General features: G+C 39.5%; 3 protein-coding genes across 3 annotated transcripts; 2 read left to right on the plus strand and 1 right to left on the minus strand.

The window, feature by feature from the left end:
* Positions 1-13,272: 13,272 nt before the first annotated feature.
* Positions 13,273-17,750, minus strand: LOC104104364 (uncharacterized). Its single transcript, XM_009612428.4, has 5 exons — positions 17,398-17,750; positions 15,580-16,472; positions 14,992-15,147; positions 13,867-14,121; positions 13,273-13,611 (listed from the first exon to the last, which is right to left on the minus strand). The coding sequence occupies exons 2-5, from the start codon at positions 16,429-16,431 to the stop codon at positions 13,474-13,476; spliced, it is 1,401 nt and encodes a 466-aa protein (XP_009610723.1). The 5' UTR covers positions 16,432-16,472; positions 17,398-17,750; the 3' UTR covers positions 13,273-13,473.
* Positions 17,751-46,279: 28,529 nt separating this feature from the next.
* Positions 46,280-47,778, plus strand: LOC138903327 (uncharacterized). Its single transcript, XM_070191273.1, has 2 exons — positions 46,280-46,699; positions 47,212-47,778. Exons 1-2 carry the CDS (start codon positions 46,280-46,282, stop codon positions 47,776-47,778), a joined length of 987 nt encoding a protein of 328 aa, XP_070047374.1.
* A 17,144-nt stretch (positions 47,779-64,922) lies between these two features.
* Positions 64,923-70,252, plus strand: LOC104101805 (uncharacterized). The gene is made up of 4 exons (XM_009609330.4): positions 64,923-65,203; positions 68,089-68,347; positions 68,581-68,775; positions 69,504-70,252. The coding sequence occupies exons 1-4, from the start codon at positions 65,109-65,111 to the stop codon at positions 69,897-69,899; spliced, it is 945 nt and encodes a 314-aa protein (XP_009607625.1). The 5' UTR covers positions 64,923-65,108; the 3' UTR covers positions 69,900-70,252.
* The last annotated feature ends 1,837 nt before the right edge of the window (positions 70,253-72,089 follow it).

Consider the following 72,089-nt stretch of genomic DNA (forward strand, 5'->3'; position numbering starts at 1 on the left):
AAGCTATCCAAGTGCTCTTTTGCTCAGAAACAAATTGACTTCCTCGGACATGTCATCGAGGAAGGGAGGATCAAGATGGACCAGCAAAAGATTTAGGCCATTACAGAATGGCCGCCCCCTAAGGATATACATGCCTTGAGGTCGTTCCTTGGTCTATGCAACTTCTACCGGCGTTTTGTGAAAAGTTACTTCCTCATTGAAGTACCACTGACAGAACTTCTCAAGAAGGCCACCCCATGGGATTGGGGCCCTAAGCGGGCAGAGGCCTTCGCGCATTGAAGATTGCTATGTCTGGTAGCCCAGTCTTGGACCTCCCTGACTTGGCCAAGCCATTCGAAGTGCAAACGGATGCTTCCGACTATGCACTTGGTGGAGTATTGCTACAAGAAGGGCATCCCGTAGCGTACGAGAGCCGGAAACTGAAGGATGCAGAGCGGCGCTATGCCCCCATGAGAAAGAATTATTGGCTGTCGTTCATTGCTTACGCCTTTGGAGGCATTATCTACTGGGAGCCCCATTTGTGGTCAAGACAGACAACACATCTGTTAGCCATTTCATGACCTAACCAAAGCTGAATGGTCGACAGGCTAGGTGGTAGGAACTCCTAGCAGAATTTCACTTCAACCTGGAGTACCGAAGTGGAAAGACCAATCATGTTGCTGATGCACTCAGTCGGAGAGCTGATCTAGCATCGATGTGTGTACTCGCCGCCCTAAAGGGAAGCGAAGTAACCACCACCATAAAAGACCAGATACAGGATCTACTCATCAAGGATCCTGCTGCACAGTATTTGGTTGATTTGGTAGGACAGGGCAAGACTCGCCAGTTCTACACCGAAGATGGGTTCCTGAAGGTGAAAGGGAACCGACTTTATGTTCCTAAAGGAGGAGATCAGCAACGGGCTCTTCTTGTAGAATGCCGCGATACTTTGTGGGCCGGTCATCCCGGCGAGGAACGCACCATGGCATTACTTCGCCGTGCATATTATTGGCCTCAAATGGTCGATGACGTCGCTCAGTATGTGAAGACTTGTCTAGTATGCCAGAAAGATAAGTCAGACCGCTTGACGCAGGCAGGGCTCTTGGAACCACTAGCTGTCCCAAAAAGACCTTGGGAAAGCGTTTCCCTGGACTTCATCACCGGATTGCCCAAGGTCGGAGATCTCACAACTATCTTGGTTATGGTGGATCGGTTTTCCAAGTATGCTACCTTTATAGCAACCCCACAATATATATCAGCAGAAGATACAGCTCGACTATTCTTCTCTCATGTCGTCAAATATTGGGGCTTACCTAAAGACATTGTTAGTGATCGCGACTCACGCTTCACTAGCAATTTTTGGACCCAACTCTTTAAGTGCCTCGGGTCAAAATTGAGTCATAGCTCAAGTTTTCATCCGCAATCTGATGGCCAGACGGAGCGATTCAATGGCATGCTAGAGGAATATCTCCGGCACTTTGTGACCGGATCGCAGAAGAATTGGGTGAAGCTTCTGGATGCTGCTCAACTGTGTTTCAATTCACAAAAGAGCTCAAGTACCAACAAAAGCGCTTTTGAAATTGTTACCGGACAGCAACCGCTACTCCCACACACAGTGAACGCACCAAACATGTCAAAATCTCCTCGGGCTGCCAGCTTCTCAAAAGAATGGAAGCAAAATTTGGAGATAGTGCGGAGCTATCTTGTCAAAGCCCAAAAGCGGATGAAGAGGCATGCTGATCAGAATCGCCGCTTTGTGGAATACCAGGTGGGAGACAAAGTGATGGTCAAAATCCCAAAGCGGTACTTGTTTGCAGGGGTCCATGACCCTCGCCTATTGCAAAAATATATTGGACCCTTGTCCATTGAAAGGCGCATTGGGAAAGTTGCATACCGGGTGGATACCCCAGCTTGGTGGAAAATCCATCCTGTTTTCCATGTCAGTCTCCTGAAACCTTTTCGGGAAGATGTGGAGGATCCTTCACGAAGCCAACTCACAATACCAAGTATTCGAGGCCCCAATTCAACCGGAAAAAGGCGTGCTGAAGCTATTCTTGATGATCGAGTGATTCACGCCTCAAGAAAAGATCACCAGGAGTTCTTGGTGAAATGGCAGGGATGTGATGCAGAGGAGAATACTTGGGAGAGGGAACAAACCTCAAAGCCTACAAGAGCCTGATTGATGATTACCTTGCAAGGAAGGCGCTGAGGACGTCGCCAACTCAGGTGGGGGAGAATGTCATGGGCGGCTTTCCAACCATGCCCCATGACCCCTTGGACGCGCCCCGTGGCGTCCTGGCCAGCCTCCCAATGCCCGTCGCCACGGTCGGCCCCGTGGTCTCGGCAGCTCCAAGTGACAAGCGCGCATGTGCCTCTGTTGCCCCACCGATAGCCATCGCCAGCGCCCAGCCACAGGCAGATGCCAACAGCGCCGCGCGCGTAGACAATGCCGCGCGCGCAGACCCTGATGCTAAAGACAAAGTTGCTGCCAACGGACTTGTTGCTGCTTTGTAGAAGACTAAGTCCTTTTCCTTATAAATATAGAGTAGTTTTGCTGCATTTTCTTTAAGTGTGATTTTTCAGCTTTCATAGGTCTAGTCATGTAACTTTGGTTTAATTTTTTTAAGCATTATTAAGGGGGACCAAGCAATCAAAACTTTCAAGCAAGCAAACAATTCTCTGTACTGGTATCTCTCCCCCCCGACACCGTCTTGTTTTTCTGTAATAGCTTTCATTCAATACAATCAAGCTTTCTTTCATTCTCAATTCTCTTTTCTGCTCTCTTTCAATTGCTCATGACATTGGTCTTCCCATACGGCACTGAAAATCTAGTCTAGCGTACGGAGGGGATCTCAGTTGGTGCTAAGCAACCGTACTGACATCGGTTGCTTAGCCTTATGTCGCCCTTCCAAGGAACTTCAGGAAGGCGCAGCGTAACAGCGAGCACGCAGGTGCAAAAATTAGTCCACATGTGCGAAACTGGGCAGAATCATAAGAACCAAAAATAGTCATTTTTGGCATTACGTTTTGGAATTTTTGGAGCTCGGATTTGGGCGATTCTGGAGGTATTTTTCACAATCTTGGTTAGGGTAAGTGTTCTATATCCTAAAGTGATTATATTTCATGAATCTATGATTATATTCATCATTTAGTTCGGATTTAAATGGAAAAAATCAAGATTTTTACAAAATCTTCCAAAAACAAAAATTTAAGATTTGGAGGTCGAGTAGTTATTGGAATTCAATAAAATTGGTATGGTTGAACTCGTATCGGAATGGGTGTTCGGATTTCATGAAAATTATGTCGGGTTCCGATAGGCGGGTCCCACGTTGACTTTTGTTGACTTTTTGGAATAAATTTTTAATTCGACGTATTATTATCCGGAATTGCTTTCGATGAATTTTAATGAAGTTATACAATTAATTTGGATAGATTTGAGCTGTTTGGAGGTCAATTCAAGCAAGAAGGCTATTTTAGAATATCGGTATAACTTCAAAGAAGTAAGTGTCTTGCTTAACCTCGAGTGGGGAAATGTTTCCTTAGGCATTGAGTCTTATGTGCAATTTGTGTAATTGAAAACCATGTACGCGAGGTGACGAGTACGTACTTGGTTTATATGTGCAAATTTTATTAAGTTAAAGTCTTGAGCATATTGTGTAGTAAATTAAATAATTGTCGGCATATATTTAATCATCTATTTGTCGTGCCTAAATCCTTATTGTTGACTCTGTTGTTATATGACAATTTGATGTGATTGTTATTTGATAATTTATGAAATTCCGTGAATTTGCTGGTTTGATAATTATTGGAATTTAATTTTATTTTGGATTTTTCCCTCTGCAAATAATTAATTAAATAAGTTTAAGAAGAGGTATTTATATAATTATTGAAAATTTGGAGTTAATGAAGACTTTGCTTTATGTTGAGTAATTTCTATCTTTGTTGATTGTTTTTGGGTGTTGTACACATTGTGTGGAGTCTTTGGCTATTTGTTGTGAAATTAATTGACTTGATTGTATCTTTGGAATTTTGGTTGTAGCCATTGGATAAATTGTGATATGAATTGATTTTGTTATGTTACCGTGATAATTTACCGTGTAAATTGTTGTATTGTGTTAATTATTATTTTGAAGATATAAGGGTGGCATTTCACCGTTGATATTATGTGGGTATAAGGGTAGCATTTCACCGTGGTTGTGTTTGTTGGAATATTGTCTGGGCAGAGCGATAAGGGTGGCAATAGGAGCGATAAGGGTGGTTATTGATATTGTCTGGGCTGAGCGATAAGGGTGGCTATAGGAGTGATAAGGGTGGCAATAGTGGCGATAAGGGTGGCTATTGTCAGGGACGATATATGATGATGTGGGGTTGTGGTGTTGATAATTTTCGTGTGATGTTGTGATTTGCTTGTGTTTATTTTTATACCTTGTGCAATTTGTCTTGCTGTTGGTAAATTGATAACAATCTGATTTATGTTGAAATTGAGAGCACGTGACCATTGTCAGGCGGATTATAAAATGAAATATGGGCACGAGGTGCCGTGAGTAAATAATGAGGATATTTAGCACGTGAATTGTCCGTGCAGTTGTGATATGAAATGTGGGCACGAGTTGCTGTGATGAAATGATAATGATAATTGGTACGTGAATTGTCCGTGCAGTTGTGATATGAAATGAGGGTACGAGGTGCCGGGAAAATATGATGATTTAATTATGGGCACGGGGTGCCGTGAAAATATGAAAATGGGCTGAGACTCGTATTTTTATGATTATGAAATGGGGTGTCACATGATGACTTTTTAATTGAAATAATTATATTCAAAATATTTATTTGGAAGGATTTTTATTCAAAAAGAATTATATGAAAGAATTGTATTTGAAAGATATTTATTTGAGAAAATTATATTTGAAAAGATTTATTGAAAGAATTATATTTGAAAAATAATTATTTGACAAAAATTATATTTGAAAGAGAGTTATCTGGAAGAATTATATGTGAAAGACAGTTATTTGAAGGACTTGATTTAATTGGGTGTAGTTGTGTTTATTAATTATTGAGTGATATTAATGGTACTCTTGTTGTATGCTATGCATATCACTGGTTGTTTTATCCTGCCCTTATTGTTATCTGTTTCCTAGTATTTTGTATATTATATTGCACAGGTTAATAGACTAGTGAGTGTCTTCACTGTACCTCGTCTCTACTCCATTGAGGTTAGTCTTGATACTTACTGGGTACCGACCGTGGTGTACTCATACTACACTTCTACACATTTTTGTGCAGAGCCAGGTATTGGAGATATCGGACTTGAGCAGAGTTAAAGCGGGATCGTAAGGATTCAAGGTAGAGCTGCTTGGTCGTCGCAGTCCCTTGGAGTCTTTTCATTTCATTGTACTGTTAATTTGTAATCAAACAGTATTGCATATTCGATCTTCGTGATCATCCCATGTATTCAGTTAGAGTTCGTGACTCAGTACTACCAGTCTTGGGAGGTTGTATATTCATATTTATTCCGATGTTAGTTTTGATTACTTATTTAATTAAAAAAAATGGCTTCAAAATGTAATAGAAATTGGCTTACCTAGTCTTAGAAACTAGGTGCCATCACGACGCCTGTGGTGGAATTTTGGGTCGTGACACCCAGTACCGAAAGACCATTTGTCAACGCCGTTGGAGCTCGGATCGAAGTGCCGATAGACATCAATTCGCATGTGGCCATTGAGGCAAACCTACATTCTGAACCTGAAAATAGCTTTCATGGTGGCACTCGATCTACAGCTCGAGATACCCATAACGTCGAGGAAAACGACGTCAGCTTGCGTATGATTTTCGAAATGTTGCTAGCTCAATAGGCAGCAATAGCTCAGTTGCAGAGTTAAACACAAATACCGAGTAGTCCGGAGCCCAGTCAACCCCGAGAAATCGCCCATACAACAGAACCAGCTATAGTGAAATCAAATGAGCAGAAGTCGGGGACTAATCCCGAAATTGCTAAGATGTTCGAAGAACTGACCAAACGAATAGAATCGGGAGAAAGGAGGATCGAAGCAAACGACAAAAAGGTGGAAACATACAACTCCAGGGTTGATCAGATCCCGGGGGTACCACCAATATTGAAGGGCTTAGATTCCAAAAAATTCATACAAAAGCCTTTCCCCCCCAAGCGCGGCTCCTAAACCGATCCCAAAGAAGTTCCGCATGCCCGAGATTCCTAAATATAACGGAACTACTGACCCCAACGAACATGTCACCTCATACACATGTGCCATCAAAGGGAACGATCTAGAGGATGATGAGATCGAATCCGTATTATTGAAGAAATTCGGTGAAACCCTGCCAAAGGGAGCAATGATATGGTATCATAATTTGCCATCTAATTCTATCGATTCTTTTGCTATGCTTGCGGATTCCTTCGTAAAAGCACACGCCGGGGCCATAAAAGTCGAGACCAGGAAGTCGGACCTGTTTAAGGTAAGACAAAAGGATAACGAGATGCTAAGGGAGTTCGTGTCTCGTTTTCAAATGGAACGAATGGATCTACTCCCAGTCACAGACGATTGGGCTGTTCAGGCTTTCACTCAAGGTTTGAACGAACGAAGTTCGACGGCTTCACGGCGGTTGAAGCATAACCTAATCGTGTATCCAGCTATCACTTGGGCCAACGTGCACAAATGGTACCAATCAAAAATTAGAGTCGAAGATGATCAGTTGGGGTCTGAACACGCTGCTCGAAGAGATATCAATCGAGAACAAGGTCCGATCAGGGATCGATACCAGCCGTATATCGGAAACCACAGAATCAATGAATCGAGACGTAACCCCGGACAAAGCAACAAAAGAAGTGATCGAGGTCAAGGGTTTCGGGGGATGATGAACAGAAGTGGGTTCAACAGGCCTACTGGATCTAAGGAAGTGCCTCGGCTATCGGAGTATAACTTCAGCATTGATGTATCCGCCATCGTGTCGGCTATCGGACGCATCAAAGACACTAAATGGCCTCGACCCATGCAGACAGATCCTGCCCAGAGGAATCCCAATCAAATGTGCGAATATCATGGCACCCATGGCCACAGAACGGGAAGATTGCAGGCAACTAAGAGAGGAGGTAGCCCGGTTATTCAATAAAGGGCACCTTCGAGAATGTTTAAGCGACAGGGCGAAGAACCATTTAAAAAACAGGGATTTCGGCAAGCAAAACGAACAAGAAGAACCACAACACGTCATCCACATGATCATCGGCGACGTCGATACCCCTCAAGGGCCGGTGCTTAAACACACTAAGACATTGATTATGAGAGAAAAGCGATCTCGAACTCAGGATTACGCACCCATAGGAACTTTGTCTTTCAATAATGATGATGCAGAAGGAGTCATACAACCTCATAACGATGCACTGGTAATATCCGTACTTATGAATAAAACTAAATTTAAGCATGTGTTAATTGATCCAGGTAGCTCGGCCAACATCATTAGATCGAAGGTTGTAGAATAGCTCGGTCTACACGACCAGGTCGTACCCGTAACCCTGGTTCTAAACGGATTCAATATGGCATGTGAAACCACTAAAGGCGAGATAATTATGCCGATAAACGTGGCCGGGACCATCCAGGAAACGAAGTTCCACGTAATCGAAGGTGACATGAGATACAACGCCCTTTTTAGAAGGCCATGGATCCATAGCATGCGAGCTGTACCTTCGACCCTACACCAGGTTCTTAAATTCCTAACATCGGGGCGGAGGGAGTCAAAACAGTGTACGGAGAACAACCGGCCGCGAGAGAAATGTTTGCCGTCGAATAAGCAATTCCGATATCCTCACCCTCGTCAACAAAGGGATCAGACTCAAAAGGGGAACAAGATGCCAAATAGCAATCACAGACGTCAGATTCAACCCAACCAGAAAATCAGAAGATCGAGGTAGATGATGATCAAAGGATCCCTCGATCCTTCGTGGTTCCCGATGATTCCGACGCTACCCAATCAACGATTGAAGAATTGGAGCAAGTCGTACTAATCGAGCATTTTCCCGAATGAAAGGTATACCTGGGAACGGGATTAACCCTCGAACTCAGGAAAGGCTTATTCAATTTCTTATCGATAACATAGACTATTTTGCTTGGTCCCATTTAGATATAACAGGGATCCCACCGGATATAACGACGCATCGGCTAAGCCTAGACCCTAAGTTCAAATAGGTGAAGCAAAAGAGAAAACCCTAGTCCGAGGTAAAACACACATTCATAAAGGATGAGGTAACTAAACTACTCAAAATAGGGTCCATTCGGGAGGTAAAATATCCTGAATGGCTAGCCAATGTAGTTATAGTCCCTAAAAAAGGGAACAAACTTAGAATGTGTGTAGATTATAAGGATTTAAACAAGGCATGCCCCAAAGATTCTTTTCCACTACCTAATATCGATCGCATGATCGATGCCACGGCCGGACACGAGGTCCTTACTTTTCTCGATGCCTATTCCGGGTATAATCAAATCCAAATGAACCCAGAAGACCAGGAAAAGACTTCATTTGTCATCAAGTATGGAACATATTGTTATAATGTGATGCCCTTCATGCTAAAAAATACAGGAGCTACTTACCAACGCCTAGTAAATAAAATGTTTGAGGAACAAATAGGTAAATCAATGGAAGTTTATATTGATGACATGCTAGTTAAGTCCCTGCGCGCAGAGGACCATTTGACTCATTTGCAGGAAACATTCTAGATTTTAAGGAAATACAACATGAAGTTCAACCCCGAGAAATGTGCTTTCGGGGTCGGTTCGGGCAAGTTCCTCGGCTTTATGGTATCAAATCGGGGGATCTAGATTAACCCCAATAAAATCAAGGCCATCGAAGACATCGCCATCGTGGACAGTGTAAAAGCCGTACAGAGGCTAACATAACGAATTGCGGCTTTAGGCCGATTCATTTCAAGGTCGTCAGATCGGAGTCACAAATTTTTCTCTCTACTCAGAAAGAAGAACGATTTCGCTTGGACCCCGAAATGCCAACAAGCGTTAGAGGAGTTAAAGCAATATCTATCGAGCCTACCACTGCTTCATACTCCAAAAACAGACGAAAAACTTTGCTTGTACTTGGCAGTATCATAAATCACGGTTAGTGGTGTCCTAGTTCGAGAAGAGCAAGGTACGCAATTTCCCGTTTATTATGTTAGTCGAACCTTAGAAGAAGCAGAGACTAGATAACCATACTTAGAAAAATTAGCACTTGCACTGATAATCGCCTCTAGAAAGTTAAGACCATACTTTCAATGTCACCCCATATGCGTACTGACCATTTACCCACTTCCTAATGTTTTGCACAAGCCCGAACTATCAGGTCGATTGGCCAAATGGGCCGTCGAACTCAGTGGGTACGATATCGAATATCAACCCCGTACGGCCATCAAGTCTCAAATTTTAGCGGAATTCGTGGCCGATTTCACGTCGACCCTCGTACCCGAAGTTGAAAAAGAACTCTTATTGAAATCGGGTATATCATCGAGGGTATGGACCCTTTTTACGGACAGGGCTTCGAACGTAAAAGGGTCCGGGCTAGGCATCGTTTTAAAGCCGCCCACGGGTAGCACCATTAGGCAATCTATCAAAACTATTAGGTTGACTAACAACGAGGCCGAGTATGAGGCCATGATTGCAGGTCTCGAACTACCTAAAAGCTTGGGAGCAGAAGTCATTGAAGCCAAATGTGATTCTTTACTGGTGGTAAATCAAGTAAACAAAACTTTCAAAGTTCGAGAAGATAGAATGCAAAGGTATTTGTACAAACTGTAGGTCACTTTGCACCATTTCAGAGAATGGGCTTTACAACATGTTCCACGAGAAAAAAACAGTGAGGCCGATGCACTTGCAAATTTGGGATCATCGGTCGAGGAAGGCGAGATAAGCTCGGGAACTGTCGTTCAACTCTCGAGATCCGTGATCGAAGAAGGTCATGCCGAGATAAATTCTACAAGCTTAACCTGGGATTGGAGGAATAAGTATATTGAATACTTAAAGAATGGAAAGCTCCCATCGGACCTTAAAAATTCGAGGGCCCTATGAACCAAAGCTGCTCGATTCACATTGACTGCAGATGGAACATTATACCGCAGGACATTCGATGGACCATTGGCAGTATGCTTAGGTCCAGGAGACACCGACTACGTCCTACGTGAGGTGCACGAGGGGACTTGTGGAAATCACTTCGGTACCGAGTCATTAGTCCGAAAAATAATCAGGGTAGGGTATTATTGGATCGATATGGACAAAGATGCGAAGGAGTTTGTTCGAAAATGTGACAAATGTCAAAGGTTTGAACCAATGATCCATCAGCCCGGAGAGCAGTCTCACTCAGTCGTATCCCCATGGCCATTCATGAAATGGGGAATGGATATCGTCGGTCCTCTGCCATTGGCCCCAGGTAAAGCTAAGTTCATTTTATTTATGACTGACTATTTCTCTAAATGGGTTGAAGCACAAGCATTCGTGAAAGTAGGAGAAAAAGAGGTTATAGACTTTATTTGGGATCATATTGTATGTCGATTCGGCATACCCGCCGAAATAGTGTGTGACAATGGGAAACAGTTTGTCGGCAGCAAAGTGACGAAATTCCTCGAAGACCACAAAATAAAAAGGATATTATCAACACCGTATCACCCCAGTGGGAACGGACATGCCGAATCAACGAACAAAACTATCATTCAAAACCTAAAGAAAAGGTTGAACGACGCTAAGGGAAAATGGAGAGAAATCTTACCCGAAGTTCTTTGGGCATATCGAACAACATCAAAATCTAGTACGGGCGCAACCCCGTTCTCCTTAGTATATGGCTCCGAAGCCTTGATTCCAGTCAAAGTCAGATCCCGTACCCAGTTCTTGAGATCGGGAACTCTGCCGGGTATCCAGGGAACTGCTGCATCAAAAAAAGGGGGATATCGGTGAGAAAAGAAATGAAAAGGCAAAATAGTAGGAGATAACAGCAGAATTACACTTACGCTTCATGTTCCACTTCTCGGGAAAAGGCATCTTTTCAGTCAGAATCAGGTCTGAAGTCCTTACTCAGACGAACCTGCCTATCCAGCCTCGATCCTTGCCCTCGTCTATGCTCGAGAACAGAGCCTTGGTAGCTAGACGTTGAAGTTTTATTAACCCTTCTCGAAAAAGGCGAGGACGGTACAATCGGATGAGATGATCGAGGGTGAAAGGCATCCCCTCGATTTTGTTCACGAAGTATCGGATCAAAATAACGATCCGCCAAAAAGAAGGATTAATCTGGCCTAGGGTTATTAGGTATTTACGACAAAAATCTATGATAACAGGGTCGAGGGGACCTAACGTGAAAAGGTAAGTGTACATACTTAAAAACCCTTTTACGTGAGTAGTAATGTCCTCTTCGGGAGATGTACTACCACATCTTTATTCCCTCAGTTACAATCTTTTTTTATCTGCTCGATATACCCCGGTTATCGAACAAATATATCTCGATATGGGCTCACATCGGCCGGGAACCTGCGAACCTTTATTGAGTTTGAAATTGGAGGTAAGAACACACGCCGCCGGAACACACTCCTCAGGCCGTGGATCCACCGGTGTTTTGTCGGCGGCGGATTGGGAAGAAGAAGCTTTTTCTTTTTGGGGGACTGTTTTTGATGTCTTCATCATTTTTGGATTTAAAGAAGGTGATAAAGATTTGATGATTTTTAAGAAGAATTTTGCAGAAAAGAATCATAGATCTACGAATGAACTCAAAAGGGACGAAAAGGAACTTATAAAATTTGGAAGATTGAAGACGTAAAAGTGATAAATTGTGAAAGGAAGGGCTATTTATAGATTGAAGTAATGGCGGTTCAATATCAGTGGTGACCGACTACTTTCTGACATGCATTAAATGCCTTGGGAAGCTAAACCGACGGAAAGTTATCACGTACGTCATGATCAGGCTCGATGCAAACGTCAGCTTATATCTGATCGAGCCGTTGTGAAATCATGTAGTTTCTCGCTACATCCTTCCTGAGAAACGAGGGGACTATCTATATACGGTAAAAACCGGTTAGTACTTTGTACGAACTGGTTTAAATGGTAATACACTGGATCGTAAAAGCGTCTTCATAGTATCAGGTTGAGGTCCGAAATCAGGTCACCAAGCTTCGAGCCCGAAGAACCGATCAATGTCGAGCTCGATGTTATTATCAAACTCGATGTTATTATCAAGCTCGAATCCAAGTCAAACTATGATGCAAAGTAAAGTTATCGAGCTTATGATTCAGAGACCGACCAACACTGACCCCGAATCAATATAGGGATCCGAGTCAGAATCGAGCTCGAGTCAAGATCGAGAGCTCGAGTCAAGACCGAAAACTCGAGTCGATATCGAGCTCATAGACAAGAGCCGTTGCAATCCCACTAGAGGAGAGAATCCCGGCAGAAATTATGGAAAAATTAATTTATCATGGGTCTCCCACTATGTATTTTTAATTATATCTAAAAGTAGGATTCTCCACTATAAAGAGGATGGCTACATTTCTGTAGAGGACAGTTCTTTGCTTACATCGTAATTCAAGCATCATATTCTCCTATATTCAAGAGTTTCTTTTAAACTTCATAAATTGATTCATCTTGCTTAGTCCTAAAAAATCATCTTCTTTCCAACGCTGTTTATTTTGCATTCTTTGCAATCCATATTTGATATTTCTATTTATCCTTACGATTTGTATTAAGCTATATTACATATCCTTAGAACTACGTACAAATTCAACTCTATCCGTTTTTCGGGTAAACAATTATGTGAAGATATTTTGCATGCTTCTTCATCTTGTTAGGTGTAGAAATTTTGTGCAATGTCTTAAAAGATGTTATATAATATATTGAGTGTGTTAAAATTAGTTTTCTCCGACTCTGGTAGCATAAAAATGTTACATCAAGTTGCTCATAGTTATTTTAAAAAATATACGATAGCTAACTATGGTGAAATATTAATAATTGTAATTAAATAAATTGATATTTGTCATTATTGGCCCGGTACAAATAATTTTTTACCTTATTGTACATATCAAGTCCTTTGCAAATAACTGTAGTGTGTGTCGTATGGAATATGCAATTGTATAATAAGATGACTCTCTTTTACATCTTTTTGAATTTGTCAAGTTGAGCTTTCAAATATTTTTAACTTCTTATACAATTTGAGCTTTACAGCTCATGATATACACCTAATACTATAATAGCCTCGTTCATTCTCCGCAGAAGCAGAAGCCTTTTTAAATTTTCCTCTTGGCAATTTCTCTATAAGTAAAGAAAGTACTGAAACATACAGATATTGATTTATTCTAATGTAAAGAAAGACCATTGTATTATCTTATACATTTATACGTGAAAAAGAGTAACAGTTTACATATGGTGCTCCAAACAACCCCAAAAAGAAAGGGATATATGAACTAGAGGAGATGATAAATTGTATGGTATAATACACCAGGGACCAGAGTCACCAGACTGAGAAAACTCACATTAATACAGATTCATAGCCTTCCTCCTCTCTTTGATTCCGACGTTGATAAATTACAGCAGCACCAACAAGTAGAGCAATTCCAAACACTGCCAAGACTCCAACAGCATTGTGCAATATTACAATCTCACCTGTCTGCAGTACCGAGGAAAAAACAAGTTGAGTAATTCTGATGAAATCGGACAGAATACCACAACGATAGTAAGGGGATGGAGTGACGCAACAACAGATGGAAGTGTCAGTATCGTTAGCTCGAAAATCTATGAGCATATCGAATATCTCCACTTACCATAGAGACTTTATATTTCTTGGTTGAAAATAATCTTGTTTAGACATAAGTAGGAAATTCACTATAGATCGACAAATATTTTAAAGGCGTCAAGATCTTACTCCATCTGCAGAATGCAGGAAAGAGTTAGGCGTTGGTGATGGTTCAGCAACTAAGAGATAGAACAACCCCATCACTCCTGTATGCCTTTGAGCACTGCTATAATTTGATATTAAAGTTACAGTTTCCCCCTCCGAAATCTTGATGGAGCCAGGACGAGGATAACAGGAGGACATCCCAACGATGTAACCAGCTTCATTTCCTGGTTCTTTTCCTTCCCCGTAGATTGGAAGAGATGAGCATATGACGCGTCCATCCTAGACCAATTCAGCAGACAAATAAATAAAGAAAATCTTAAAAACACCACTCTGTTTACTGGAAAGTACTGAAAAATCACAGGGACATCTTCAATAGGGTGCTCCATAAAATCAGTATAACTAAACCTGCTTTGTAACAGCGGTCATTTAAGAAATAATCAGTTATTAAGATGCACAATAATGTATTCAAAGTAGGGTGGATGCATGGTTGGACTCATATCAACTGTAATGCTGCTTTTCACTCGATGGCAATGGCCTCATACACTTACACAAGTTATCTAAGTTCCCACTACGGTTGACAAGTACTAACCTTACACCTATCCGCTCTAAAAATTCAAGCAATTAAATTTCAAAAGAAACCACTACCATTCACTTCCTATATAGTCATGCAGTTCATCAAGGGGCCACTCATATTCATTTACAACGGACAAGAAAACACAATCATTAATTGTCTCGAAGGGCAGGAGGATCCATTCACTATAATAACAGACATAAAGCTTTTTGCAGCTAATTGAAGATGATACTGAACAATGATACACTGACAGTCTGGGATATAACAGTTTGAATTAACAAAATAAGTCTCTGAAGTATGACAAACACGACAAATGCAAACACATTTTATTTTATCCAAGGTTAAAAGCATGAGATTAGATGGATTCAATCAATCTGGTCTTGCAAGTGGTGGCATATATAACATGTGTCAAGAGCAGTCCAAATGAGCCAAGTATCATTAAAAGAAAAAGCTTTTTGCACGAAATCTTTGTTTTGATCAGTGAGTCAATTGTCCGAAAATCTATTAGAAGCATATGGAATAATCCAGATTATAGGGAGAACATGACCCCGGAAATAAAATATATTAGCTCAGAGTACCTCTCCATGGAGTGCTGAACCAGTCCCTCCTGTATGTTGGTGGGCAACTCCATAGATGACATCTCCACCACTAGGAAAAGTTACAGATATCTTTTTTGTATGAGTGCAATCGGCATTTGCCTCAGCTGCAGAACATGACTCCACTAAATATTCAATCTGAAATCAAGAAATTGCCTGAATTATTCACTAGATATATTAGGTAGCAAAGAGCTAAAATGATTTGATTTGAATTATCAATAATTCATGTGATAATCCTGCGTACAGGATGATGCACATATTATATAACGACAGTCAATTTCTTGAATTGGTAAATTTTCCATTTTGAAAAGGGATAGATCCAAGTAAAAGTTGGTCAAATGAACACCGGGAGTGCTCTCTACAAGATAAAAACTTTGCTGAAGAAGCATATCATTAGGTCTTAAGGAATTGTATAATACTAAGATTTAAGACAAGATTTGTAATTATTCTAGATATGAAGAAACTGATGTTTTAAAGTTGATCTCTATCTATCTAAGAGGTCTTTAAGGCGGTGGTACCACAAATATATACATATAAAGAAAATAACACATCACATGAAATTGCTCGCACCTTGCAGTGATGTCTTGACACGGTCGGTGTTGATTTGTCCGGCTTTTTCCATGTATCAGTGACATCAAGTATATAAATTTTGACAGGCACAATGGAGGGATCCCAATCAATATACTTCACCGTGTACTTCAGGTACAGGCTTCTCCTTGCACCTTGGAACCCTTCTTTCACTCTGCATCTTGTTTCATCGTAACAACATCTCAAGCCTCCAACATAATCTGGCTCTATATTTCGGTCATACTCGTCCTTGGTAACGTTATAAAGATCACACCTGCACTCAGTGCATCCCAATCTATCTTCAGCACCTCGTGTATCAATTGCATGTACATTGAGCAACCATCTCTCCTCGTATCCTGGAGGTACTTCGGCTGGATTGCCGACCTCTATACCATAAGGATCTGGAACATACGTGATCGTCTTTCGGGTCTCTGACCCAAGGCCAAAATATTGAGTAAGACCCCCATCACATATCCCCGAGTTTCTCTTAACAATAAAATCTGATTGGTGGAACCCCAGATTGCCATGGTACTTTGCCACTTCCACGCCTTTTTGTCGATAATATCTAACAACAACCCAGTGATGAAGATATGTTTCATGAAGGGGTACAGAATTCCCTGCCTCATCAACTACTTCAGCATCAAAATTTTTGATAGCAATATGGCCTTTTGGGAAGTCAATGTTGTAGTAAAACTTGTTAGAGACCGATCCAGGTTCCAGCACAATCTTTGGTGATAGAAAGACAGCTGATTTCACACCGTTTTCTTCCGTTGATCGAGATTGTGAACTTGGATCAACCGTCATTAACAGTAAGAGTGCCAGTGAAAGCAACTGGTAATTTAAACATCTTGACATCTTTTTCTCTTTCCCACTTCACTTGATACTAGTATATATATCTGTTGACAAACCGTCAACCAATTAACAACCCATAAATTTATGTCTCGAAAGTTTTTGTGAGTTAGAAAAAAGAGTCTAATAACCTATGGTAGTTTCTATATTGTAGAAATGCATACATTATCTATTGTGGCTGATAAAAGGAATTAGATAAAAGGTCATGATACTCCTATATGGGGACATAAAAGGCAAATGCTTGCATCTTTGTATAAATAATAACATAGGTTAGCAATTTAGAAAAAGGTTAAAGTTAATTATGCTGGTATTATTTCTTATTGATTGTTTGGTGTGTTGTATTAATTCTGGGATTGATAATTTTACTGCTTTATCTGAGATAACTTATCCTGGGATTATTTTTAATCCTGGGATAATTTACCAAACAAGGGAATGGCGATAATAAATTTTTATCCCAAGATCATTTTTGCTTATCCATTATACCAAACGATAGTGTAAAGGAATTGTGCATAAAACTTAAATTTATTGAAAATTAACCTAACTAACATGTAATAACTGATTAAACTCTTTAATCTTTACACATAACTTTAGATTAAGTATACTGATTATAGCGATGATATTTCTTGACTGACAAAATAGAAGGAAAATAAAAGGAAAGGAACAGATGGAGGTAACTTTTTCAGTATGATATCCATATTTACTTACCTATACATATTTCCTTATCAATGCATATTTCCTTATCTATAGAACTAATGATTGGATGCGGGGCTCATAAAAGAATCCAAACACCTAAATTAGAAGCCCGATGCAAATGGTCCGGTACGCAGTCTTACCATATATTTTCGCAAGAGTCTATTTACACGGTTCGAACCATGACATATAACAACTACTTTACCAATTAGCCAAAACTTCCCTTTACCTAGATTAGAACACCACCGAAATTAAGAAGAAGAAAAAGCAGACAAGACTTACCCGATATGGCTTTTGGGCCAAATATTCACACCCTTTCACTCGACTAATCGAGAGACATGTACAGAGTAGGATTTAGGAACTCGAAATTTGGAATTCTAATAACAAGGGGCTTTATAGGAGAAGCAGGAGTTCTAAAATACAGACGGATGACAATTGTATGAAGCGTACATTGATAGGTATCAAGATAGATGTTCCCATAGTAGGAACTAGGAAGCCACGTGTCATTTCTGCTGAGGACACTGCTTACGACTGCGCCTGAAAGATCTATGTTTTCTGGTTTTCTCCAAAAAAAAGAAAAAAAAAAAGAAAAAAGAAGAAGGATCGGCGTAAGTTTGGATTTTAGGGAAATGGTCAAATGATTATGGACGATATTTTGGGATGAGTTCATACTCTCATGACAGTGACCTACTCATACGCGGTGTAAATAAAAATTGATTAAAATTATAAAAATAATATATATGAACACGTTGAGTTTAAATCCTACGTTTATCTTTAGACATACTCCCAAGTCTCAACGGCAAAGGAAACGGGTAAGCCCCACATCTAGAAGCCGTGGTTTTACTCTTTCCGTTCCGATTTATGGTAAGGTATTTGATTGATAATAAAATTTAAGTAAAAAATAAATAAAAATATTTGAAACTTGTATCTAAAAAAACTATAGAAATTTCTATAGATATAAATTATCGATAACTTAAATAAAATATATAAAGTTAAAGTTATTTTTAAATTTTTATGTGAGCACCAAATTCAGATAAGTTTTACTTCCTCCGTTATGAAAAGATTGTCCTAATTTCGGTGGCACAAATTTTAATAAAAAAAGGAAAGACTTTTGAAATATGTAGTCTTAAATAAGTCATAACATTTGTATGTCTATAAAACTTTTAAAAGTTATGGTTTTAAACATATCATAATATTTGTGTAACTATAAATATTTCATATCAAAAAAATATTAAAAGGTATAATCTTTTCTGAAACCGAATAATAAGAAAATAGCGTCGAATCTTTTTGATACACAATAGTTAAAACATATTTGACTTGCGTCGTGGGTCGCATGGGAATGATAATATATAAAAGCAGACATCATGAGAAAAATTTACATATAATTGACGGTCAAGATTTCGCCAATCCAGTATCAGTGACGAAAATGACTCTTTAACATAGCCGGAGGAGGTTAAAAGAGTAATTCTCGGTCCCCTAAAATCAATGTAGTCGAGCCGATTGTAAAAATATTAATTATCCTTTTCCTCACCTAATCAAGTCATATTTGTAACAAATAATACTTATAATTGGCTGATAATGTAAAAATAAGGCCTTTAATACATTTGTGTCGAGCGTTTTCAGCAGTTTCAAAATAAAAAAGAATAATACTATTAAATAAGAGGAAGCAAATAATTTTAAAATTTTACTTTGGCAAATGGTTAAAGACAGCACGGCATGACTAAAGACAATTACATTACATTGGCTTGTAATTGCATTTCACATCTGTGAAGTGTAAACTATGTTTACTATGATGTCCCAACTCCAAAGTCATTCTCAATTACCTCACCACTAGGTAGGGGTGTCAATGTTTCGGTTCGGCCAATTATTTTATAAAATTTATAACCTACTAATTTTTCAGTTATTTTATTATGTATAATCAAAATTAAAATTTTTAAAATCGTCTCAATCATATCGGTTATCTCTCCGGTATCGGTACAGTTCGGTTAATTTTCGGTTTTTTTTTAAATGTCATGTAAAAGACACTAGTAGAAGTAGAATGCAATAACATACGCACTTTTATACGAATTCGTAAAACTCTCTAGATATTTTTATTGTTTAAATGGTGATGAATTAAGAAAATACGAAAGATGATCAGAGTATAGATCCATCAACTATTCTACAGTAACGTAAAAGAAACTAAGCAAAGACAAAAAAATATATAAATTAAATCACACGAATAAAAAGATATTAACCAAGTTGGAACTCAAGAATAAAGTCTATGGAAGATTCAATACTCAAAAAGATAAATCCAAATCATACGAAAGGAAACATACTTAATACATTGCAGTTTGCAACTCATAATCGCTAGAATACCTTGTGTCTTGCTAGTGAATATGCTGGAAATAATTTAGTTTCCATATGAGTAGCATAATAGATTTGGGAATTAAGATTTTGAGTTTAATTACTCGTTGGCTTGTAACCATTTTTACAATTCCAAGGCCCACGAAAAAATTTAATATTTTATTATTTTTAAACTTAATATATAAATATATTTTCTACATGTAAATTTATTTGGTGCAGTTCGGTATTTTTTCGATTTATTTTTACAAAATAAAAAATCTACCATAATTATCGGTACGGTTATAGATTTATATAAAAACCTACGATTTTACTGAAAGAAACCTGAAAATCGGTTCGGTACGGTTCGGTCGATTTAGTCGGTTTTTAAATATCCATTGACACCCCTACCGCTAGGTGCCAATGCTTGCCCATTTTTCAATTTATTTTCCTTGTTTTTTTTCTTTTTGACAAAGAAATGAGAAATAGAAGAGCCACAACAAGTACGACATATTATCAAACGGTGAGTCTCACTCAGGATTTAAATACTGAATATCATTTCTCCTTTTTATAGATTCAAATTTTTGTCTCTATTTTTAACAGAAATATATTTCCACAATGAGATTCAACGAACTTACCAAGATTACTGGTTATAAGGTTACCATGATTTGACAATTTAATGATTTTACTAATGTATTTTAGTAGTAATAAACTGAAAGGAGATTTATTATTCACTACTAGAAAAATGGCAAAATCCGTCCACAGAATTCCAACCGAAATCGGTCGGAAAATAAGTAAATTGGTCGCAAAAATCAAACAAAGTATTTCTGACAACAGAAACAGTGGTCCCACAATAAATATATACAAATTCCGACCGATATCGGTCGAAAATTAGTCAATATTTGACCAAGACCTGATCATACTTCATATTATCTAATAAAATAATTTTTAATTAAAAATTTTCAAATATACTGACCGAAAATCGGTCGGTATATTTGAAATTATATTTCCCGCCCAAGACAATTGATTTTTTAATATAACAAAAATTATATATATATTTAATTTAAAAATAGAAATAATTTTTAATTAAATGTTTCCGACCGAATTCGGTCGGTTTTAATTTTAAATATTTTAAAATATTAATTTAATGAAGAAACCGACCGCATTCGGTCAGTTTTAGTCAATTTATTATATAGCTTTTAAATAAATAATATTTAATACATACTTAATAAATAAACCGACCTCATTCGGTCAGTTTTATATATATATATATATATATATATATATATATGTGTGTGTGTGTGTGTGTGTGTGTATGTGTTTTTTAAAATTACTTTTATATGAACACTATATCCTATTTGTGTATGTATATATACATATATGTACATAATATTTAATTAATTTAACATCCTAAATTGTACATAAGCTATATTAACATATTATAAGATGTAGCATATATATACTTAAGTTCTAGCAGCAACAACATATGAATATAACATATGTTAATATAGCATTCAAGATTATGTGTGTGTGCGTGTATATATATATATATATATACACACACACATATATATATATATTGAATATTACAATTTAGGATGTTAAATCAATTAAATATTATGTACATATATGTATATATACATACACAGATAGGATATAATGTCCATATAAAAGTAATTTAAACACACACACACACACACACACACACACACATACACACACACACACACACACACACACACACACACACATATATATATATATTGAATATTACAATTTAGGATGTTAAATCAATTAAATATTATGCACATATATGTATATATACATAGTTCATACACAGATAAGATATAATGTCCATATAAAAGTAATTTTATATATATATATACACACACACACACACACACACATATATATATATATATATATATATATATATATATCAATCAAGTATTAAATATTATTTATATAAAAGCGGTCGGTTTAGTCATTAAATTAATATTTTAAAATTTTAAAATTGAAATACCGACCGAATTCGGTCGGTATTTATGAGGTCAAACGGTCAAATATTTTTTAAACATTAAAGTGTGTGTGTGTGTGTGTGTGTGTGTGTGTCTATATATATATATATATATATATATATATATATATATATATATATCAATTAATTATTAAATATTATTTATGTCACGACCCAAATTCTCCCTCCGTGAATCGTCGTGACGACACCTAACACTTGCGGAAATAAAATGAAAATCATGAAAATTTAACAACTAACAGTAACAGATATTTTAATAAGCAATGGAGGTGCCGCTCGGCATATACAATAATCAACTCTCAAAATATACATGACACTCCCAAGACCCGGAACACCGTAAGTCACAAGCTTCTACGAAGTTCTAACTGTTCTATACATCAATGTCTATAGAAATAAGAAAAGAATCAACATAGGGGGATAGAGGGGGACTCCGAGGATCTGCGAGCGCGGGCAAATGTACCTTGAAGTTCTCCGAAAATAGCAGCGACTGCAACTAAGGACGAGGCTGGTAAAATGAACCTAGATCTGCACACAAAAAATATGTGCAGGAAAGGGCATGAGTACACCATAGCGGTACCCAATAAGTGCCAAGCCTAACCTCGGTCGAGTAGTGACGAGGTCAGGTCAAGGCCCTACTGGTATATAGTAAATAAGCAGGAGAGTATAACAATATAATAAGAGGCTGAAATTTAAACAAAGAGAACATAGCAAAGTAGCAACGCAGAGCACAAGGATAAATAGCAGGGGATCTCCCGAGATACCGCCTCGTAGTCCCAAAATAAAAGTATAAGGAGATCTCCCGAGATACCGCCTCGTAGTCTCAAAAGTAAATATGTAGGAAGAACTCCCGAGGAACCGCCTCGTAGTCTCAAAAGTAAATGTGCAGGGAGAACTCCCGAGGAACTGCCTCGTAGTCTCAAAAGTAAATGTGCAGGGAGATCTCCCGAGGAACCGCCTCGCAGTCTCAAAAGTAAATATACAGGGAGGGATCTCCCAGGATACCGTCCCGTAGTCCCAAAGTAAATACGCAGCTCAAACAAATGAATATAACAGTTACAGGAAAAAACCTATAATTTAGACTAAGTACAAGTCAAGAAAGAAGCGGAATTTACTAAACATGCTGCAAAGAGTTTAAATAGGCAATTAGGACACGTAGACATGCTATTCTAGGCTAACAGGATAACTACACATGCTAGTATACTCAGATAAGATGAAAACAGGCTATTACTTGGTAAAGAAAATCAGGTTTTTCACAAATAGCCCGTGTACGCACTCGTCACCTCGCGTACACGGCGCTCACATATCATAACAACACCAAATCCTAAGGAGATTTCCCCCACACAAGGTTAGGCAAGACACTTACCTCGAACCAAGCTCAATCAATCGGTAATAATGCCTTTTCCATGATTATCCAGCTCTGAATGACCCAAATCTAGCCAAAATCAATTACATACCATAAATATAACAATAAGAAATTAATCTAATTAATGAAATCAAAGCTAAAGCAAAAAATTAAAAAATCGTCCCAAAAGTCTCCTCAGGCCTACGTCTCGGATTCGGGTAAAAGTCACAAAATATGAACACCCATTCACTCTTGAGTTCACTCATACCAAAATTACTCAAATCTGATACCAAAATCTCGATTAAAATCCCAAAATTCGGCCTAAGAACTTTTCTCAACTTTTTCCCAAATTTTCAACCCTAAATCCGATATTAAATGGAGAAGACAACTATAAATTAATGAAATACAACCAAAAACGAGTTAGGAATCATTACCCCAAAGCTTCCTCTGAAAATCCCTTGAAATATCGCCAAAACCCGAGCTCTCAAGTCCAAAAATAAAGAATGAAATCAACCCTCCCACTTAGCCCCTTTTCTGCCACAGATCTCGCTTCTGCGTGCCTTCAACCGTATCTGTGGTACCGCACATGCGGAAATACCATCACAGGTGCGAAAATCACTTAAGGGGGACTGGGTCCGCATTTGCGAACAAGGGCCGCATCTGCGGGCCCGCACCTGCGCTCCTCTTCCGCTTCTGCGGATCTATCGTCACACCTGCAGCCCCAGCTTGACAGGGCCTAAACCGCTTCTGCGGCCCAAAGTGCGCAGGTGCAATTACACCAGGTGCAGCAGCTTCAGCAATTGCATAAGTCCCAAACTCAATCCGTTAAGCATTCGAAACACATCCGAGGCTCCTGGGACCTCAACCAAACATACCAACCAGTCCTAAAATACCATACGGACTTAGTCGAGCCCTCAATCTACATCAAACAACGCTAACATAACTTATTATCCTCCGATTCAAACTTAAAGAACTTGAAACTTCCAAATTCGATAACCGATACCAAAACCAACCAAACCACGTCCGATTGACTCCAAATTTTGCACACATGTCATATTCAATCCTACGGACCTACTTCAACTTCCGAAATTGGGATCCGACCCCGATATCAAAATTTCTACTACCGGTCAAAATCTCCAAAACTTCGACTTTCGCCATTTCAAGCCTAAATGAGCTACAGACCTCCAAAACACAATCCAGACACGTCCCTAAGTCCAAAATCACCTAACGGAGCTAACGAAACCGACGGAACTGCATTCTGAAGTCGTCTTTACACAGTTCTGACTGCGGTCCAAATCTTAAGGCTTAAGCTTCTGTTTAGGGAGTAAGTGTCCCAAAACACTCAAAAACCAAAACGAAACCTCCCGGCAAGTCACAATAGCAGAAATAGATATGGGAGAAGCAGTTAATAGGAGATCGGGGCTATAACTCTCGAAATGACCGATCGGGTTGTTACATCCTTCCCCTCTTAGAACAATCGTTCATCCTCGAACGAGCATAAAGACATACATTAAGTGGTAAAAAGATAAGGATAACGGCTTCGCATAACATGCTTGGTCTCCCAAGTCGCCTCCTCGACCGGCTGACCCCTCCACTAAACCTTCACGGAAGCAATGTTCTTTGAACTCAGCTTTCGAACCTGCATGTCCAAAATATCCACTGGCCCCTCAACATAAGATAGATCCTTGTCCAACTGGATTGAGCTGAAATCCAACACATGAGCCGGATCGCCGTAATACTTCAGGAGCACAGAAACACGAAATACTAGGTAGACCCCTGCAAGATTGGGAGGCAAGGCAAGCTTATAAGCAACCTACCCAACGCGTCGCAACACCTCAAATGGGCCGATAAACCATGAGCTCAGCTTTCCCTTCATAGGCAAAACCTAGAGCAAGACCTGCTCTCCAACCATGAATGCTACATCGCGAACCCTCCGGTCCGCATAACTCTTCTGTCTGGACTGGGATGTGCGAAGTCGATCCTGAATCACCTTCACCTTATCCAGGGTATCCTAGACCAAGTCTGTACCCAACAGTTTGAACCGACCCACTGGGGACCGATACCGCTTACTATACAGAGCCTCATACGGTGCCATCTGAATGCTCGACTGATAACTGTTGTTGTAGGCATATTCCGCAAGTGACAAGAACTGGTCCCAAGCACCCCCAAAATCTATGACACAAGCGCGGAGCATATCCTCCAATATCTGAATAGTGCGCTCGGACTGTCCGTCCGTCTGAGGGTGAAATGTTGTGCTCAACTCAACCCGAGTACTCAACTCCTGCCGTACAGCCCTCCAGAACCGTGATGTAAATTGCATACCCCGATCGGAGATGATAGACACCGGTACGCCATGAAGCACGACGATCTCGCGGATGTAAATTCGAGCCAGCTGATCGGAAGAATAAGTAGTCATCACATGAATGAAATGAGCTGACTTGGTCAGCCTATCCATAATCACCCAAACTGCATCAAACCTCCGCTGAGTCTGTGGGAGTCCAACAACGAAATCCATAGTGATTCGCTCCCATTTTCACTCCGGAATCTCCAACTTCTGAAGCAACCTACCCAGCCACTGATGCTCATACTTCACCTGCTGATAATTTAGGCACCGAGCCACTTACTCCACTATGTCCTTCTTCATTCTCCTCCACCAGTAATGTTGCCTCAAGTCCTGATACATCTTCGCAGCACCCGGATGAATGGAGTACTGCGAGCTCTGAGCCTCCTGAAGAGTCAGCTCATGCAAACCATCTACATTAAGCATACATAGCCTGCCCTGCATCCTCAATACGCCATTATCCCAAATAGTGACCTCCTTAGCATCACCGTGCTGAACCATGTCCTTGAGGACAAGCAGGTGGGGGTCATCATACTGGCGCTGCTTGATACGATCACAAAGAGAAGACCGAGAGACCACACAAGCCAATATTCGACTTGGCTCAGAAATATCCAATCTCACAAACTGGATGGCTAAGGCCTGAACATCCAATGCTAAGGGTCTCTCTGCTGCTAGAAGATATGCTAAACTCCTTAAACTCTTCGCCCGACAACTCAAAGCATCGACCACCACATTGGCCTTTCCCGGGTGGTACAAAATGGTGATATAATTATCCTTAAGTAGCTCCAATCACCTCCACTGACGCAAATTAATATCCCTTTGCTTGAACAAATGCTGCAAACTCCGATGATTAGTGTAAATCTCACAAGGAACACCGTACAAATAGTGGCGCCAAATCTTCAGGGCATGAACAATAGTTGCTAACTCAAGGTCGTGGACATGATAGCTCTTATCATGCACCTTCAGCTGTCTGGACGCATAGGCAATCACCCTACCATCCTGCATCAACACCGCGCCAAGACCAATACATGACGCATCACAATATACAATGTAAGACCCTGAACCTATAGGCAATACCAAAATTGGGGATGTAGTCAAAGCTGTCTTGAGCTTCTGAAAGCTCTCCTCACACTCCTCTGTCCACCTGAACGGAGCACCCTTCTGGGTCAGCCTGGTCATAGGTGCTGTAATAGATGAGAATCCCTCAACAAAATGACTGTAATACTCCGCCAACCCAAGAAAACTACGGATCTACATAGCCGATGATGGTCTAGGACAACTCTGCACTGCTTCCACCTTCTTCCGATCCACCTTGATCCCATCACTCGATACTACATGGCCCAAAAATGCCACTGAGTCTAGCCAAAACTCACACTTAGAAAATTTCGCATACAACTTCTTTTCTCTCAAAGTCTAAAGCACAGTCCTCAGGTGCTCCTTGTGATCCTCCCGAGTCTGAGAGTACATCAGAATGTCGTCAATAAATACAATGACGAAGGAGTCAAGATAAGGACGGAACACAATGTGCATCAAGTGCATAAAAGCTACTGGGGCATTGGTCAGCCCAAAAGACATCACAGAGAACTCGTAGTGACCATACCGAGTCCAGAAGGCAGTCTTCGGGATATCTGGCTCCCGAATCTTTAACTGATGATAGACTGAACATAAGTCAATCTTGGAGAACACTTTAGCACCCTGTATCTGATCAAATAAATCATCAATACGAGGCAATGGATACATGTTCTTCACTGTAACTTTGTTTAGCTGGCGATAATCAATACACATACGCATAGAACCATCCTTTTTCTTCACAAACAAGACATGAGCACCCCAAGGTGACACACTGGGCCGAATGAAGCCCTTATCAAGCAACTCCTATAACTGCTCCTTCAACTCCTTCAATTCAGGAGGAGCCATACGATATGGAGGAATAGAGATGGGTTGAGTGCCTGGAAACAAATCAATGACAAAATCAATATCTCTGTCGGGCGGCATGCCCAGAAGATCAGCTGGAAACAATACTGACATCTCTCACATAAGCTAGATACGCGTCACACCCCTTCTCAACCATTTGTTGAGCTTTAAGAAATGAAATGAATCGGCTGGGAGTATACTCTAAGGTACCTCTCCACTCTAATCACGGTAAACCTGGCATAGCCAGCGTCATGGTCTTAGCGTGACAATCAAGAATAGCATAATGGGGCGACAACTAGTCCATGCCCAAGATAACATCAAATGTACCATGTTGAGTAATAATAAATTGACTCTGGTCTCAAAACCACTAAGAGCAATCAAACACGACCGATACACGTGGTCCATAATAAGAGAATCTCCTACAGGGAAAGATAAATAAAAAGGGGAACTCAAAGTATCCTGAGATACGCCCAAACATAGGGCAAAATAAGAGGACACATATGAATACGTAGAGCCTGGGTCAAATAATACCGACGCATCTCTATGACAGACTGGAACAATACTTGTAATGACAGAGTTGGAAGCAACTGACTTTGTACGAGCTGAAAGATCATAATACCTGGCTTGGCCTCCCTCTCTAGGGCGACCTCGACCTCCCCGACCTCCACCTCGAGCTGGCTGAGCAGGTGGGGCGGTAGCTGGTGCTGGAATCATAGCCTGAGGACCTGGTGGAGCACGTGATGGCTAAGAAGTCTGTGGAGGTGCAACCCTCCTAAGTCTAGGGCAATCCCTCACCATATGGCGAGTGTCGTCACACTCAAAACAACCCCTCGGAGTGCGTGGCTGCTATGATTGACTCGGGCCAGGTGTGCTGGACTAGCCGCTAAAAGCACTTCGAGCAGGAGGCACACTAGATACTGGCGGTGCATAATAAGGCTCCTGGGGCCTAGAAGGGGATGGAACACCACTGGCGGCTGGAAGAGATGAATGAACGGGGTGACTCACATGATCCCTACCATGGCGAGCTGTTGGGGCATGAGATCCAGAATAAGAACCAGTCTTTCGAGACCTCTTGGCCTCTCTCTCCTCTCGGTCCCGAGCAAGCATGCCCTCCAATCTCCTGGCAATACTCACAACCAGCTGATAAGGGATATCTATATCCAACTCCCTGGCCATACTAATATGGATACTAAGGTGGAGTCCCTCAATAAACCGTCTAACCCTCTCTTGAACTGTAGCAACCAAGGCCGGTGCATGTCGGGCCAAATCACTGAAGCAGACTGCATACTCTGACACAGTCATAGCACCCTGGCGCATCTACTCAAACTCCGCGTGCCATGAGTCCCTGAGGCTCTGAGGGACATACTCTCTCAAAAATATGTCTGAGAACTGAGTCCATGTAAGTGAAGCTGCCTCATCTGGACTACTCAACTTATAAACACGCCACCACTGATAGGCTGCTCCTCTAAGCTGGAAAGTGGTAAAAGAAACCCCACTCATCTTCGCTACTCCTATAGGACGGAGAATACGATAACACTCCTCCAGAAAACCCTGAGCATCATCTGCAGCCAATCCGTTGAAGGTAGGTGGGTGGTACTTCTTGTACCTCTCAAGTCTGAGCTGCTCCACCTCAGAAATGGTTGTCCTAGTCTCATGCTGAATTGGAGCTATCGGCGGCATAGGAATGAACTATGGGGCCTGATCAACCTGGACTCTCTGCTCAGGAGTGCGGGCTGCGGGAGTCTATGCCCCTCCCCTGGCCTGAGATGTGGCGGGAACTAATGGAATCAATCCAGCCTGAGCTAAGGTGCTGAACATGCTCATGAAATGGGCTAGAGTCTCTTGGAGGGCTGGTGTAGCAATAGGAACCTCCGGTGCCTGCGTTCCAGCTGGAGCTGCTGGGGGATCCTCTGTCGCAACTCGCGTGGGTGCTCTGGCTACACCGCGTGGTCGTCCTCTACCCCGGCCCCGGCCTTTGGTGGCTCTAGCAGAGGACACGGGTGCCTGGTCATCAGATCCTCCGGTACGGGTCCTCACCATCTTGAGAAAGAATAGATTACAGAAGTTTAGAATTTTTTATGCCAACAAATTTCGCACGACAAGGAAGAAGCATAATTTTTCCTAACAGTTCCATAGCCTCCCGAAGATAAGTACAGACGTCTCCGTACCGACCCGCAAGACACTAATAAACCGGCTTGTGACTCACGACACCTATGAACCTAGAGCTCTGATACCAACTTGTCAATACCCAAATTCTCCCTCCGTGAATCGTCGTGATGGCGGCACCTAGTCTCTAGGTGCGGAAATGAAATGAAAATCATGAATATTTAACAACTAACAGTAACAGATATTTTAATAAGCAATGGAGGTGCCGCTCGGCATATACAATAATCAACTCTCGAAATATACATGACACTCCCAAGACCCGGAACACCGTAAGTCACAAGATTCTACGAAGTTCTAACTATTCTATACATCAGTGTCTATAGAAATAAGAGAAGAATCAACATAGGGGGATAGAGGGGGACTCCGAGGATCTATGGGCGCGGGCAGATGTACCTTGAAGTTCTCAGAAAACAGCAACGACTACAACTAAGGATGAGGCTGGTAATATAAACCTGGATCTACACACGAAAAATATGTACAGGAAAGGGCGTGAGTACACCACAGTGGTACCTAGTAAGTGCCAAGCCTAACCTCGGTCGAGTAGTGACGAGGTCAGGTCAAGGCCCTACTTGTATATAGTAAATAAGCAGGAGAGTATAACAATATAATGAGAGGCTGAAATTTAAACAAAGAGAACATAGCAAAGTAGCAACGCAGAACACAGGGATAAACAGCAGGGGATCTCCCGAGATACCGCCTCGTAGTCCCAAAATAAAAGTGTAAGGAGATCTCCCGAGGTACTGCCTCGTATTCTCAAAAGTAAATATGTAGGGAGAACTCCCGAGGAACCGCCTCATAGTCTCAAAAGTAAATGTGCAGGGAGAACTCCCGAGGAGCCGCCTCGTAGTCTCAAAAGTAAATATGCAGGAGGGGTCTCCCGGGATACCGTCCCGTAGTCCCAAAGTCAATACGCAGCTCAAACAAATGAATATAATAGTTATAGTAAGAAACCTATAATTTAGACTAAGTACAAGTCAAGAAAGAAGCGGGATTTACTAAACATGCTGCAAAGAGTTTAAATAGGCAATTAGGACATGTAGACATGCTATTCTAGGCTAACGGGATAACTACACATGCTAGTATACTCAGTTAAGATGAAAACAGGCTATTACTTGGTAAAGAAAATTAGGTTTTTCCACAAATAGCCCGTGTACGCACTTGTCACCTCGCGTACACGACGCTCACATATCATAACAACACCAAATCCTAAGGGGATTTCTCCCATACAAGGTTAGGCAAGGCACTTACCTCGAACCAAGCTCAATCAATTGGTAACAATGCCTTTTCCACGAATACACGGCTCCGAATGGCCCAAATCTAGCCAAAATAAATTACATACCATAAATACAACTATAAGAAATCAATCTTTAATGAAATCAAAGCTAAAGCAAGAAATTAGAAAATTGCCCGAAAAGTTCCCCCGGGCCCACGTCTCGGAATCGGGTAAAAATCACAAAATATGAACACCCGTTCACTTATGAGTTCACTCATACCAAAATTACTCAAATCCGATACTAAAATCTCGACCAAAATTCCAAAATTCTGTCTAAGAACTTTTCTCAACTTTTCCCCAAATTTTCAACCCTAAATCCGAAATTAAATGGATAAGACAACTATAGATTAATGGAATACAACCTAAAATGTGTTAGGAATCATTACCCCAAAGCGTCCTCTGAAAATCCCTCGAAAAATCGCCAAAACCCGAGCTCTCAAGTCCAAAAATGAAGAATGAAATCAACCCTCGCATTTAACCCTTTTTCTGCCAGAGATCTCACTTCTGCGAGCCTTCAACTGCATCTGCGAGATACCATCGCAGGTGCAAGGCGGTTTGGGTCCGCATCTGCGAACAAGGCCCGCATCTGCGGGCCCGCACCTGTGCTCTTCTTCCGCTTCTGCGTGTCCGCTTCTTCGGATCTCTCGCCGCACCGGAGGCCCTAGCTTGATAGGGCCTAAACCGCTTCTGCGGCGCCGCACCTGCTACCCAAGTGTGCAGGTGCGATTACACCAGGTGCTGCAGCCTCAGCAATTGCATAAGTCCCAAAGTCAATCCGTTAAGCATTCGAAACACACCCGAGGCCCCCGGGACCTCAACCAAACATACCAACCAGTCCTAATATACCATACGGACTTAATCGAGCCCTCAAACCATATCAAACAACGCTAAAATCACTTATCATCCTCCGATTCAAACTTAAAAAACTTCAAACTTCTAAATTCGACAACTGATGCCGAAACCAACTAAACCACGTCTTATTGACCCCAAATTTTGCACATAGGTCATATTCAACCCTACGTACCTACTCTAACTTTCGAAATTGGGATCCGACCCCGATATCAAAAATTTTACTACCGGTCAAAATCTCCAAAACTTCGACTTTCACTATTTCAAGCCTAAATGAGCTACAGACCTCCATAACACAATCCGGACACGTCCTTAAGTCCAAAATTATCTAACGGAGCTAACGGTACCGATGGAACTCCATTCCAGAGTCGTTTTCTTACAGTTCCGACTGCGGTTCAAATCCTAAGGCTTAAGCTTCCGTTTAGGGACTAAGTGTCCCAAAATATTCCTAAAACCAAAACGAAACCTCCCGGCAAGTCACAATAGCAGAAATAGATATGGGAGAAGCAGTTAATAGGGGATTGAGCCTATAACTCTCGAAACGTCCGGTCGGGTCGTTATAATTTATTTAAAATTTATTTATATAAATTAAATAAAACGATCGAAGTCGGTCGGTTTTGTCAGTAAATTAATATTTTAAAATTTTAAAATTGAAATAACGACCGAATTCGGTCGATATTTGTGAGGTCAAACGGTCAAACATTTTTTTAACATTACCGACCGAAATCGGTCGGAAATTTGTTAATTAGACCACACTAGACGGGTTTCTTCCCTATTTTCATCTTTTCACTCTCTCTCTTCTATCTCTTATCCATCTCCCTTCCCCACCGATTATTTTCCTAATCCCACCCAAAATCAAGTCACTCACCCCCAAACAACGAAGCCACACCTCTTCTCTCTCACTCCTAAGCCCCTTTGCCGCCGCCACCACTGTTCTGTGCCTCCACTACCACCACTGTTGCACCGCCACCACCACCACTACCATTTTGACTCCTCGGCGGCACCACCACTGCCATTGTTGTTCAAGGTTAGTAATCTATCTTATTAGATTTTTAATTTTTAATATTCGGAATATAATTTTATGCATTTTTTAGGATTTTAGTCTATTTAGAATTTCTGTGACTAAATAGGGTTCTTGAACTACATTAAATTTAGATTTAGAATTGAACTACCTAAATTTCAATTTTTTAGGGTTTTTGGTTTGAACTACATTAGATTTAGAATTAAGGTATAAATTATGAACTACTTTAAATTATGAACTTATGGTTCTTAATAGAATTCAAATTAATGCATTTAAATTATTTGATGTATAAATTAATTTAAGGTATAAATTATGAACTTAAGGTATAAATAACGAACTACCTTAAATTATGAACTTATGGTTCTTAATAGAACTCAAATTAATGCATCTAAATTATTTAATGTATAAATTAATTTAAGATATAAATTATAAACTTAAGGTATAAATAACGAACTACCTTAAATTATGAACTTATGGTTCTTAATAGAACTCAAATTAATGCATTTAAATTATTTAATGTATAAATTAATTTAAGGTATAAATTATGAACTTAAGGTAATAATAACGAACTACCTTAAATTATGAAGTTATGTTTCTTAATAGAATTCAAATTAATGCATTTAAATTATTTAATGTGTAAATTAATCTAAGGTATAAATTATGAACTTAAGGTACAAATAACGAACTACCTTAAATTATGAACTTATGGTTCTTAATAGAATTCAAATTAATGCATTTAAATTATTTAATATATAAATTAATTTAAGGTATAAATTATGAACTTATTATAAAATCATAAGCTAATTGAATTCATAAGCTTATTATAGAATTATAAGCTTATTATAGAATTATAAATTGTAGAAGTTATGGTTCTTAATAGAATTCAAATTAATGCATTTAAATTATTTAATATATAAATTAATTTAAGGTATAAATTATGAACTTATTATAAAATCATAAGCTAATTGAATTCATAAGCTTATTATAGAATTATAAGCTTATTATAGAATTATAAATTGTAGAAGTTATGGTTCTTAATAGAATTCAAATTAATGCATTTAAATTATTTAATGTATAAATTAATTTAAGGTATAAATTATGAACTTATTATAGAATCATAAGCTAATTGAATTCATAAGCTTATTATAAAATTATAAATTAATTTAAGGTCTAATTATATGATTAATGATAGAATCATATAAGCTAATTGTATCCATTTATATATATATATATATATATATATATATATATATATATATAGTATGTATGTATTTATTTATTTATTTATTTGTTCTTTGTGTAGATGGAATATCGTAGTTGGATGTATAATATGAATTATCCTAATCGTCGGTTTTTTAGGGAGGAATTTATAGAAGGGGTTAATGAATTTATTAGACATGCAATGTCACTTGAACCATTTTAAATCGGAGGGATGATTAGGTGTCCTTGTGTAAAGTGCAAGTGTTTGCATTTTTGGATCGGAGAATGTTAAGACTCATCTTTATAAGAAAAGGGTTTATGAATAATTATTTTGTGTGGACTAGTCATGGAGAGGTTGATGGTACTGATGGTGTATTTCATAACGTAGTTATTGGTGAAAGTAGTAGGTCGGTGGAGAGTAGCGTTCAACATCCTAGATACCATGAAATGGTTGCGGATGCTTTTGGGATGCACTTCGATTTTGAAACCCGTGAAAGTATTGAACAACCTCCTAACGAAGAGGCAAAATATTTTTATAACAGTTAGAGACCGCTAGTCGTCCATTAAGGGAAAGGAGTATGCACTCTCAGTTGTCTGTTGCGGTTAGATTATTAAGTATCAAATCATATACTAATATTTCTCAAGCGGGAATGGATTCTTTCATTGGCCTTATGAGTGAACTAGTTGATCTAACCTTCAATATACCTGAAGATTTCTATAAGGCTAAAAGATTGATTTCTAAGTTAGGACTCTCGTCTATGAGAATCGATTGTTGTGAGGATGGTTGCATGTTGTATTATAAGGGTGATGCAGATTTAGAAAGTTGTAAATTTTGTGAAAAATCTCGTTTTAAAAGGGTTTCCAACGGGAAGAATGTTGTTGTGAAGTCGATGCACTATTTACCTCTTATTCCTAGATTAAAGAGGTTGTACGCATCGATGAGTTCCGCTCCTCATATGAGATGGCACTATGATAATAGAAGGTCGCGCGGTGTTATGTGTCATCCTTCAGGTGGGGAAGCTTGAAAGCATTTTGATAGGACATATCCAGATTATGCTAGTGGGTTGCAAACCTAAATATGCCGAGGGCTAGGCTTCGAACCTGGAAAAGCGTACTGATATGGTTGAAGGAAAGCTGACTCATATGAAAAGTCATGAGTGTCATGTATTCATGGAAACCTTAATCCCTATTACATTTTGTGGTTTGCCTGAAAATATATGGAAACCCATCACAGAGATAAGTTTGTTCTTCAAAGACTTATGTTCTACCACATTAAGGGAAGAAAACCTTTTTCAAATGAATCAGAACATTCCTATAATCAGTAATAAGCTGCAAAGGATTTTTCCATGTGGTTTCTTTGATATGATGGAACACCTTCCAATTCACCTTGTACACGAGGCGCGATTTGGAGGGCCGGTTCAATGCATGTGGATGTATCCATTTGAGAGGTAATGATCAAACCTTGATTTATTCTTGTAATTTTCTTTAACATTATCGTCTAATATGACAATGTGCAGGACTATCGGCAAGTGTAAATGATTTGTTAAATAGAGGAATAGGATTGAAGGATCCATATGTGAAGCCTATCTTGCAAAGGAAACTGCCCATTTTTGTTCTTACTACTTCGACAGTCATGTGCCATGTGCTAGAAATAGGCCCAATCGGCACAATATCGTGATTGAGATTGATCCATTATATCCACCAATGTCCATATTCAATCAACCAGGTCAAGGTTCTAAAGATCTAACAAAAAGGGGCCTAAGTAGTATGGAGTACAAATCAGCTTCAAACCATGTGTTGCTAAATTGTCCGAAAGTTCAACCCTTTCTTAAGTAAGTGTTGACGTAAGATTAATTCACATGGACTACTATTTAATTTGGTTGATGCAACTAACAAATAATTTTCAATGTGTCTCTCAGTGACTTCGTGAGTCAATTTGGCCATGATGCTGTATATTCTACATTTGAGGCATGGTTTAAAGAGTGTGTAAGTGCATCTTACATACTTTCTCACATGTGAATATACATACTTGGTCACTTGTAAATATACTTGCTCACTTATGATTTATTTAACACTACATGTAGGTCAATAATCCAAACAACGGTGTTAATCAATTTTTGAAAGACATATCTTGGGGACCTGCACCTACGGTTACAACTATGTCTAAGTATTTTGTGAATGGTTACAAATTTCACACCGAGGAATGCTCCAAGTATAAAAAAATTAATAACAGTGGGGTGTGTGTCAAAGGTAGTGAAGGCAACCAAGATGGGAAAAATGGTTATTATGGTGTGATCAAAGAGATTCTAGAATTGTCATATTCAGGTTGGCCAAATAAGAAGATCTTACTTTTCCGATGCAAGTGGTTTGACCCAACACCTAGAAGAGGTACAAATGTACACTCACAGTACAACATAATTGAGGTTAATAAAAAGAGGAAGTATGATCGCTATGATCCTTTTATAATTACAGAAAAAGTTAGGCAAGTGTATTATGCTCCATATCCATTGCGGAGGGATAAGGCTGATTGATTGGTTGTAATAAAAACTAAGCATGTTGGTAGGGTGGAAGTTGAGAATGTGCTAGATGTTGCTTACCAAAACGATACCTCAAGTGTTAACCAAATGGGGGATGATCAGTTAGAAAATGACTTGGAGCATCCTCAACGCATATTAGAAGAAGTTGATATGGAGGAAATAACAATAATAGAAAATGAGGATGAAGAATCACCTAATGAAAATGAAATAAGTGAAGAGGAAGAATTTTCGGACGAGGAAGGATACTTCGAAGACGACTAGTATGTTAGTTTTTTCAAGCTCTCTCAACATATATAGATTTATATTCTCAATTCTAACAGTTTCTTTAATTTATGCAGATGACCGGTAGGGGCCGGGGTAGGTCTAGGAAGGATAAAAGGCCTATTGATCATGATGATGGTGCTACACCCTCGCTTCCTTCCACTCCACACTTGCATCCCTCCGCTGCTGATGGACGGCAACAATCTTCTAGGCACACATACATTCCACCACATCTATCTACTCATCAGACTACCTACCATTCGCCCTCCCAGAAGTATTTTTACCATTCTCCGCCACAGGGCTATACCCCGCTTCCTCCACAAGATCCTGCATATAGTTACATGGGTCCATCGAGTCATCAGTCACAGAGCCATGTGGTGATACGCCGGCAATCTTCTCCATTTACTTCATCACCAGCTGGATCGCATCCATCTAGATTTCAGCCAGCAAGATCGCAGTAGTGGTCTGGATCACAGTAGTGGTCTGGATCTCTGCAGGGGTGTGGATCGCAACAATCTTCATCAACGACCCCGTCTCCCTCTCTACGGAGTTCGTCTCCTAGCATTCCTAGACTTCGCCTTCGGGATAGTAGCGATGAGCCAGATGCCTCCCCTTCTGCGCATGCTTCAGATTCATCGGAGGAAGATGATCCAGAGGAAGTGCGGTATGATTGTTATCATAGGATGATCATCAGGCCTGAGGGCAATGGGTAAGATTTATTTATTACTTCTTTATTTTTGCTGAATTATAATAGCTAGTCTTGTTTATTTAATGTAATTGCTATCTTGCAAGTTCATACCTAATAATCGGACTACAAAGATAAACACTGAAGCTCTTGGCCGGTTGTATGATGCACCCTATGCGACTTGGAGTGACTTTCCACCGGAGCTCGTGCAGCAAATTTCAACCAATTTAAGGTTTTAATACAATTCTTATCTATTTAAGCATTATATTAATAATATTTTCATCTAACATTACACACTTCATTTGTAGACAAAGTGTGCCTGGGAGGACCAGCATAACAGTGTCATTCTTGCAAATTTTGAGTTCAAATGTCGTAAGAGACTATCTGATTCCTTCTATTCTGCTCGGAAGAAGAGCAAGAAGCCTTCATGGGTTCTACCACACATATGGGAGGATCTGCTGAGGCAGTGGACCACTGAAAAGTTCGAGAAGAAGAGTGAACAAAGAAAAAAGGTCCGAGCATCTGAGAAGGGTGGCTCCTTGCACTGTGTGGGCGCAAGGAATATGGGGACTGCGAGGAGACTACTGGTAATTCCTTAAAATATTTAATTCTATTTTTATCGAACTATATTTATATATTTTAATTTAGTTAACATGTTTTATTATATTTGTAGGAAACAAATATGGGAGGAAGATGACTCATGATGAGTTCTTCATGGAGTCTCACATCCGGAAGAGGAAGGCACTGACAGATCCAACTAGATAGGTCAAAGACCGGGCGAAGACTGCATATGTAAGTTTCATAACTACTATAACTTGAAATTAATGTTTATAATATTATATAATTAATAATTTTCTATCTTCTAAATAAAGGGTCGCTACAAGATTAATGTGGAGGAGCACACTCCGAGCTTGCCACCGAATTAGCAAGGCGAGCGACTACCCCATTCAGACGAAGAAGCGCAGAGGATATTGTTGGATGTTGTCGGTTGTCCTAAAAAGGGGATAGCATACAGACTTCCATAGAGATCATTTCGGCGCTACAGGGCTAGATTGCAAGGTATAGGGACTTCCGCCCAAGGCGAGGCAATTGATAGGTCGACTCTCTTATCTATGGAGAAGAAGATCGCAAATCTGACAACAGAGCTTGAAGAGACAAAGGCTAGAGAGCAAAAGAGATATGAACAATTTGATACCCTTCAAGTTCAGCTAGAAAAGAGGGACCAACAATTTAATCTCCTTCAAGGTCAGTTGGCCAATCTTCTTGTTAGTGGTGCTTTACCCATTCCCCGGTCTCGTGAGCCTTCCCCAGATGCTAATCCTTCTCGTCGTGATCCTTCAAACCATGCCGACGATGAAGCTTCTAGTAGTGAAGATGGAGATGATGCAATACAAAACACTCATTGAATGGTGTGTATTGCTAAACAAAGTCTTGAACTTGTGAATACATAGTTGGGAATAGTTTTGAATGATGATTGTATTGTTGATATTATTTTGTTATTGAAAATTTGTATAGTTGTTGTTGTGGTTGGCGTTGTTGTTGTTGTTGTGGTTGTGGTTGTTATTAGCGTTGTTGTTGGTTAATTGTTGTTGTGGTTGTTGTTGGTTAATTATTGTTATTTTTGGTTAATTATGATTTAATGGAAGCAATATAATGCTGCCATTATAGGATGAATATTGGTTGTAATTGGTAGGTGGTATAGCCTAAAAGCAGGCATATTCTGTCAGGTTGTTTTCTAGAAAATCAACCGATTTCGGTCGGAAAACTCATATTATTTCCCAAAAATTCAAAATTTCCGACCTAACTCGGTCGGTAATTTCAATTAGAAATATGCAGCTTTTTGAAATTTCTGACCGAAGTCGGTCGGAAATTACTTTTGTTATTTATTTATTTTTTTGTCTACTAACCAATTTTGGCCGGTTTGTTACAATTTACAAAGAAATACAAAATTATTATATATTTATATTTCCGAACGATGTCGGTCGCCATTTTGAAAAATAAATAAAAAATAATTTAAATAATACCGACCGACTTCGGTTGGTATATTTATTTTTGTTGTCAATCAAAGCGTTGAATTAATCGACCAACTTCGGTCGAAAAATTGCGACCTAACCTTAGCGACCATTAATTTTCTGACTAATTAAAAGCGGTCCGAAATAGGTCGCTTTTCCTTTATTTTCGATCGATTTCGGTCAGTTTTGGTGGACAAAATTTGACAGTTTTGTAGTAGTGATTATTAGTTGCATTTTTTAAGGAAAAGGATCAAATATGTCTTTGTAGTCTGTATCATCCGAAATTGAGTAATTTTATTTTTTATAAGACTTCTGGTCTAATATTACCCCGCCATTAGGAAAAATAATATTTTTGATCTTGATATCTAATAGGAGCTCATATCAGAGGATAATTGTAAATCATTGTCAGAAATTGAGGGATAATTTCCGAAGAATTTGAGCATGAATGTCTTTATTTCATGTTGTTTGTGGGGGGGTAAATACAAGAGGATTTGCTAACGCCAATTGTATGTATGCAAAAGTGAAACATATGGAAAACTTGAATAATTTAAAATAGTTATGGATTAATTTAAACCTCTCTTTTTTATAATAAGAGACTTAAGGGATAGTATTAATTTTTTAAAAATATTAGGGTTGTTTGGTTGATGGTTTGAAATAATTAATCCCAACAAAAAATCACGCATAAGATAAATAATATTTGATTGGCCATGTAGGAAAAATTAATCGCCTCATAATTAATGTAGCATTTGGTTGAAGGTATTATAAAAATACATGCATTAAATTATACGGAGTATCTACGTATTATTTTATGTTGGATAGAATCCAGGAGTAAACTATCTAAAAATAAATAACAACCTCTTCATTATTAATCATTACACATAACAATCGATTCATTATTAATTTTTGCATTTGTTTACCCGAAAAATAGATGACAATTGAATTTATATGCGGTTCTAAGGATATGTGGTATAATTTGGTACAAATTTATAAAATATATAAATGAATATCGAAATAGACTGTAAAAGAAATAAATGCAAACCGAATAAATTAATTAGCCTAAGCCTTCAAGTTTTATCACCCTCAAACTGAATGGAGAGTAACTGATAGGAGAACGATATGACTAAAATATCAAAACCAGGAAAAAGATAGTATATTGCCTTATATTCTATGAATCTGAATGAATCTGACTTACAAATAATCAGACCCCCTTTATATAGTGGGGAGGTTCTATTCTTAATATGATTTTTAAATACAGCAAGGAATCTCATGATAGATTAATTAATTGTCCTCTCATTGATATGCGCCGTAATTTCCGCCGAGATTCTCGCCCAAATGCGGATATTCCGGCTTTCTGTTTTTTGGCTTGATAAGCTTTCCTCGATCGAGGCCGATCTCGGCCTCGATCAGTCTCTATTTAGCCCGATATCGATATTGGCCGGTCTCTATTTAGCCCGATCCGGATCTTGGCCGATCTCAAATTTGACCAGTCTCTATTCTGCTCGACTTTGATCTTAGCCGATCTCGATATTGACCGGTCTCTATTTTGCTCGACCTTGAATTTAGCCGATCTCGATCTTGACCGGTCTCTATTTTTCTTGCTCTCTGGGTCTCGAGCTCAGTAACCTAACTTCGCATCATGGCTTGATATTACACAAAGTTGAACCTTGGTCTATCATGTTCCAATCTCGATTATTCATACGAAGGAAAAACTCAGTTTTGACCGTATACAGATAGTCCCCTCGTTTCTCGAAAAGATGATGACGAGAAACGATACGAATTCCCGAATTCTGACTCGGTGGATGACGATGTCAGCGAAGAGCCCGATTATGATGTATGTGACAAACGCCCTGTCGATTCAGTTACCAAGGCATTAAATGCCTGTCAGTCATTAGTTTTGAACCGTCATTACCAGGCTATAAGTACCCAAACCCTCATATTCATTCAAAACCTTTCACTCAGAACTTATTCTCTACTCTTCCATCTTCTTCAAAAAATCCTTTTGCTTCACAATTCTCGCACCGCATCCAACCTTAATTCTTTCTTCCTTTGATCATCAATGGCAAAAACCTCCAAAATAGTGCCGCAAAAAGAGGTCGCTTCTTCATCATGACCCGCCGGTGGTGGGGATGCGGCGGAGCCTCACCCTGAGGAATTCTATAACACCCCAAAAAATTTTGAACATTTTCCCTACGTTATCAATGCCTACTAGGCAACTCTATGACTCGTTTGTTGAACCGATGATGTCACCATAACGAATCACCATGTTAGCGCTATTGGTAGTGACCTTCATGTCTCTTAGGATATAACCTCCTGAAATACCGTGCTCAACACGTTGATGGATTCTTGAATAATTCCAGCAAAATCTCGAACCTCGTTATTCCTATTTGTAGCAAATCTATAGAGCATTGTAGGTTCAGGTATGTCAAACAAGAAGCATCATCCCGTGATCAAATATATGGGATAGGAAATTTTATGGTCATAGTCAAGCTAGTACATCTTAGAGTAATTGTTAGAGGTCGCCAAAGGTTTAGTTTGGATATTCGGCATAGTGATTTAGAGTTGAAGAAAGTGAATGGGTTATTTTCAATATTTTCTGCATGAGGATGCTATGTGAATTGTTAATAAAGGTAAAATATGTGAAGTCACATTAGACCTTATGAAATTTTGAAAGGAAATAGGCTAAACAATGAGTATGATGTTTCCCCTATTATTGTTCTTCGTGTACTCGGTGTCTCATGTGTCTATGTCTAATAAGGTGAAGATAAGGGATAATGGGATCGTGAGGAGCAACTATTTGCTATCCTTGTTAGAAAAGTCCGGGAGTTGAGATTGCCTCCGTTAATGTGTTATGGCGAAGTCTGTAAGTCGAGGAGACCACATGGATGGGCAAAAGTGTTAAGGAAATAAAATGTTCCCCCTTGAGTGTATAGTTAAATGATTGTGATTTGAAAGGTACTTCTGTGTGTTATGATTTAAATATGTGCAGCTCATGTCCAGATACCACTATTGATAGCATAATGCCTGTAATGATGAGATTAGTGACGTCGTTATACATGGTGATATTTGTCAGGTTGTGGATATATTGTTAGGAAATATTTTGGTATTACTCTGGCAGGTGGATAGGCCCAGTTACAAGGGAGACTCTGGTAAAAGTTTTGAAAATATAGGGAGTTAGCCAAATTTTGAAACTACCGGTGGGGGAGAATGTAACACCCCGAATATATGACAGATTTTGACCCTCCTTTGAGGACGAATGATCCTAAGTGGGGGAGAATGTAACACCCCGAATTTTTTTGAAGTATTTCAGTGTAAAGCCCCGTAAATTTCGCAAGTGAATTCAAGGTTTCATGGTGCCGGAGTAGGCTTTCGTGGTTCGAACTTTTTGGGTTGAACAATGCATCGGAAGGTAAAGGAAACTTTTTGGAGGAAAAGCGCGTTTATGCGGTCTATTATGCGACCGCATAATCACTCTGCGGGTCGCATAATGGCCGCAGAAGTGAGCAGGAGAAGGGCCAGTCTGGGGGCAATTATGCGGTCGGCTATGCGACCGCATAACTGTTATGCAGACCGCATAGTGACCGCATACACGGATAATTTTTTGATTATTTTGGTCTGTAATTATGCGACCGATATGCGGTCCGCATATCCATTATGCGGTCGCATATGCGATCGCAGAACCTGTTCCGGAGCTCCATTTTTGGGTTTTTAAAACCCGACCCTACTTCGTTAAATACACACTTTGGGTCATTTTTGAGCAAAAATCTGATATTTTAGAGAGAAGGGAGAGTGTTTTAGAGAGAGAAGAAAGCCCTAGGCTAATTATTCATCAAGTCTTGCACAAAGCTTGGAAGATTAACAATGAAAACCCACAAGTTCTTCATCTAAGAGGTAAGGTTCCATACCCTAATTTTCAATTTTGAATTTGGGTAGAAGATGGTTGATTAGGAGTATGATTCATGGGTATGAGATTATTATTTATACATGCATGTACCAATAAGAATTGTGGGAAGATTGTTGAGCTGAAATAAGTAAGGATTGGGTTGTGGAGTAAAGGAAATCTTGTAGAAGAACCTTGTGGTTAAATTTGTACACCTAGTGTCTGATAAAATGCTCAAATGAGCTGAGACCATGAATATCTTCCTAATTATGGTTTAATTTTGTTATGTCTCAAAATAGATCGGGATTGCTAAGAATTTCAGATCATTCTAGAGTTAAGGAAGCTCGATTGAGGTATGTTAGCTAAAATTTCTCTCTTGGAATTGAATTCCATAATGTTTCCGTAAGTTTTAAAGTATGGGTTACGTATTAAAAGGTTATGGCTTTGAGTCGTGTTTCAATGAAAGATAGTATGCCAAATTGTGTGAGCAAATCTCAATATTCTTAAGACTCTTAATTGCTCATATGTGTACCTAAAGTCTTGATTTGAAAATGTCTTATTGTTGATAATCTATAAAGATGGTTGGAAGTGAAATAAGTTAATTGGGGATATAGAGTGTGGCTAACGTGCCAAGAATTTAAGTTATGATTGTGTCTAGTAGTGCAAATGATTTGAGAAGATGCGATAAAGAATGTGAAATGAGCCTCGACTCAATTGTTTAAAAATGACTTCGAAGATAGAATTGTCTACAAGCTTTTGTACTAAATTCATGCCCATTAGTGGCTGCTTTAACTAATGCTTTGATTTATAAATATATCTAGTGTGATTCGAGTTTTATATACTCATGTGTTGAATTGGTACATTGTCATTGCTAGGGAAGAGCATTGTAAGAATAAATGGTATATTGACTGTTTATGATTTTCATGTGTGTTTCTATTGTTGGTTGGTATGCCCCATTCTTTGGGAAGAAACCATTTGTGTTTGAAGTTTCCATTTCAAATGGATTTGAAGTATATGATTTCTGAAATATCCTATATGTTGATACTTGATGGTGATCTTATAAATTGAAAGAGGTCAAAGTGGGAAATATGAAATACGGCCATCGTGCCAGGAATAAAGAATCTTGTGAATGGCCTAATGAGCCAAGGAAATATTGTCGTTGTGAATGACTTGAAATACTAATGAGAATTTATACCATGTGAAAGATGTTGAGGTGAGTACAATTGTATTTATGATATTTCTGTTTGCAAATCAAATCAAAAATATTTTTGGGAGCATCATTAGCAATACCGAGGAAGGGTGGGTCATAAGGCCCACACCTGAAACTACACGTGCCGGTGTAAGGATTGATTGGGATTATTTCCCTTACTTGGGATGAAACTGGAACCTTTGTGGATTGGAAAATTCAACTCACACGGCATATGTGGGAAGGCGACCTAGCTGATCGGATGGAGATCAGACGCCATATTGCGCATATGGTGGTACTACTCTTGGTAACAACTTTCTTTCGCATCACATGTCAAACCACATTGTTCGTGGGGATATGGCCTAGCCGATCGGGCGTGATCGGATTCCGTGCTAACAAAGACGGTGGTATATCAGTGCTAATGATCCCCCAACCAAAATTATATATGAAGTTCGCATTTTGAAAATTATTATGTTTTAATTGGACGTTTGGATATTGTTGATTGTGACTTGCTGTTTCTATGTGTTGCCTTCTTTTCTTATATGGGCATTGTATTTTGAAAGAGGATTTTTAGCTATACATACTAGTGCTATTCGACAGTACTAACGTCCCTTTTGCCGGGGGCGCTGTATCTTTAATAGATGCAGGTGGTTCTTCAGCAGGCGGTATTGATCAGTGATAGCAATACACTCTTTTCAGCTAATTTGGTGAGCCCCACTTCATTTCGGGGTCATGTATCTTTGGTTTCTCATGTACAGTGTTTTGAGGTATAGTCGGGGCCTTATTGCCGGCATTTCCATATTACTCTTCTATTGTACATAGAGGCTCCGTAGACAGGTTGTGGGTTATGGTTGATGTTGGGAATTGAACTAGAAATGTTGGTACTTGAAAATTATGTTTTCATTAATTCTATAAACTCGTAATATTTTGGAAATTATGAATGAAACTTCTAATGGGAATGAAAAGGAAGTTGTTAATAAAATCTTTTCAGTGATTGATTAATAGAGTACATCTCCTCTTTATTCATGGATGAGTTTGGGTAGAAGGAAGTCTAATAGGCTTGCTCGGCCGGGTTCTCTCGGTTGAGCGCCGGTCGCTCTCTCTGAGTTTGGGGCATGACAAATTCGTTCCGGTAGGGTGCTCAACCGTCGTCGATTTTAAGGTTGAAAAACCCTCTTCAGTACCGGGCCGATGTGAGCCGATCTCAAGGTACCAGTGCACAATCACTGAGAAAATCCTCGACAAAGTAAAAAAAGAGTGCAACTGGGGCGAAAAGCACGTGGTAGTTCCATCGCCTGAAGAATCAATTACTACTCATGTGGAGGGGTTCTTAAGTGTTTATACTTATCCTTTCACGTTGGATCCCTTAGACGCTGTCATCGTCGCCTTTTGCAAGAGATATGATGTGGCCCTCGACCAGATCCACCCTTCTTTCTGGAAAATAATGATTCTTCACCGATTCTTTTCGAGCAAAATCGAGGGGTGTCTTTTCACCCTCGATCACCTCATGCGCCTTTATAGTCCCCGACTCTATCGAGGAAGGCTAATCAAACTTGCGCATTGATCCACTAAAGCACCATTCTCGAGCATAGACGAGACTCGTGACCGAGGTTAGATGGGCCGATTCGTTCGAGTTAGAACTTCGGACCTGATCCCTGCTGATGACATGCCGTTTCCTAAGAAATGGAACATGAATCGTGAGTATGATTCCCCTCCGAACGTTTAGTTCTGTGGTTCTGCTTTTCATTTTCTTGATCCACTTTTTCTATGCTTGTTACAGTTGTGGCCCGGATGTCAGAATCGATCCCGAAACTTAAAAAATGGGTTGAAGGTCTGATGCTGCAGAGACCATATTCTGAGCGTGCTTGGATGGAACTATCGAAGGGTCGATGGGAGGCCCGTAGTCATGGTGAGTCTCTTTCTTAGATTGTTTATCGTTTCATCTTTTTCTCTTGCTTACCCACTTTTTTCCTTTGTAGGCCTTGGGAAGGACGTTGCCATGAGGCCCAGGCCCCCGCCTGGTGACGAAGAGGTCCCTGCTCCGAAGCAGTCAAAGAAAAGAAAATAAAAGAGGCTCTGAGTTCTCCGGTCTCGGAAAAGAAAAAACCGATGAAGAAATCTCGCAAGCCCAGGGGGTTCCGGTATTATGCCTCCGGACTCGATCCGCCGATTAAGGGATGATCTCAAAGAAGGAGAAGAGGAATTAGCCTTTGTGCGGGCTAATATTGTGATACAACAATCTTTCGAATCGGCGGAGGTTGATAAGGGAGCTCGGGACATAATTCTTGAACAAGGAAAAGCCGAGGCCATTACGTCCCGAGATGAGATGGTCGAAGGAGAGACCGGGGGAAAGACTTCTCGGGTAGCAGAAGATATCTCGAGAGATGAGCTCGGGATAATCGACATTACTAGATCCCCTCAGATTTCAGATGCTATGATCCGTGAAGCTAACATGCTGGAAAGTCTATCTTACGAGGGCGTTCAAGGGTCGAGTGATATTCATGGATTTCTGGATGGGCTTGAGTCCGCTGCCTCGGAGGATATTATCGGGTTCGGTGGATTACCGGTACCGAAGAAAGTATCATGCGAGTGCTAATCCCGATCGTAGGCGGAAAATAGTGATCTCTGTCCCGGAGGATGCCCGAGTTTTCTCTCCCCCCATGGGGATTGCTAGTTACCTTCGGTCCTTGGTGACCGAAAAGGATCCAGCCATGATGAACGTTGTAGGTGCCGCTTGCCTTTTCAACGAGACCCAACATGCTCTGAATCGGGTAACCTCGAGGGTATCTCTACTGTTTCTTTTACACTTAGAGTTGTAGATAATTCTAACATCTTCTTTATTGTTTGCAGGCTTCGGTGTTGCATCACGAGGCTTTCCTCCGAATTCGGTAGGAGCATGAGGCCGAGGTTCGGAACCTCACTGAGAAGAGTGACACATACAAACTCCTTAGTGAGAAGTTTTGGGCAGATTTGGCAACGGCTCGGGATAAGCATGCTGAGATAGCTGAGCAGGTATTTTGAGTACTTCATGATAGTGAAGATGAATTGGAGATAACTATTAATGATCTAATTCTGCAGGCCCGACAGAGGTTAGAACAAATCGGACGACTCCAAACACAGGTGGATGCGATACAGGCCGAGGCGGAAGAGTTTAAAAAGAACATGGACATTCTAGCCTCAAAAAAAGAGATCGTCCAAGCTCAATTGGAGTCAGTCAAGACCCGGCTCCAAGATGCGAAAGAGAAGGCTTCGGTGCAAATCAAGGAGCTTCAGTATTGGTTAGATTTGGCCGTTTCTGATAAGGCAAGCTTGGCCGGTGAACTCGAAATGGCCAGATCCGAGATGATCGAGACTAATAAAAGAGCTGATGCTAAAGTGACTCAGTTTAGGGTCGATGTTGAGGTCAACCAGGCCAAGGGCATGGTTGAACATGTAAAATGGCAAGCTTGGAGGGAAGCTCTCGAGGGAGTCAGTGCCCAGGGCTTCGATATTGTGGCCGAAATTGAAAATGCCAAAGCGGAGGAAGCCAGGTCCCGAAGGTTGGTCTTCTCTGAGGAAGACTCCGAGAGTAGCTCAAGTGAATCCGAAGACAGAGAAAATCCCGAGGATGGAGATGCAACCTCCGATGAAGACCAAGCCAAGTAGGACATTAGGTTTCTTGTTTTCCTTTTGCCTATTTTTTGAGGTCATTTTTTGGCCGTTGTAAATTTAGGCCGATTTTGCCTTTGTAAAAAACTATTATGTATAAATATATGGCTTTTCTTGCCCTTATGGCTCTCGTAATTTTCCTTTGTTGTATTTGTATTTACAAAGGTTGAAAATGCCTTAGCACCAAATAGTAAGGTTGTGTTCGATGGTTCGAACAAATCTTGCCTTTGTTTCCTTTCTTAAGTTAGATATTTTTCCGAGGGTAGCCTTTTAGGACCGGTTGTCTGAAGTATTAACATTTTTGAATGCCTATTTTTGTTACGGATTTCAGACGTCTCCGAGCTGTGTTAAATCGGCCGTAGCCTTTTAGTTTGGTAGTTACCTAATTTTGGGCTTGTTCTCCCGTTTTATCTGGGTTTGCCCGAGATATTAGTTACCGAGTGGGATGGCCGTGATTTTTAGAAATTGGGGCATTGCCTATTAGGTCTTTTGGTCCCGGGCCCCGATGGCTTGGGCTGTTTGAGTCGGGTGGCAGTCCCCGAGTGAGGGAGAGATCGTTTGTATTCCGATTAAGTATTGCCCTTGGGCTTGTTTATATTCAGAAGTACGAAGCTCTTTGCAAAGAAGGAAGAAAAAGGAAAAGAACATATTTCTATTTATTCTCGATCGAAACAGGGTTCAAGCAATCTATATGGGCACGGTTCGATTTGACCGTTTGACCCTTACAATAAATCCTATTTCTCGAGATCCTCCTTTTATGAAGTAGTTTCCTTTCTAGAGTTGATATTCGAAGATAATGCATATCCGAAGGTAGCCCCCAGTATTCGAGGTTAATTGCAATGGAACCTTGGATAATGTCGAATGAATCTCCAATGCCGATTTATAATCGGGCTTGATTCTAAGTTAGCATGATTAATTGTTGCCTCGTTAAAAACCTTGCCGAAAAAACCCATTTGGGACAAAACTCGATTTGAGAAAAAAAGAGTGCAACACGTGCTTTCAGACCTAAGGATTTCGTGTCGTTTACTAAAACAGCCTATTGTCGTTTCTTGTCGACCACCTGCGTGTGTTAATCTGAAAATAGGAAAGGAATAAAGAAAAGGCGTACCTTAGCAGTAGTACCATTTCCGGCGAAATATGTTCCAATTGCTTGGTAGTTATTCCCCATTCATTGTTCCGAGCTTGTAAGACCCTTTTCCGGTGACCTCAAGAATTTGGTACGGTCTTTCCCAATTTGGGCTTAATTTCCCTTCATTAGGATTTCGGGTGTTGAGGGTGACTTTTCTTAGCACTAAGTCCCCGACATTAAAATATCGAAGATTAGCTCTTCGATTGTAGTATCTCTCGATTCGTTGCTTTTGGGAAGATAATCGGATGAGGGCGGTTTCACGCCTTTCGTCCTATAGTTCTAGGCTCGTATTCATGGCCTCGTTATTTAATTCCTTTGTTGCATATCATAACCGAATACTCGGCTCTCCGACTTCGACCGGTATTAGAGCTTCGGCACCATAAACTAATGAGAATGGGGTAGCCCCGGTACTGGATTTCGAGGTTGTGCGATATGCCCAAAGAACTTCGGGTAGAATTTCCTTCCACTTTCCTTTGGCGTCGGTTGACCTTTTCTTAAGATTTTGGATGATGGTTTTGTTAGTTGATTCGGCTTGCCCGTTCCCGCTATGATGATAAGGTGTTGATAGGATTCTGTTGATCTTATGATCTTCAAGAAAGTTGGTTACTTTGTAGCCGATGAACTGTTTCCCGTTATCACACACAATTTCGGATGGAAACCCGAATCGACATATGATATGATCCCAAATGAAGTCGATGACTTCCTTCTCCCTAACTTTCCTGAAAGCCTGTGCTTCAACCCATTTAGAAAAATAGTCAGTCATAAACAAAATAAAGTGAGCTTTACTTGGTGCCAATGGGAGGGGACCGACGATGTCCATTCCCTATTTCATAAATGGCCATGGTGACAAAACCGAATGGAGCAGTTCCCCGGGTTGGTGAATCATTGGCGCATGTTTTTGACATTCGTCACATTTTTGAACAAACTCTTTCGTATCCTTTTCCGTGTCGATCCAGTAATAGCAGGCTCTGATTATCTTTTGAACCAATGATTCAGCACCGGAGTGATTTCCGCAAGTGCCTTCGTGAACTTCTCTTAGAATATACTCAGTGTCTCCCGGTCCCATACATATCGCAAATGGACCATCAAACGTTTTCCTAAACAAAGTCCCATCTTCGGTCAAAGTGAACCGTGCTGCCTTCGTGCGTCGGGCGCTAGATTCTTTTGGATCTGAGGGAAGCTTTCCTGACTTCAAATATTCTATGTATTTATTTCTCAAATCCCATGTCAACCTTGTAGAATTTATCTCGGCGTGACATTTTTCAACTACAGATCTCATGAGTTTCACGACGGCCCTTGAATCGAGCTCGTTGTCCTCGATTGATTACCCTAAGTTTGCGAGAGCATCGGCCTCATCTCGAGGCACATGTTGCAAAGTACACTCCTTAAATCGGTGCAAAGTTACTTGTAACTTGGCTAGGTATCTTTGCATTCGGTCTTCTCTAACTTCGAAGGTTACGTTAACCTGATTCACTACGAGGAGGGAGTCGCATTTGGCCTCGATCACCTCCGCTCCCAGGCCTTTGGCTAGTTCGAGACCTGCAATCATGGCCTCATATTCGGCCTCATTGTTAGTCAATTTCACAGTTCTAATAGATTGTCTAACCACGTTGTATGTGGGTGGTTTTAGTACGATGTCGAGCCCGGAACCTTTCTCGTTTGAGGCACCGTCCGTGAAGAGGGTCCAGATTCCTGAGGACGTACCCGAATTTATCAATAGTTCTCTTTCGACCTCAGGTACTAGGGCCGGTGTGAAGTCAGCTATGAAGTCTGTCAAAATTTGAGACTTAATTGTTGTTCGGGGTCGATATTCGATATCATACCTGCTGATTTCTATGGCCCATTTGGCTAACCGTCCCAAAATCTCGGGTTTATGCAAAATATTTCGAAGTGGATATGTTGTTACAACACATATGGGGTGACATTGAAAGTATGGTTTTAGTTTCCTAGAGTAGCTTATCAAAGCGAGCGCCAATTTTTCTAGGTGGGGATATCTAGTTTCGGCCTCACCTAAGGTCCGACTGACATAATAAATGGGAAATTGCGTACCTCATTCTTCTTGGACTAGGACTCCACTTACCGCTACCTCCAATACTCCCAAATATAAGTAAAGTTGTTCGTCTGCCCTTGGTGTGTGAAGCAGCGGCGAGCTCGATAAGTACCGTTTAAGCTCTTCCAAGGCCTGCTGGCATTTCGAGGTCCATGTGAAATTATTCTTCTTCTTTAGAAACGAGAAAAATCGGTGACCTTTATCGGAGGACCTCGAGATGAATCTCTCCAGGGCGGCCATGCGCCCGGTTAACCTCTGCACGACCTTTACGCTGTCTACCAACGTGATGCCATCGATAGCTTTGATCTTGTTGGGATTGATCTCGATTCCTCGGTTAGATACCATGAACCCGAAAAGTTTGCCTAACCCGACCCCGAATGCACATTTTTCCAGGTTTAGCTTCATGTTGTACTTCTTCAATATACTGAGAGTTTCCTGCAAGTGCTTTAAATGGTCCTCTGCTCGCAGAGACTTAACTAGCATGTCATCAATGTAAACTTCCATAGATTTTCCTATTTGTTCTTCGAACATACGATTTACTAAGCGTTGATAAGTGGCACCAACATTTTTTAATCCGGATGGAATTACATTGTAGCAGTATGTACCATACTTAGTGATGAACGTGGTCTTTTCTTGATCATCTGGGCTCATTTTATTTTATTGTACCTGGAATAGGCATCGAGAAAACTGAGGATCTCGTGGCCGGCCGAGGCATCGATCATGCGATCGATATTAGGCAAAGTAAAAGAATACTTGGGGAATGCTTTATTTAAATCCTTGTAATCTACACACATTCTAAGCTTGTTCCCTTTTTTAGGGACTACTACTACTACGTTTGCTAACCATTCAAGGTATTTTAATTCACGGATTGACCCTATTTTAAGAAGATTGGTTACCTCATCTTAGACGAAAGCAGGTGTCACGACCCCAACCGCAGGGCCGCGACGGGCACCTGGTGCCTTACATAGTCGAGTACCAACGTAACATATCTTTCTTATCACACCGTCATGGGTAAGTGAGCCAGAAAGGCCGTCATGAGATAACGAGAATAAAACATAAGGGAATACTAGATATAGGAAGACCCAAAATGATATAGAAACTTATACATGTGACATACGGGCCTATAAGGTCGACATGATCATTTGTATACTCAAAACATAGGCCGATAAGGCCATACAATTATCCATATACATGACATCTGTCTACAAGCCTTTAAGAGTACATAAGCGTTATAAAGGTTGGGACAGGTCCCTGCCATACCAATCAATATATGTCCAAATCATACTGACCAAATAGACAACTCCGAAGCACGTGGAGTGCACAAACACCATCCGTTGAGCTGATAGCCTACTAGGAGAACTCTCAACCTGTCTATCGGGACATGCGTGCATGAAATGCAGCGTCCCCAGGAAAAAGGGACGTCAGTACAAATAAAGTGCCGAGTATGTAAGGCATGAAAGTAGTATATAAAAGACATGAAAGAAACATGGAGTAAAGAACTCAACCTGTAATTCTGAATAGCTCTGTGAATCATGAAAAAATTATAATGGCATGCATGTGCGTATAAATGTCATACCATGCATAGGTATATGCCTAGATAACATCACCAAGCCTCTGAGGGCATCACATCATATCATCTCAGCCACTATGGGCGAAATCATCAACGTATACTAGCTGATCAGGTGGTGGTGCGTATATAACGCCATAACCTTTTCCCATATACCATATACATATAATATACACATATATATCGACATCTGGTCATGGGTCAATGTACATGTATAAATAAATGTAATGCATAATGAAGTAAGTTAGTAAGATTTCTCGAAAATAAATATGCCTTCGGATAAACTTTAGCAACTTACGTACTTTTCTGATACCCATGAACAGAAGATATAATAATAGGACACATGGGGAATCAAGAACATAGGCACCCCTAGCACTTCTATGAATAGAGTCATTTATGAAAGTTCCGTGTTTGTACGATTCATTTGTGTCATATGGATCATGCCAAAAGGAAAGAATAGATAGCCTTAACATACCTCAAATCGTCAATGCAACTCAACAACAAGCTTACGACAACTAGTGCACCACCCTAATACAAAGAAATACATGTACAACTTAGATGGCACTAGTATATCACGTATCTCAAACGATAACTCGATTCTTAAAATAAAACGGGCAGCATTTTCCTAATTTTACTGCTCACTCAAGCCTACTATAGGCGAGATACAAACATAATACAATCAGCAACTCAAAAACAACCCAACTACAATTCGGGACCTTCAATACAATAAAAACCCCAAATATACCACAACACGCCCAATCAACAAGTTGTCAATTAGCCTGAAATTGCAACGACGAGCGACCAACCTACTACCCTACCACATGTGGCATTTCTCCATGCCCTTCATCCTTCCAAACTCCATAAATAAGCAGTACAATAGGCCAACATGAGTGGACTACAAAATAGTCCACTAAAAGTGAAATAAATCAAACTCACGAGTTTCGATCACTGTCCCGTGAGTTCTAACTATTAGGAAATGAATTTATCAACCTTCCTTGATATATAAAAGCTTAAATACAGAAAGTATATATTTTCTTAACTATGAAGTACCTTCCAAAACTCAAACTACAAAGAAAAAGAGAGGCGATACTTACGTCGTGGGGATCGTTCTAATGTTATCGCTTCTTGATTTCGTACCCGAGATGTTAATCTTCTTTGAAACCCTAGAATAGAGCTTAAGGATATGCTTATGGGTGTTCTCAGGTCGTGTTCTATGGCAAAATTAAAATAAACATGGCCTAAGACCTATATATATCAAGTTTGGAAACGTCAAAGAGGTGCTAGCTTGGCACCCTCTCATTTGCCCATATTCCAACGCTTATATCTTTTTATCCAGATGTCGTATGAACGAACGATTAACAGCATTGGAAACTACACTACACAGACCTAAACCTGGTATATAATATGTCCCAAAAAGACTTCATATAACACACGAAATATATTGCTCAAAAAGCTTTAGTGACACACCTACTTGTCACCTATGCAGTCTCGTGAAACTGCAAATATCTCTCTACTACGATGTCGTATCAACAAATGGTTTTATGCGTTAGAAAATAGACTCGTATATATTCAATTTTATATGTGGATAATCCCCTAATTCCAATTATATTGGGAGAAACGCTCCGCTATATTTGACCTGATTTTCAGCACATTAATGAATATAACTTGTCATGACCTTTGCCAACTTTTGTTCCACAACTCGCTTGAATTCAAAATGTAATACACGACTATAATATGACTAGCATGACCTCCTTATCATGGTAATAACCCTAGTATCAACCCAAAAGTACATGTTATAACATTCCCAACTTGTCGACATTCGTGAAACTTATTTTCTTCAGTTTGCTTAGCTTCTAAGTCTTTCAACCCTCTTGGTACTTGTTATCTATGATCTTAAAGATTTGTAACCTCCAAGGTAACATGATTAACTTACCATATGTACTTTTAAAGGTGATCTCATTTCTGAGCTTACATCAATTGACTTATGATGTACTCTCACGTACGAAAACATGGGGTGTAACATCATCCCCCCCTCCCCCCCGGGAACATTCGTCATCGAGTCTCATAACCTATAGCTCTTGCAAATACTTTAATATTATCCTTGCCATCTAGGCAATTGTTCTTTGAATAAATCCAAAGGTCAGGGCATTCCCCCCTTTAGGCCTCTTTCTCACACCACGACTTGTGATCAGAATTCTTCCAATCTCTTAACCATGCTATCTTCTGTCATGCAGCCTGTACGACTTTGTCCTTGTATGTGTGCCTATGTGACTCTTCTCTCCTTTTTCATCCAGTTTTTAGCCAATCTCTAGGCCTCACTTTGTGAATATATATAGAACTATGACAAGCTGCCCCTCTGGAATCTATAGGTGTACTGAAGTTCTTCACTCGGTACTTTGTCGAACTTACGACTATTGCTATATCTTGTTTCATAGCCTCGGTTATCTATGCTTATGGCTTTACTACAACTAGGTAGGTCATATTATACCATAACTCTTACTTCAATTTATTATTGTCGAGGTATGCTACCCAACTCTACGTTACTCTCTCGCTGCTTATCTATATGTATAAATCTTAGCCATTTAGTGCTTCCTCATTACTTTTCATCTTAAGAATGACGGCCTAATCTCATCTCATACTTTGTACCTTTATCCATCTATTAGTGATTCACCTCAACGTTGATCTATATTCTACCACTGATAACGTGAAATCTCTTACGTAATACATTCTCACTAGGGCTCACGTTGTATCGGGGAACATTTGAAGTGATTTGCCTGATCCACATAGGGAAAATACTATACTTCAATAACCGTATTTCATGGCATCCCAACGTGATTCATCTTATGGGTATATTCTAATCACGTGCAATTCATGAAATCTTTTTTCTTTAAAATCATCACTCAATCAAAGGCCTAAACGTTATCTTATTATATATCACCATTGCACCCTTATTCTACTACCAGGGCGGCATTTTATCTATCTAATTGCTCCAAATCTTAGACTCCTCTGAGTTCATTCAGGTTGAACCGAGCTTTCTATAACTTTCGGAAACCATCAGCTCTCTTGTTTTGATGGCTTATTCCCGAGGATTACCTATTCTTACCTTCTGACTCACCTTTTCTTATCCTTACTCCTATCTACCAAAATAACATTGTTGCTCTACCATACTTTAGCTTGCGACCTACACATGTCTATTTATACTACTCGCAACCTTCCTTTTAGCCATAGATTTCCTTTCGTGCCTTCTCAAATGTATTTAAACATAAGCAATTACTTTTCCTGGTCGTTCTGCCACTTGTTGCATGAATACATGGCTTATCTCATTGCCCACAAATACTGGAATTTCCTATAACTCATATGATCTCAAATATCAGCTTTTGATTTGTTTTCCTTCTTTCCATTCATTAGCCACGATAGGTGCCACTTTCTTATGGAGTGCATACAATGTTGTAGTGAGACTGTTGTTACAAGACCATTTTTTCTTTATGTCACTATGCTTAAGTTGAAGCCTTATTCCTTGTTTCCTCAGCTAGACTTTCTTTGTAGTACTTAAGGGAGACCCTTTGACTCCTGCAAAGCTGCGAGCTTATTACATCGTATACTAGAAAGAATTTTTGATGTTCTTACTCGCCTATAATTATCCTTAGTTACCTTCCTCTGCGCCCTTGTGCTCGTAGGGTTGCTTCTGAACTTAAATTTTTGACTGCTTTCCCAGTGGCACTTTCTTTTATTTCCATAATACTTATACGGTACCTATAATTACCCAACTCCTATTTGAATATTTCTCAAGGGTTACGACATCATATCTGCGAGACTGAATTCACTATGTTGGGGTTCACTACGTTTATCTTGCACAATCTGCTGATTTGTGTGTATCTTCTTGTCTAGCCATAACTAGACTCTTCGTGAATCAACTACTAACTACTCGTTGGTCTATTCTCATATCTATATTTCTCGTAATCTCCCTTGGGATATGTCCTTTGTTTGAACTTACCTCTCGCATTGGCTCCTTATGTATCAAGTGTTTATTCACACTTATTTATCAATAACATCTAGTGATGGAACCCTTATTGCCTCTCCCCGTCGGCATGCTTACATAATATTCTGGAGTCGTAACATATCTGTAGGATCAGAATAAATGCAATCTCATTCCTTTCGCCTTTTTACCGCATTCTTCCTTTACTATTCCATAGTTACCTCTTCATCTTTGGCATTTTTTTTCACATCTTCACTGACATCTTACTCGCCTTGCGGTAACCCTTCTGTACCAAGGATAACTGAATTCCTTTCGCATGAGGTGACACCTAGTGTAACTGGCACACTTAGTCCCTTAAGCTTAACTCTGCTCACATCGCTTGTTTTAGGGAAGCGTCTTTCTGAATGACCTTTAAAGGTTATTCTTCTGTTATCCATTCTATTATTGTCAGAACACTATCTCTGAAATTCTCATGATGCCGACTATTATCAAATCCTTCAGACCCGAATTCATGTTCAGTTTATCTTATTCACTAGCCCATACTAATTTCTATTACTCCAGGGGTCTAACTTTTCTTTCTAGTAATCACGTACGAGTCACCAACTCATTTCTCGAAATGGGGACATGACTTTATGTCTTAAACTCTTTTATTATCTCAAGGCCTATCATCTCTTGTCTTTTCCTTCACTTGACTATAGAATCTATAGTCCTGTCACATTTTGATTTACCGTTATCATCCATTTATCACATCTTACTCATAAGGCTTCATTTACTTTCTTCTTATTCTCCTGCTAATATTTCTATCTATCACTTTATTCAGAAAATTTCAACAAAACATTCTTTCACTTTTAGCCCCTCTTGATTCACCTCACTGGCTCTTCGGGTCACCTAACACTCTCTCTTTACTAGGGACGGGAGCATACAAAGGTAAATACTTATCCCTTCTAGGATTTCAATGCCAATCTTCTGAAATTTCTGAACATTCTAGTATTCATATTTGATTGTACTATTCTAGAGTGCACCATCTGTGTGTCTCACAAGGAGAACTATTACCACGTTTGCAATATCCTTCGTAAATGTGAGCAAATGACAACAATCCATCCTCAATTTTGGGTTACTCTAACCCCAGCTGGATGCAGATATCCCATCCTTCTCTTAAATTATATTTGTTAGCTCCCACAGGGCATAACTGAAATGGGTGTTGTCAAGTGAATATATCTCTGTTACTGTTGAAAGTAACTGAGAATGCTTATATTTCTCTGCCTGAATTGTAAATACAGATAATCTTCACTAACTGGGTACCTCGTATCCTTCTTCGCCTAGATTCTTTTACTTGTTAAAACTTGTATCTACCTTCTGATTCTCTCGTTGTTTTTTACCATAGGGGTGGATAGATATTCATGTCTTAGGGCTCCTTATTAAGAAGCTTATACGTCATAGTACACACATAATCTACTGAAAACCTTACATTTACTCATCATAAACATGATACAAAATTGAGTTCCTTTAACTCAACTCTTCCACAGCCACATTCAATCTCTTACCAACTGTCTTTCTGGATGTAGATGTCATTGTATAATGAATAAAATAGAACTTAGGAGTTTGAATTTCTTACAACTGAGCTCTACCACACGATCTACAGTAAGAAGAAAGAATGACAATCCTAAATGCCCTGTAGCCTCCTGCTTATAAGCATGGTGCACAACACACCCATAAATAAGACTCTACTAGACACGACTTGTAGACTCCTTAGGACAGAACTACTCTGATACCACTTTTGTCATGACCCAAACCGCAAGGCCGCGACGGGCACCCGGTGCCTTACATAATTGAGTGCCAACGTAACATATCTTTCTTATCATACCATCATGGGTAAGTGGGCCAAAAAGGCCGTCATGAGATAATGGGAATAAAACATAAGGGAATACTAGACATAGGATGACCCAACATGATATAGAAACTTATACATGTGACATACGGGCCTATAAGGCTGATATGATTATTTGTATACTCAAAACATAGGCCGATAAGGCCATACAAGTATCCATATACATGACATCTGTCTACAAGCCTTTAAGAGTACATTAGCGTCATAAAGGTTGGGACAGGTCCCTGCCATACCAATCAATACATGTCCAAATCATACTGACCAAATAGGCAACTCCGGAGCAAGTGGAGTGCACAAACACCTTCCGCTGAGCTGATAGCCTACTAGGAGAACTCTCAACCTGTCTATCGGGACCTGCGGGCATGAAACGCAGTGTCCCCAGGCAAAAGGGACGTCAGTACAAATAAAGTACCGAGTATGTAAGGCATGAAAGTAGTATATAAAAGACATGAAATAAACATGGAGTAAAAAACTCAACCTGTAATTCTGTATAGCTCTGTGAATCATGAAAAATTTATAATGTCATGCATGTGCGTATAAATCTCATACCATGCATAGGTATATGCGAACATAACATCATCAAGCCTCTGAGGGCATCCCATCATATCATCTCAGCCACTGTAGGCGAAATCATCCACGTATACTAGATGATCATGTGGTGGTGCGTATATAATACCATAATCTTTTTCCCATATCCCATATACATATAATATACACATATATATCGCCATCTGGTCATGCGTCAATGTACATATACAAATGAATGCAATGCATAATGAAGTAAGTTAGTAAGATTTCTCGAAATGTCATAAGATAAATATGCCTTCGAATAAACTTTAGCAACTTACGTATTTTTCTGATACCCATGAACAGAAGATATAATAATAGGACACATGGGGAATCAAGAACATAAGCACCCCTAGTACTTCTATGAATAGAGTCATTTATAAAAGTTCCGCGTTTGCACGTTTCGTTTATATCATATGGATCATGCCAAAAGGAAATAATGGATAGCCTTAACATACCTCAAGTCGTCAATGCAACTCAACAACAAGCTTACGACAACTAGTGTGCCACCCTATAATAAAGAAATACATGTATAACTTAGATGGCACTAGTATATCACGTATCTCAAACGATAACTCTATTCTTAAAATAAAACGGGCAGCATTTCCCCTAATTTTACTGCTCCCTCAAGCCTACAATAGGCGAGATACAAACACAATATAATCAGCAACTCAAAAATAACCCAACTACAATTCGAGACCTTCAATACAACAAAACCCCCAAATATACCATAACACTCCCAATCAACAAGTTATCAATTAGCCTGAAATCGCAAGGATGAGCGACCAACCTACTACCCTACCACGTGTGTCATTTATCCACACCCTTCATCCTTCCAAACTCCATAAATCAGCAGTACAATAGGCCAACACGAGTGGACTACAAAACAGTCCACTAAAAGTGAAATAAATCGAATTCATGGCTTCCGATCACCGTCCCGTGAGATTTAACTATTAGAAAATGAATTTATCAACCTTCCTTGATATATAAAAGCTTAAATACAGAAAGTATATATTTTCTTAACTATGAAGTACCTTCCAAAACTCAAACTACAAAGAAAAAGAGTGGCGATATAGCGATACTTACGTCGTAGGGATCGTTCTAATGTTATCGCTTCTTAATTTCATACCCGAGATGTTAATCTTCTTTGAAACCCTAGAATAGATCTTAAGGATATGTTTATGGGTGTTCTCAGGTCGTGTACTATGGCAAAATGAAGATAAACATGGCCTACGACCTCTCATTGGCTTATATTTTGACGCTTATATCTTTTTATCCGGATGTCGTATGAATGAACGGTTAAGAGAGTTGGAAACTACATTCCACGACCTTAAATTTGGTACATAATATGATCCAAAAAGACCTCATATAACACACGAAATGTATTGCTCAAAAAGCTTTAGTGACACACTTACTTATCACCTATGCAAGTCTCGCAAAACTGCAAATATGTTTCTACTCAGATGTCGTATCAAAAAAACTGTTTAATGCATTAGAAAATAAACTCATAGATATTCAATTTTATATGTGGATCATCCCTAAATTCCAATTATATTGGGAGAAATGCTCCACTACATTTGACCTGATTTTCAGCACATTTATTATTATAACTTGTCATGATCTTTGCCAACTTTTGTTCCACAACTCGCTTGACTTCAAAATGTAATACACGTCAGAAATGAGATTGCCTTTTAAAGTACATATGGTAAGTTAATCATGTTACCTTGGAGGTTACAAATTTGTAAGATCATAGATAACAAGTACCAAGAGGGTTGAAAGACTTAGAAACTAGGCAAATTGAAGAAAATAAGTTTCGTCGAATGTCGACAAGTTGGGAATGTTATAACATGTACTTTTTATATGTGGATCATCCCTAAGTTCCAATTATATTAGGAGAAATGCTCCGCTACATTTGACCTAATTTTCAGCACATTTATGAATGTAACTTGTCATGACCTTTGCCAACTTTTGTTCCACAACTCGCTTGACTTCAAAATGTAATACACGACTATCATACGACTAAAATAACTCATAATATGACCTCCTTTACATGGTAAGAACCCTAGTATCACCCCAAAAGTACATGTTATAACATTCCCAACTTGTCGACATTCGACGAAACTTATTTTCTTCAATTTGCTTAGTTTCTAAGTCTTTCAACCCTCTTGGTACTTGTTATCTATGATCTTAAAAATTTGTAACCTCCAAGGTAACATGATTAACTTACCATATGTACTTTAAAAGGCGATCTCATTTCTGAGCTTGCATCAATTGACTTATGATGTACTCTCACGTACGAAAACATGGGGTGTAACAGCATGTTTGACCTCGGACCGGGGTATTCTTTTTTGCTTCACTGGATGGAACTTCGGATCCAAGCTTAGTCTATGGGTGGTGATTTCCAGTGGGATCCCTGTCATGTTAAGATGGGACCAAGCAAAACAATCCATAATAGCTAAAAGAAATTGAATAAGCTTTTTCCTGAGCTCGAGATTTAACCTCGTGCCCAGGTATACCTTTCGTTCGGGCAGTTGTTTGGTTAGTGTAATTTGCTCCAGTTCTTCGACCGTTGATTTGGTAGCGTCGGAATCATCGGGGACTATGAAGGATCGGGGGATCCCATAATTATCATCTTCGTTAGATTCCTGCTTTTCTAGTTGGGTCAAGGCTGGCATTTGTGATTGCTATTTGGTCTCCTCATTTGAATTTGACCCCTTTGCTGATGAGAGTGAAGATATCAGAATTACTTCATCGACGGCAAACATTTCCTTTGCGGTAGGTTACTCCACGTAGATTGTTTTGATTCCTTTTGGTGTTGGGAATTGTAGAACCTGGTGAAGGGTTGAGGGTATTGCTCTTATGTTGTGGATCCACGGTCTCTCGAACAGGGCGTTATGCCTCATGTCGCCCTCGATCACATGGAATTTCATTTATTGGATGGTCACGGCCACGTTTACTGGAAAAGTTATCTCGCCCTTAGTAGTTTCACATTCCATGTTGAATACATTTAGTACCAGGGCTACGGGCATGACCTGATCCTGTAGAACGAGTTGCTCTATGACCTTTGATCGAATGATGTTGGCTAAACTACCTGGATCAATTAACACACGCTTAACTTGAGTATTATTCATGAGTACAGATATTACCAGTGCATCGTTATGGGGTTACTGATTCCCTCTGCGTGTTCGTCGTTGAAGGACAAGGTTCTTTTTGATATGTAATTCTGAGCCCGAGATCGCTTTTCCCTTACGATCGAGACTTTAGTGCGTTTAAACACTGGCCCTTGGGGAACATTGATCCCTCTGATAATCATGTGAATAATGTGTTGTGGTTCTTGTTGCTCGTTTTTTCTATTAAACTCTCTATTTTTGAAGTGATTCTTGTCTCGATCACTTAAAAACTCCTAAAGGTGCCCTTAATTGAATAACCAGGATACTTCCTCTCTCAATTGCCTTCAATCTTCCGTTCTATGGCTGTGGGTGCCATGATATTTGCATACTTGATTGGGATTTCTTTGGGCTGGATCGGTCTGCAGAGGTCGAGGCCATTTAGTATCTTTGATGCGTCTGATAGGCGATACGATGGCGGATGCATCAACATTGAAGTTATACTCGCGGTGCTTCCTTAGGTCCGGTGTGCATATCGAAACCATTCTTGCTGATCAGCCCTCGAGAGCCTTGGCCTTGATCACTTCTCCTCTCACCTCGTATGGAGTTGTGCCCATGTTCGTTGCCCCTACCATCTCTATTATATGGCTTGTATCGATCTATGTTCATCCTCGGTTCTCGATCGATGTCCCTTTTGGTAGCGGAAACAGAAGGAGCCCCCAGCTTGTCATCTTCGACTCTAATCTTTGATTGATATAGATTAATATATCGGCCCAGGTAACAGCCGGGTACTCAATCAAGTTCTGCTTCAACTGCTGTGAAGCCACTGAGCTTCGTTTGTTTAGTCCTTGAGTAAAAGCTTGAATGACTCAATTGTCTGTGACCGGTGATAGATCCATTCGTTCCATTTGGAAATGAGATACAAACTCTCTTAGCATCTCGTTCTCGTTTTGCTTTACATTGAAGAGGTCCGACTTCCTAGTCTCGACCTTTATGGCTCCGGTGTGTGCTTTTACAAAAGAATATGCAAGCACGGCAAAAGAATCGATAGAGTTAGGTGGTAAATTATGATACCATATCATTTCTCCCTTTGAGAGGGTTTCCCCAAATTTCTTTAGTAATATAGATTCGATCTCATCATCCTCTAGATCATTCCCTTTAATGGCAAACGTGTAAGAGATGACATGCTAGTTGGGGTCGGTCGTTCCATTATACTTAGGAATCTCGGGCATGCGAAACTTCTTGGGGATCGGTTTGGGAGCTGCGCTCGGGGGGAAAGGCTTTTGTACGAACGTTTTGGAATCCAAACCCTTCAGTATTGGTGGCACTCCTGGGATCTGATCAAGCCTGGAGTTATAGGTTTCCACTTTCTTGTCGTTTTCTTCGATCCTCTTTTCCCCTGATTCTATCTACTTTGTCAGTTCCTCGAGCATCTTTATAATTTCGGGGTTAGTCCCTGATTCTTGTTCATTTGTCCTTACCACAGCTAGCCCCGTTCTGTGGGTGACTTCTTAGGGTGGACCAGGCTCGGCCCTGCTCGGTGCCTGGGTTTGGCTCTATAACTGAGCTATCGCCACCTGTTGAGCTTGCAGCATTTCGAAGATCATACACAGGATGATCTCGTCGTCTCAAACATTTTGGGTATTTCGAACTGCATATCGGATTCCACCATGGATGCTATTTTTGGGACCAGAATGTTAGTTCGCTTCGATGGCCACATGCGAATCAACATCAATCGGATCCACGACCCGAGTTTTAATAGGTTCAGCGGGTGGCCTTCCATCCCCGGGCGTTTCGTTGTTATTCTCCCATTGATGGCCAGATTCGTTGTCGACATGTAGGGGTATTAATTGAGAGTTCGTCATTTTTAGCCTGAAATCAAAGATACTTCCAAGAGAAAATTTAAAATAGTGTGTTTTACAAAGATTTGTATCAAATAATCACTATTGTCCTTAGCCCCACGGTGGGCACCAAACTGTTTACCCGAAAAACGGATGACAATTGAATTTATACGCGGTTCTAAGGATATGTGGTATAATTTGGTACAAATTGATAAAATATATAAATGAATATCGAAATAGACTGTAAAGAAAATGAATGCAAACCGAATGAATTAATTAGCCTAAGCCTTCAAGTTTTATCACCCTCAAACTGAATGGAGAGTAACTGATAGGAGAACGATATGACTAAAATATCAAAACCAGGAAAAAGATAGTATATTGCCTTATGTCCTATGAATCTGAATGAATCTGCCTTACAAATAATCAGACCCCCCTTTATATAGTGGAGAAGTTCTATTCTTAATATGATTTTTAAATATAGCAAGGAATCTCATGATAGATTAATTAATTAGCCTCATTGATATGCGCCGTGGTTTTTGCTAAGATTCTCGCCCAATTGCGGATATTCCGGTTTCTGTTTTTTGGCTCGTTAAGCTTTCTTCGATCGATGCCGATCTCGGCCTCGATCGGCCTCTATTTAGCCCGATCTCGATCTTGACCGGTCTCTATTTAGCCCGATTCCGATCTTGGCCAATTTCGAACTTAACCGGTCTCTATTTAGCCCGATCCCGATCTTGGCCAATCTCGAACTTAACCGGTCTCTATTTTGTTCGACCTTGATCTTAGCCGATCTCGATCTTGACCGGTCTTTATTTTGCTTGCTCTCTGGGTCTCGAGCTCGGTAACCTAATTTCGCATCATGGCTTGATATTACACGAAGTTGAACCTTAGTCTATCATGTTTCAATCTCGATTATTCATACGAAGGGCAAACTCGATTTTGACCGTAAACCGTATTATAATTCTAGCATAACTAATATGTGAACCAAACTACCTGTTAGGGAAGAGATAGAAACAAATTATTAAAGTGGTTCATACCTAGCATTGACTCCAAATATACCGGAAGATAATACGCAGTTTCTGTCACATAGCATTTGATGCTCTCAATTCTCAACCAAAAGCCTAAATCTAAAATGAATACAGGGTGATGAAAAAAGTACAAGGTAAGTAGAGATTCAAAACTAAAATAACAAAGGAAAAATAATGGATCATAAAAAGGAGAAGGCAAAGGAGAAAAGAGAAAAGAGACGCCAAGAGATCTCTCTTTTACGTACTATTCCTTATTCCGATCACCGAAAGTGAGTTTTTCATTTCTTTAAAATTTCTCCTTTCCTTCTTTGTGTTTGGACCATATCCAGAATTTTAAATCACGTGGAGTATCATTTCTTCCCTTATCCTTGTGTGTATATATGTGTGCTAAAGCAAGCTTTTTTATAGATTGAATTAAATACAATGGGGTTGGGACCATGATTATGGTAAGATGACTAAGATCTATCATTATTGAAAAGGCAGTATGCTTGTGTGCATTTTGACTATTATACCTGATACCTGCCGCGAACATTTTAAATCTATTGATCAATTTATATGGACATTATGCAGTTTGTCCAATAGGACAATAATGGCTCAAAAATTGCCTTCCAAGGATTACTAGTTTTAGCATTTAATTAAGAGGAATGGAGATTAATTAGAGTTTTCCTGCGTGAATTAATTTTTGGGCGATAACACTAGCTTTTATTGATCCTATAAAGATTTTTCTTTGGGTTTTAAAATGAAGTACTACTTCTGTCTCGGTAGGAATAAAGATATCATCGGCATATAGCACAAGATTGCCTGTTCTTGCAGGCATGGAATGACCTGTGAACAAGGTAAATCCAAACCGCATTTAGCAAACGATGATACAAAAAGCGAAGGCTCACCCAAATGAACTAATTGCCTTCGGGTTTTTTTCTTGACGACAGGCCTGTGCCTCCTCTATTCCTACTTTCCGGAGTATCTCTTCATCTAGCATTAGACGATTCCTTAGACATTTGTATTAATTGTGCCAGGCAGTAACATAGCGTCTCAGTTTTCAGCGCATTGGGCTGCTTGGAAGCTCATCATTTCATGGCATTGGGTACTTACTGGCAAACCTAATTAATGGGAGGGAGATATGTTTCCCGTAAAGTCGGACGTATGAAATTTTCTCTAAGGAGAAATGCAGGCTCATGCGCTAAATTTAGAGACGAATTCAGGATTTTAATTCTTTCTATAGAGTACTAGTTTGTGGCCGTGGAGGAGCCATATAGCTCCAAGGAATGTCAATTGACACTCCTTCCTGAAAATTACGCGGTTTACAAAGGATAAAATTTTATTTTTATGCATATATTGAATCCCCTTGATTTCTTCAGTTATTTACTTTTTAAAATTTTGACATCCCTTAATAAAAATCTTGGTTCCGCTACTGATTTATGGTAACGTAATATAACATATATTTTCTTAAAAATTGTTCTGCATAGTATTTGGCCGCACTTACTGCCAAATACTACATTGCCCTCTAGCTGAGACGGAAAACTCTTCAGCCGCAAGTTGCAAATAGTGGCGGATCAACCCTTCTGTGTGGCATGGCATCCACTAGGTTGGCAAATTTTTTATATAGTATGCTGGAATTTTCTTAAGCAAAGTTAAATAGTTAATCTTGCCATGAGTTTCAAACTACACAAAAGGTGCATGAGAACGTTTTGCAAGGTTTGATTGTGTGTAGGGCTCATGTTCTCTAAAGTAAATACTTACTTTTACCGGGTATTTACACAAATCCAATAAATATACCACACATGTATTTAAAGATATGGTTAACACTAAACTATAGTTAATTAAATAAAAATTCTCATATTAATTTATCACTTAACCATGGTTAAAAAAAAAAAAAAAAAAGAGCAGCCCGATGCACAAAGAATCTTTCGTTCACGCATGGTCCGGATAGGGCCACACTCAAGGGATGTGATGTAGACTTGATAAATTAGTACAATTTGATGTAAATAGTAGGTGTGGAAAAATAAAAGTATTGCTCTTAATCTCAAATATTAGAATTTCCTTCTTTTAAAACTGAAAAACTCGGGTGTCGGTGAAAATTTTGGATTGAGGTCAAATTCATTTTTCATAATTTCTTTTGTTTACCATATCATAATTTTGTGCTTTTCTATAGCTGTGTAAAGTTTAAATCTTTTTACTTTTAAATTGTAATGAAAATTTCATACGTACTGTACAAAAAAATCATAAAAATTTTGTTTTTGAGTTTTATGGACTTATAAATTCTCGAATTTTACATTTACTTATGGGGTGTTGTTTAACTATTGAAGATGTTTTTCCTATTTTTCTTATTCTGAATTGGTGTAGTTCTCTCGTCTAAGATGTTATTTTACTTGTACAATTTTTTCTTTAATAAAGAGAATGTGATTCTCTAAATAAAAAATATTACTATTAATTTTACATGTGAAAATTTATTTTTAATTTATAAGAAAGAATATAATTTCACTAGTGAAAATGTTATTTTTACTTGTATTGTTAATAATAGAGATGTGATATATTATTCAAAATGTTGATTTTATTTGTTTCTTGATATAAAAGATGTAATTTTATATTTGTAAATAAAAAAAACTATTAAGTTGATGTGATCGAACCGAACCGAATATACATTTCTAACAAACGTTGTAGTCAAAAGTGTACATTAAAGTAAATATGGCACCCCGCCACCTTCAATTTCGGATCCGCTTTTGGGTGCAAACCTGGCAAGAAAATACGCTGAGAAAAGTTCAAGATGAATAGTAGTCACTAGGATTCAGTACAATATCCCTTACAGCTTCAATTAATACATTATGTATTTGCTCTGTTTGCTCCTGGCACTTTAAATGGGCTTCTTTAAATTATTGACTTCTTTGAAGTTCGAGGGTCGCCGGTAATCAACCTCCACTTCTAAGAGGTTGTGAGTTCGAATCACCCCGGGAATTCTTGGAGGGAAGGATGCTGAGTGTCTATTGAAAAAAGTCTCTCTATCTCATGGTAGGGATAAGGTCTGCGTACACACTACCCTTCCCAGACCCCACTAGTAAGATTATACTGGGTTGTTGTTGTTGTTGTTGTTGTTTGAAGTTAGAAGACCCTTGACGATTTTCTAGCATAACACTAATAAATGGCGGATGATCTTCAGATGGTGGTCATCCGATACTGTTGCTGTGGTGACTGGTGCAAATAGAGGGATAGGATTTGAGATTGCTCATCAACTAGCATCGCATGGCTTAACGGTTGTTCTTACATCGCGAGAGACTGGTGTTGGTGAAGAGGCTGTGAAAGTCATGCAAGAAGGAGGTTTAAATGTAGCATTTCATCAACTGGATATCGTCGATCATGCATCAGTTGAAGCATTTTCCGATTGGATAAAAGAAACTTATGGCGGTTTGGATATACTGGTATTATGCTACCCTTATATTCTCTCTATAATTAAGCTACCAGCAGTTGCATAAACAACTAGAATAGCTTTCATTAGTATGTTACTATTTTGACTGGTGCAAAATCTCCTAGTCTTTCTCTTCTTGATCATTGATTCAAGGAGGGCGGCTTTTATATGGTGTTCTGGTTTGGTCTATTATTTTTGCCAAATATGGCCACTTTCAGCTGATGATATGGTACTATATATATGTAGATCAACAATGCAGGAGTGAGTTTCAATGTTGGTACAGAGAATTCCATGGAACATGCTGAAACTGTCATCCAAACCAACTATTTTGGCACAAAGAATATGACTAAAGCGATGATTCCATTGATGAGGCCTTCTCCTTCTGGCGGTCGTATTGTTAGTGTGAGCTCTCGATTGGGACGACTTAACGGCAAAAAGAATGTAAGAACTTCAGTTTTCTTACCATTCTTGTTATTCTTCTCATTCTTGTGTCCTTGTTCATCTTGCTTACTCTTTTAGCAATTCCTTAAGATTCCAGGCAACACCAACTTTTCCAGATTGAAATCAAGTTAGGTCAATACTTTGTCCTGATTGGCAAGGCAGCCCGGTGCACAACGTATTCTGCGTTCGCACAGGATACCGGGAAGGGTCGTACTCAAGGGGTGTGATGTAGACAGCCTACCCTAATGCAAGTATTAGCGGCTGTTTCCACGGCTCGAACCCATGACTTATAGGTCACACGAAAACAACTTTACCGTTGCTCCAAGCAGAGGCGGACCTATGTGTTATGTTGAGGGGTCACCCGACTCCGTAAATCTCAGCAGAAATCTTGTGTGTGTATGTATATATATATATATATATATATATATATATATATATATATATATATACTTTGAATGGTTAATTTAAATCAATTGGCACCTTGAACGCTAAAAGTCTTTAGAGGGAACTGATTGAACAAAACATTGTGCCCCCGTCGCTCTAAAATCCTGAGTCCGCCTCTGGCTCCAAGGCTCCCCTTCAAATACTTTGTCCTGATTGGGATGCTACTTAATAAAATAGCATGATATTAGTTCTTCATAAACCATTGCTGGTTGCGCTAATTATATGCAAATGTCATTTTCTTCTTTAATATTTCAAAATCATCTATATTTTCTTGATTCGACCAGAGAATTACAAATGTTACCTTGAGACAGCAAGTGGAGGATGTGGACTCTTTATCAGAGGAACTGATTGATAATACTGTGAAGAAATTTTTGGAACAAGTAAAAGAAGGGACATGGGAATCAGGGGGATGGCCTCAAGTGTTCACTGACTACTCAGTGTCAAAACTTGCTGTAAATGCTTACACCAGGCTAATGGCAAGGATACTCGAAGATCGTCCAGAGGGTCATAAGATATATATCAATTGCTATTGCCCGGGTTGGGTGAAGACAGCGATGACTGGTTGGTCCGGCCATATATCTCCAGAGGATGCTGCTGATACCGCAGTCTGGCTTGCTCTACTACCTGACCAGTTTGTGAGTGGTAAGTTTTGGGCTGAAAGGCGCGAGATAAGCTTTTAATATGTGGAGCAGTTGGTGTTTGGCATTATTTGTGAAAATTGATTGATTACTTGTTATATTGGTGGAGAATGTGAGCACTGAGCAGGATTGGATGGAAGAGCCTGAAGCGATGGCCTAGTTTGTAGCAATGCTGTTTTCTTGTAGATTATATCTTGTTTGGACTTTTTTTTCACTAGCAGTGTGAATGAATTTTTCGTGTAATTTAACTTCGGAAATATTAACAGATATAGATTATTAGAGGGGCATGATTATATTACAATTACATGTTTTTAGCAGGTTTTGTGGAAAGCTTGCTTTTGACCTGTTTTGTAATGGATCGAATAAGCTTCATACTCTTGTCATTTTTGGTCAAAGACATTCGCTTATGCTAACACCACTTGTTGTGAAAATAGCACGGGCTAGCTAGTTTTGGGAGTGGTAATCGAAAAATAGCCAGCGTTTGCAAAGTCATTGAAAAATAGCCATTGTTTTGCTGAAACACGGAAAGTTCCAGCATAACATGCTGGAATATGGAGCTTCTGCATAAACTTCTAGCATATTATGTTGGAACTCTAGCACACGGAAAGTTCTAGCATAATATGCTGGATTATGGAGCTCCTGCGTATAAATTTTCAGCATATTATGTTGGAACTCCAGCACACGCAAAGTTTCAGCATAATATGCTGGATTATGGAGCTTCTGCGTATAAACTTCCAGCACATTATGTTGGAATCTCATATATAAAAATTTCGAACTCAAACATATTATGCTGGAATGTTTTCGAATTTTATGGGTATTTTTGTTCAGATTTTACCTTTACATGAAAAAATGGCTAAATTTCGATTACTTTTGAAACTGTGGCTATTTTTCAATTACCAGTTGTACATCTGGCTATTTCTGATTTTTTTTTTCCTCGCTTGTTTCATTTTCTATAAATGAAATATGGAAAGATTATATTGAAAATAGTAAAAGCTAATTTTAACTTCTACTTCTAATATGACTGGAAGTTCACTTCTTAGGAATGCAGCTATCGTTTTTGGGAGGGAACAAAGTTAGAGTCCGTGAGAATGAATAACTCCGAAAATTATATTATTGATTTATTGACAATGAGACAATGAGTGTTATATATATAATACATGTTTTACTCCTACTATATATGGGATTAGGGTTATTTACATATAACTATTTAACTAACAAGCTAACACTCCCCCTCAAGCCGGTGCATATAAATCATATGTACCGAGTTTGTTACATATATAACTAATACGAGTGAGAGACTTGGTGAGAATATCAGCAAGCTGATCATTCGACTTCACAAATTTTGTAGCAATATCTCCTGAGAGTATATTTTCTCTGACGAAGTGACAGTCAATCTCAATGTGTTTAGTCCTCTCATGGAACACCAGATTTGATGCAATATGAAGGGCAGCTTGGTTATCGCACACAAGTTTCATCTGACTGATTTCACCAAATTTCAAATCCTTGAGCAATTGTTTGATCCAAATTAGCCCATATGTTACCATAGCCATTGCTCGATATTCTGCTTCTGCACTAGACCGAGCAACTATATTCTGTTTCTTGCTCTTCTAAGACACCAAATTGCCTCCTACTAAAACACAATATCCAGACGTAGAACGTCTATCAGAAGGTGATCCTGCCCAATCAATATTTGAGTATCCAACGATCTGCTCATGGCCTCGATCCTCAAACAATAACCCTTTGCCTAGAGCCGATTTTATATACTGAAGAATGCGGACAACTGCATCCCAATGACTATCACAGGAAGAATCCATAAACTAACTTACAACGCTCACAGGAAAGGAAATGTCAGGTCTAGTCACTGTGAGATAATTTAATTTACCAACCAGTCGTCTATAAACTTCATCCTCAAGGTCACCATGTAGAAAAGCATTCTTAATGTCCAGCTGATAGAGAGGCCAATGGCGGACAACATCCATGGATAGAAAAAGGCAGACTGATGCTATCTTAGCCACGGCAGAGAAGGTATCACTGTTATCGAGCCCAAATATTTGAGTATATCCCTTGGCAACATAACGGGCCTTAAGTCGATCAACCTTGCCATACAGACCAACTTTGACTGCATACACCCAACGACAACCAACGAAAGATTTACCTGAAGGAAGAGGAACGAGCTCCCAAGTACCACTCGTATGTAAAGCAGACATCTCATCAATCATAGCATGTCGTCAT

Source organism: Nicotiana tomentosiformis, chromosome 12, assembly GCF_000390325.3.
Source record: "Nicotiana tomentosiformis chromosome 12, ASM39032v3, whole genome shotgun sequence".
Taxonomy (NCBI): domain Eukaryota; kingdom Viridiplantae; phylum Streptophyta; class Magnoliopsida; order Solanales; family Solanaceae; genus Nicotiana; species Nicotiana tomentosiformis.

Coding starts and splice junctions, on each gene's coding strand:
- LOC104104364 (XM_009612428.4), bottom strand. CDS start 16,431: ATGTCAAGATGTTTAAATTACCAGTTGCTTTCACTGGCACTCTTACTG. Junction 14,122..14,991: donor GTTCAGCACTCCATGGAGAG/GTACTCTGAGCT, acceptor GAATTGGTCTAG/GATGGACGCGTCATATGCTC. Junction 13,612..13,866: donor TCCTGCATTCTGCAGATGGA/GTAAGATCTTGA, acceptor TCGGTACTGCAG/ACAGGTGAGATTGTAATATT.
- LOC138903327 (XM_070191273.1), top strand. CDS start 46,280: ATGCCTCCGGACTCGATCCGCCGATTAAGGGATGATCTCAAAGAAGGA. Junction 46,700..47,211: donor TCGGGTTCGGTGGATTACCG/GTACCGAAGAAA, acceptor CTAATTCTGCAG/GCCCGACAGAGGTTAGAACA.
- LOC104101805 (XM_009609330.4), top strand. CDS start 65,109: ATGGATCATAAAAAGGAGAAGGCAAAGGAGAAAAGAGAAAAGAGACGC. Junction 65,204..68,088: donor CCTTATTCCGATCACCGAAA/GTGAGTTTTTCA, acceptor GATGATCTTCAG/ATGGTGGTCATCCGATACTG. Junction 68,348..68,580: donor ATGGCGGTTTGGATATACTG/GTATTATGCTAC, acceptor ATATATATGTAG/ATCAACAATGCAGGAGTGAG.